Source organism: Harpegnathos saltator, unplaced genomic scaffold (assembly GCF_003227715.2).
Source record: "Harpegnathos saltator strain DR-91 unplaced genomic scaffold, Hsal_v8.6 scaffold297, whole genome shotgun sequence".
In the NCBI taxonomy this organism is placed as follows: Eukaryota; Metazoa; Arthropoda; class Insecta; order Hymenoptera; family Formicidae; genus Harpegnathos; species Harpegnathos saltator.
The window spans coordinates 754742-826514 of record NW_020230091.1 but is presented as its reverse complement, the minus strand read 5'-3'; the positions used below and the strand labels follow the sequence as shown (position 1 = coordinate 826514).

Genomic DNA, 71773 nt, shown 5'->3' with positions numbered 1-71773 from the left:
GCGGTAAGCGTAAGCGTTGTTTGGTGGTGACACGAGTTTTTGGTTGAAATATACGTTGAAATATACGTCGATTTGATCGAACATCGAATGCAGTATATGGTTTACAGGACCTACTTTTGCGGCGGTGGCTCCTGCTACAGTTTCCGTTTCTACGCGTATGCGTAGTGACAGCATGGTGTGAGCAAGATCTATGTATTCTTCTCCATGCCCTGGTACGACGAATTCGATGGGCGCGTCGTCCGTGAGAGAAGACACGGGTTTGTAGTGAATTCATTGCGAGCTCTCAATACTAGTTTGTGTAGGTGGTAGAGTGAAGAGATCGAGTTCACTCTTTAAACATTCACAGGAATGCGTATGAAGAAAGAACATACTTTGAAAGCAAGCGTTTGTTGTTATTGTTTAGGAAAAAATATCTGATACGGTACGCTTCTTGATAACTCCCCGACGTTTAGCAAGGCCTCTCTCGCTTTTCTTCACTGAACGCTTCTTAGCAGGCTTCTTCGGTAGCTTCTTATACCGTTTTTTCCCCTGTACGTTTCTTCGAGTCACTTTCCTCTTACTTGATTTAGAAGCGTTGACTAGACGTTTAGGTGCAGATGATTTGCTGCTGTATCCGCTTAGCGTGACGAAAGGAAACTGTGCTTTTCTGATGTTCGCAGACGTTTTATATCCAGACCCCTCCATCAGTTTATTAATGTGTTCTACCGCTCTTCTTTTGAGATTTGAGCCTGATTCCTTGAGGCGTGTTTTAACAGCTGCTTTCAACGGCGTGTTATTCTCCACGTCATCGAGTATATTAATCCCTGCGCGTAGAGCTTCTTTTCCAACGACACGCGCACCACTGGTCAAATAAGGTAACACGCGTCTGAACAGACCACCGAGAAAACTGCCGATGCCATGACCACGCTGATACTGTGATCCTACAAAAACTCTCGGAATTCCACCATCGTGACTTCCCCCGGATTGCGCCTTGTAATACTCTAAATAATGGGTCATATCGTACTAATCACGACGTCTAAATTGTAATGTAACTGTCAACGTCCCAAATTCAAATGGTATTCTTTCACCAACCTGATCTCTTATATCTATTTCGATCGTGCGGAAACATGTTAACCGCAATGGAATATAATTCGGTGGTGTGAAATGCTTCACCATGTTACGGCCGTAGGCATATTTATTACCATTGTATTCGATGGGGACTATATGGAGAAGAGGAGAATACACGTCTCCCGTTATATAGGACTCGCAAATGTCGCAATAAACAAAAAGTTTATCGGGTATATCCCGCACCATACTAGCTGGTTCGTCGGACATAAGTTCACGTTTCGACGTAATGAAAGAGTAAAACCTTCCTTCTCCAACTTTCTGGGGCGTCACATTACGATCAGTATTGGGATGGTATGCTATACGACCCTGCGTAATTTTTGACAAATTGAGATGAATGAATTCTTCGTTCGGTCTATACATCGAAGCCAAGTATACGAGCCACCTTGTCGGAAAACTTCACGAAATGAAGACTATTGCATTCTTTAATATCACATGTTCAGTACACCGTTACTTTACCACCGTGATAAGGATCCTAACGCCAGACAATGTGCGTTTTGAGTAATGAGCTAGCGTTGTTTAAAGACTGTAACAATTCGCTCACTGTGGTGTAAACACCGGAGGTTATGCGGGTAAACCCAAATTTGGGTAGATGATCGTCACCTTTTATGATGACTGATTTGGTGTTTTTGGTATTAATATTTTCTCGCGGCAATGAAATGAATACGAGTTCTGTATCTTCCTCAGGGCACACATGTAAAAAACTAAAGGGGTATTGAATTTCGGTAAGCGCTACTTCCCATAAGCCAGTCAGCTTCACTTCTTGAGGCAATTCCGTAATAAATGAAGTAGTTGTGTTTTCGGGATAGTGTCGCATACTGCTATTGCTCGGTAGTATCATGAGAAACTGGTTTTCCCCCATCATAGTTTGGAAGCAGTTTTATATTCGAAGTAGCTATCCAGGAATTGAATTTAGAAGGGTAACCCCGCCAGCTGACGAAAAATTCTTTATTAGCTCCTCGTCCTCTGCGTCGTATCACCTTATCCACGATAAATTCTTCTTCTTGTAAGTTTTTGTTTACCCCGGTTAGTTCTTGCTCGTAAAATATCCCATCGATCACTTCACCTGACAGATCACTCAATTCGTACACACAGGGGTTTCGCCACTCGAGAATACGGTGAATACGAAATATTTCTTTCGTCCAGTTCGCCTCATATCCTTTCTCAAAGACTCCTTTCGCTCTACTGACGCGCACTAGTGTACCCACTTTGTATTTAGCTCCTCGTCTATGATTTCTTCGATCGAGTTTATCGAGATGATGGTATCGCTGCTGCATATGTTCACGAGCGATGCGTGCATTTTCCAACGTGACGCTTGCCGGTTCCATTTTAATGGTTGAATGTCGAGTGTGATTGTAAGCGTGCACGATGCTTTGCAAAACATCTATGTAGCGATGTGTATTTTTGTGTGTAAAATAGCGCCATAAACGTTCTTTGAGCGTTCTGTTGAAGCGTTCGATCACCGCTGCTTTGACATCCGGATTTCGTACCGTGCGAAAACTTATGTTCTTTTCCTTCAGAAATTTTTGAAATGTTTGCCCGATGAATTCTTTACCCTTGTCACTCTGCAACCACACTGGTACTCGTCCTCTGCTTCTTGAGAGCACGCAACGAAAAGCTTCCGTCACACTGTCCGAAGTCTTACTTCGTATTGGTTCTACCCAGACAAATTTGCTAAGCACATCGATGATTGTCAACAAGTAACAATAGCCCTCATTGTAATTTCGGAGATTAGCGAGTTCAACCAAATCAGCCTCCCACAGATCGTCGATATTCGTGACGTTGTAATGCAAGCGCAGGAATTTATACCGTGCCGGTCGATGAAGTGTGTATGCATCCTGTGCCTGAAGCCAACGAATAATCTCTTCACGCGTGGAGCCAGGTTCTGCTGCTCGCGAAAGATTTTTTATTGTAGAGTATCCCGCATAGTGTGCAGGATCGTAGTAGAATTTTGCGAGGTCAGTCATTCCAGTATGTTCCAATTGATCAAACGTCTTTTACCCGCTGATTTAGAAGCGTTGTCGTTCACTCGTGTTTTACGCCTATGTTGATCGGAAGTTATAAATGTCGTGTGTACGCGCTCTGTGTCGCGTTCTTCAGCGAGAGACGTGTCTCCGATAGTACGTTTGCGCGTTCGTTCTTTCGTTGGTGGAAGCCGATGTGCATAGCTGTTAGTCGGCGAAGAAGCTATACCCAATTCTAACGAGTTCCAATCTATCACGCGTCTTTTACTCGTTGGTTTAGAAGTGTCTCCGCTCATTCGTGTTTTATTTCTATTCTTATTGGTTGTTACAAACAGAGACCGTCCATCCTCATGATCTTTTTCCTCAAACTACGTCTGGGCAATCTTACGTTTAGACCAAAGCTGCTCGTTAGGTGATGGGAGCGGTGTGCTGCTACCTCTCGGAAGAGTTTCTCTCAATCTCGCGGAAAGATCACTTTCGTCCATGACTTCTTCCAGTAATCCTCGATTTCCTACAAATTCCGGAGGAGTATCCACTTCACGCAAAAGGCATGCAAACTGTACTCTCGCTACTGCTCTGGTGGTTTTTCGTTCACGAGCCGCGTCGTTTAAGAGGTCGATGATATTCGATCCTCTCAGAATTCTATCATCTATTGTTACGACGCCTTGTCTGTCCTAGCTTAATCGACCGGGTACCGCCGCATCACACAAATGTGCCAACAGCTTGCGCGCTTTAGCTCGGTAACTCTTGGGTACTTTATTCAGTATTCTCCCGATACTTTTCTGTTCGTTGGTGCGGTGGTGACGACTACGTGTATCGGCTCGTACGTGTTGAGAAACGTTCAACGTTCGACGTACTCCGGTCTCTATATTGGGAATATCTTCATTTGCGTCTATACCTGTGTTTTCTTCTACCGCGTTTCCGTTAGCATATTCGTCATCTTCACGAGGGGTATTTTCCCCTTCTCCAGCGTTTTCAACATCGTCGACCGCACCACCAACATCGGGTTTCTCTTCTTTTTTTCCGCGTAATCGACGTTTTTCCCGCTCTCGAAAAAATACAGATATCGCTGAAGCACCTCTCTATACAATCTCCATTTTTCCTGCGCTCCTCCGAGGACCGGAGAGTTGAGAATTCTATGCACCTCTGCGTCGAGACGTGACAGGACGGAACCCGGAGTACGCACCGTATTTTCATTCTCTACCGATGCTATGTTCAACCCACTTGTAGGTTTATCTGTCAAAACAGAGGGAATCGTAGTCGAGGAAGACGCCAACGACGACGACGACAGCGAGGTCGGCGATGTATGAGTCTGCTGCCGTAATCTCTCAAGATTATCCGTAGAAATCAGTACCATCTTCTTGGCTCTTTCCATGGTTCAAGCGCGAACAGTCTTAATTATCAATAATTTTGGATAATATAGCACCAAGTATAGGGCCAATCAGATAAGGTAGAAATCCTCCACGCTGTACTATCACTTTCCGTTTACCTCTCCAATCGGCACGGTTATTAGCGATATGACGTAGCGTTGCTTTGTAACGTGATAGACGATTTTTTTCCCTACTGCCGAGCGGTACGTTACCTTTGAGTGTGTTGAAGGCGCACTCGCAAATACATCTAATGAAATCACGGTTCGCTTCTCGCAGAAAGGCAGCGCGTTGTTTCTTCGTCAAGTAGCACAACGCCTTCAGGAGAGAGATGTTTTTCGCACCGATGGATCGTTTTGCCAGACTTACTGTTTTATCGTTCTTTTTCGCATCCGTTCTGCTACTACCACCCATTGTCATTGCGACGACAAGACTGTCACAGGATAAGCATATGCACGGGTTTTATACATAACTTCTGGTGGATCCTCGTTGAACGTAAACATAGTGCGTGATATCGGTGGGGAGGATACATGTACGAAACCGATACTCATCCAGAGTAAATTGTTTCAGATCGAGCAACAGATATCCATGTAGAAACGATGTAGCGTCATAGTAAGCTTCTTCCAAAAACTTTGAATCTTCCGGATATACCTGCCTGGCCAAGTGGCGTATCTGAGCACGATCACGAGGGTTTTTGAACACCACGATGTAATTCATATTGAGAGAAATATCTCGTTGCCCTCGTCCTTGATGAAATAGATTTTGCGAAATGAGTATAACACTAAGGTTTTTGTGATGACTCCCCTTTGTGAACAGATCGACAATTACTTCGCACGATGACGATTCCCTCATGAGATCGTCTATTATCACCAATTTCGCGACAGGGTCGGTGGAATAATCATCCGCGCGCGGTAAGCCTTCTCGAAATTCTATCATACAACGGCCTGATTTCGTCACTTCTTGCTGTAATTGACGGTAAGTCTCTTGCCACTCGGCACAATAGAATGGGATCCTGTCGAAACGGGTATCCGCCATTGCAGATAAATAACGAAGAAAAGTCTTTACGAAAACCGTTTTCCCACAGCCCATAGGACCGCAAACGATAGATGTCCAAGGATGTTTCCAGCGAACGTCCATTTTGCTAAATGATTGATTCTGTTACCTAGTGAAGCTACATAAATACTGAAGAAAAGAAGAAACGGTGATGGTCTTATAACCCCGCGCCGAGGAGTCTTCCATAACGGGACCACTAGCTCATATCCCTGTGTACGCAATATACAGATAAGTCATTATTGAGAGAAAACAGTCATATATTTTTACACAGAATACTTAACACTATATTTACATTTATACATTTTCTTATTCTCTAGAAATAAGTGTTCAGATTCGAAAGAGGAGAAGGATCAACCGACTACTCTCTTACGACGCCACGTAGCCATATGGCAGAGAGTGTCCTGTGTTATTGTCGAATCTACGTTTTAGCAGCACAGACTTGCATGATTTGCTCTCGTTTCTCGTTACGACGTCGTGAAATGCGGTACGCCGAATCGCTCTAAAACGTAAATTTATCGACGTTTTCCGCGAATCCTCCTCCCTCTCATCATTTTTCTCGTTTTCGGTTATTTTTCCGGCTATTAATAAATTTTTTATATTGCTAAAGTTAATATATCTCGAATTTTCGAAGTTTAGGGTTATCCCCTTTACTTTACAAACTTCGTGAGTTCTACCTTGCGGAGTACGTACAACGTAGGAGTAAAATTTTGGGCCTCCGGATATAAAGGTCTCTATGTAACTACCTTGACCATGGTTCTCAAGCTCATCCGTCATATCACCCAAAAAATTATCCGTACGCGGTTCGTACTCATTGGGGTACCGGTGCTCACATATATACAGGAATCGGTGTCATAATATAATACACGGCGGTCTAATTTTTCTAAATATTCGTATAATTTTAGTCGTGCCTGCGCCGTCGTGTAAGCCGCTATTACTACATTTGTCATCGAAGAAGGTACGAGCGCCTCTTGTCGCAGTCGCCACGTGACGTAGATCACGTCGTCGTTTACAGGCAAAATATTTATTATTTCATGCTCGGGACTTGTGAGCAAAGATAATAAATGTTCTCGCGTTCTAACAATCTCTGTATTCGGTAGATTAGAACGTTGACCGAATTTTCCCCAGAAGGAATTCAGACACAACTTTGCAACCGAGCGTAGACCGGGATTCCGCGCTATATTACACCTATCGAGAACAACCCCCTCAATTTCTTTATACTTCCTTAAATAATTTTCTTTTGCGTTCTCGTCGTTATCCTTGCATTCGTTCGGCCAGCCGCTGGCCTCCTGCTTAAGCTGTAGGAAACAATTAATATATTCGGCAAACAATCCGCCCTGCCGTGTACTAGGATCGTATCGTGAGATTTTATAATTCCATATTTCGCTCACAGATGTCACACGATAGCCTTTCTCAATGGCTTTTCGTAGTTCGCAAGAGACTCAAGTGCCTTCGAATTCACGATCGGCTGGATTCTCATGTGTACACGCTATTTGAGAGAATGTTTCACAGCAGCTGCGACAGAGTGCGAACAATAATTTACCTTGCGTGCGAAATGGTAGTACGAGGTGAAAGAGTTCACGTGGTGCGAGTACTCTGCATTGTACGAGTCCTTCCACCGTAGTAAAGTTAAAATCAGGAGCCACATCGATTAAGTTGGAACACTCTTTACCCACGTAAACTTCCGGATGTCCGATCGGAAAAGCGCCTGTCTTCAGCACATAGGAGTATAGAGAGCATACGTCAACGTAACGTATCTTCTCATCCCCCGTAACTTCGTACTGCGTGACGATATTCCCTGTGCGACCCCCGAAGAATGCGTCGCGAGGATCGAGGGGCATGGTTCGTAGCATTGGCTGATTTTCTACAAAATCACGCATCTCCTGATTCTCACGCAGCTCTCGACTGAAGACGCATTCCCATTTCTCCGTAAGGAAATATCCCTGTTTTTGAAGACGACTTGACGTTGAGAGTGTGCGTTCGTAGCGTGCGTCGATCGTATCTGCGTGTACACTGATCGAGAGTGGTCTATCGCGGTTCACTCGAAAGCATGCAGGACATCCATGCCAAAAGCACCTGTGAAATTGTAGAACATGTCTTCGCGGTGGATTTTCCGACTCGTAATAGCCGTCAACTAATGTACCATCTGATGAACGTTGTTCCCGTCCTCTACCAGCATGAATTATAACACGCCCGAGTTCGCGTTCCTTCCACAGCAACCATTGAAGAGCTTTATCCGATTGATTATTACCACGTCTGTAACCCCCCGTCGGAATGATACCTATCTCTTTCTCATGCAAAAAGTTTTTCCAGAAAACTCGCATACAAGTGGAAGCGATGGTTGTACATTCTTCGAAGAGACATACTTTTCCCCGTTCCAAAAAAATTTTACGAAAGGCGAGACATGCTCGACGGAGAATATCCACGTCGTTGCGACAATAGACCAATATCTCGTTTGAAAATCGAATGCGTTTTAACATTTTCACTGCCTTCGACCACATCATCCTGCCGTGTCTCAAAATCATAAAACACAAATGCGACGCGACCTTCTCGCGTTCGCTCGTTTCTACGTTCTTATTATTTTCATCTTCCGTTTCAGTTTCCAGTTTCACTAATATTTTCCGCTCGCGTTGGATTTTTCGATAATCTGTCGGTGTGACGAAGCGGGCGCATGAAACAGAGGTGGTTCAGTGGTTTTGACGACGCGCAAATACGACAATAAATCATACCACATTTATGTTTTTTTCTTGAGTTTTGTAAATGACCGCATTTATTGCAAATCCGGAGAATGCTACAGACACTCGATGTTGTTCGACGTTGTATGACTTGGGCCGATGTCGTTCGAAGCATGCGCTACCGTAAAACGCCCGTTGACACTGCTACATGGATTAGTTGAACCGTTTTCTTCACACGACGGAACGGCGAAACACCGGAGACACGCTTTGAACATCGATGTCCCCTTTCAGGTTTATATCCACGGTTGCAACGAACGCAATAGCCCCCCTACTTCCACTGCAGCTCTAAATCAATATGGATTAAAGTGGCGACTGCGGTTCGTATACATGATATTTAGTTTATGTCTAACGCGCGACCTAGAGAGACGAGCACCCCGCTGCCATCGTTAACGGTGGCGCACCACGGCCAAAAGATGCTAAAATTAAAAACAGTGATCGTCGTATCGTACCTTGCGAGATGGAGTTGGAACGTTCGAACTCTGGAATCTACATCCTTCATCGGGTATAGAAACGCCAGCTTTCCGCTTGAGTCGGAGTGCTAGCTCTCGCTGCTCACAGAATTCTGTTTTTCTCACAGTATTCCATTTTGCGGAAGCTCCCAGTGCACCATTCCCGCGTTCGTTAAATCATTACAGCTACAAGCGAACGCGGGCAACATACAGGTGTTCGGTAATTCCTTTCCGGTTTTTTCGCTAAAGAAAACACATTTTTACAATGGATAGTTTAAAATTATATTTATTCAAAGTATTGGCCATTTGATTCCAACATTTTGCCCATCTCTCAGGCAATTTATGGATGCCATTCCAAAAGAACTGTTTTTCTTTGAGCTAAACTATTCATCGAGCCACTTTTTAACTTATACTGAAATCGGCGAAGTACTGCTGTGCAAGCGGTACCCATCCGATGCGAAGGTGGTAGTCGGATGGAGCCAGGTCTGGAGGTACGGCGGGTGCGATAAACTTCCCTCCAAGTGATTTCAACACTTCTTTGACTGGTTTTGCTGTATGAGACGGCGCGTTGTCATGTTGCAAAATCNTACGTCTTGATTTTTCATTCAAGTTCCCAAATAATTCTGGAGCTAAGATCCAATGACGTGAATGACTCATTAATACCGCAATAGCCACCTCCTGAGCATTAGATATCGTTGTTAATCAGGGAAACAATTGTCTTCGATCATGAATCATTTCCTTGTATACCAATTTTGCTTTCCCGAAACTATACTTTTCACGTCTCGAAATCGACTGAGCTCTTTTCTCAAAACTTTTACTCAGGAGGGTTATGATATTGAAAATCTTTACATTGGAAGGGGAATGACGTCGAAAAGAAAAGTGGAGACTCATTTTAACTGCTATAATCTACAATGACTTGACGAGAAGAATCTATTTCCAGCACGCTTTCAAATTCAGCATAAACTAAGCAGTTGATCGTTGTTGTGAGAGCTTTTTCGAAGCGTACTTCCATTCGCAAACTACCATGTTTCACAAGGTTCTATTGAGCAGCGCAATTAGCCGATAGATCAGGAGTGAGATCGAAGGCGAAAAGAGTATAACCAGCAGGATAATCTTCTCTGGATATAGAATTAGTTTCGTTCAAAAAGTGAATACCCGTTCCCGAGAAAAGGGTGTGATATGCCTCGGCGTAGAGCATCTCGTTACCAGAGAATTTTGGCTGTAATGGTCTGCTAGGGATTTGAGTTCCATCGACATACAGCGAAAAGAAATTTATTCCATAATGCTGGAAATTGAACGGATTTAAATGTCGGGCACCCTTAAATGCTTTGTTATCCACAAAACCGACAATTATACGCTTCGGTATTTGCCCAAGAATGACGTTGTCCAGTGTTTCTCCTACGACGCCACTATGAATCGTGAATGATTTAACTTCGACTCTCGTGAGCGGGTATTTAGCAATAGTCCTGGTCAACATTTTCATATGGGCGAATAATATGCCTGGATTTATTCTAGCTCTTCTAATGAATAGTGTAGCATCTAAAATGCATATCCGCGACATAGTATTTCCCTCCATAAGACAGAAGGAATCTTTTGAACGAACAAGTCGCATGCGTACTTCGACACCATTGATCAAAAATTTATCTTGATTGAAAACGTCGCAGTGAAGATGGCCTATGAGATCCAGCGTTCGCCCTCCTTGTACAAAAGCGGCTCGCTTGTCGAGTCCGTGATTGCAAGGTGTCGCTCCAGGTAGAGCGTCCATGTTCCCTATCGTATCCGTATACCGTATCGTTATACCACAGGCACGAAGCCAGGTGGGAGGTTTTTACTGGTGAAGCATAATTTAATAACGCCTCTATGTAGGCGCGGTAAGCGTAAGCGTTGTTTGGTGGTGACACGAGTTTTTGGTTGAAATATACGTCGATTTGATTGAACATCGAATGCAGTATATGGTTTACAGGACCTACTTTTGCGGCGGTAGCTCCTGCTACAGTTTCCGTTTCTACGCGTATGCGTAGCGACAGCATGGTGTGAGCAAGATCTATGTATTCTTCTCCATGCCCTGGTACGACGAATTCGATGGGCGCGTCGTCCGTGAGAGAAGACACGGGTTTGTAGTGAATCCATTGCGAGCTCTCAATACTGGTTTGTGTAGGTGGTAGAGTGAAGAGATCACTCTTTAAACATTCGAGTTCACTCTTTAAACATTCACAGGAATGCATATAAAGAAAGGACATACTTCGAAAGCAAGCGTTTGTTGTTGTTGTTTAGGAAAAAATATCTGATACGGTACGCTTCTTGATAACTCCCCGATGTTTAGCAAGGCCTCTCTCGCTTTTCTTCACTGAACGCTTCTTAGCAGGCTTCTTCGGTAGCTTCTTATACCGTTTTTTCCCCTGTACGTTTCTTCGAATCACTTTCCTCTTACTTGATTTAGAAGCGTTGACTAGACGTTTAGGTGCAGATGATTTGCTGCTGTATCCGCTTAGCGTGACGAAAGGAAACTGTGCTTTTCTGATGTTCGCAGACGTTTTATATCCTGACCCCTCCATCAGTTTATTAATGTGTTCTACCGCTCTTCTTTTGAGATTTGAGCCTGATTCCTTGAGGCGTGTTTTAACAGCTGCTTTCAACGGCGTGTTATTCTTCACGTCATCGAGTATATTAATCCCTGCGCGTAGAGCTTCTTTTCCAACGACACGCGCACCACTGGTCAAATAAGGTAACGCGCGTCTGAACAGACCACCGAGAAAACTGCCGATGCCATGACCACGCTGATACTGTGATCCTACAAAAACTCTCGGAATTCCACCACCGTGACTTCCCCCGGATTGCGCTAATACTCTAAATAATGGGTCATATCGTGCTAATCACCACGTCTAAATTGTAATGTAACTGTCAACGTCCCAAATTCAAATGGTATTCTTTCACCAACCTGATCTCTTATATCTATTTCGATCGTGCGGAAACATGTTAACCGCAATGGAATATAATTCGGTGGTGTGAAATGCTTCACCATGTTACGGCCGTAGGCATATTTATTACCATTATATTCGATGGGGACTATACGGAGAAGAGGAGAATACACGTCTCCCGTTATATAGGACTCGCAAATGTCGCAATAAACAAAGAGTTTATCGGGTATACCCCGCACTAGCTGGTTCGTCGGACATAAGTTCACGTTTCGACGTAATGAAAGAGTAAAACCTTCCTTTTCCAACTTTCTGGGGCGTCACATTACGATCAGTATTGGGATGGTATGCTATACGACCCTGCATAATTTTTGACAAATTGAGATGAATGAATTCCTCGTTCGGTCTATACAAATCGAAGCCAAGTATACGAGCCACCTTGTCGGAAAACTTCACGAAATGAAGACTATTGCATTCTTTAATATCACATGTGCAGTACATTGTTACTTTACCACCGTGATAAGGATCCTGACGCCGGGCAATGTGCGTTTTGAGTAATGAGCTAGTGTTGTTTAAAGACTGTAACAATTCGCTCGCTGTGGTGTAAACACCGGAGGTTATGCGGGTAAACCCAAATTTGGGTAGATGATCGTCACCTTTTATAATGACTGATTTGGTGTTTTTGGTATTAATATTTTCTCGCGGCAATGAAATGAATACGAGTTCTGTATCTTCCTCGGGGCACACATGTAAAAAACTAAAGGGGTATTGAATTTCGGTAAGCGCTACTTCCCATAAGCCAGTCAGCTTCACTTCTTGAGGCAATTCCGTAATAAATGAAGTAGTTGTGTTTTCGGGATAGTGTCGCATACTGCTATTGCTCGGTAGTATCATGAGAAACTGGTTTTCCCCCATCATGGTTTGGAAGCAGTTTTATATTCGAAACAGCTATCCAGGAATTGAATTTAGAAGGGTAACCCCGCCAGCTGACGAAAAATTCTTTATTAGCTCCTTGTCCTCTGCGTCGTATTACCTTATCCACGATAAATTCTTCTTCTTGTAAGTTTTTGTTTACCCCGGTTAGTTCTTGCTCGTAAAATATCCCATCGATCACTTCACCTGACAAATCACTCAATTCGTACATACAGGGGTTTCGCCACTCGAGAATACGGTGAATACGAAATATTTCTTCCGTCCAATTCGCCTCATATCCTTTCTCAAAGACTCCTTTCGCTCTACTGACGCGCACTAGTGTACCCGCTTTGTATTTAGCTTCTCGTCTATGATTTCTTCGATCGAGTTTATCGAGATGATGGTATCGCTGCTGCATATGTTCACGAGCGATGCGTGCATTTTCCAACGTGACGCTTGCCGGTTCCATTTTAATGGTTGAATGTCGAGTGTGATTGTAAGCGTGCACGATGCTTTGCAAAACATCTATGTAGCGATGTGTATTTTTGTGTGTAAAATAGCGCCATAAACGTTCTTTGAGCGTTCTGTTGAAGCGTTCGATCACCGCTGTTTTGACATCCGGATTTCGTACCGTGCGAAAACTTATGTTCTTTTCCTTCAGAAATTTTTGAAATGTTTGCCCGATGAATTCTTTACCCTTGTCACTCTGCAACCACACTGGTACTCGTCCTCTGCTTCTTGAGAGCACGCGACGAAAAGCTTCCGTCACACTGTCCGAAGTCTTACTTCGTATTGGTTCCACCCAGACAAATTTGCTAAGCACATCGATGATTGTCAACAAGTAACAATAGCCCTCATTGTAATTTCGGAGATTAGCGAGTTCAATCAAATCAGCCTCCCACAGATCATCGATATTCGTGACGTTGTAATGCAAGCGCGGGAATTTATACCGTGCCGGTCGATGAAGTATGTATGCATCCTGTGCCTGAAGCCAACGAATAATCTCTTCACGCGTGGAGCCAGGTCCTGCTGCTCGCGAAAGATTTTTTATTGTAGAGTATCCCGCATAGTATGCAGGATCGTAATAGAATTTTGCGAGGTCTGTCATTCCAGTGTGTTCCAATTGATCAAACGTCTTTTACCCGCTGATTTAGAAGCGTTGTCGTTCACTCGTGTTTTACGCCTATGTTGATCGGAAGTTATAAATGTCGCGTGTACGCGCTCTGTGTCGCGTTCTTCAGCGAGAGACGTGTCTCCGATAGTACGTTTGCGCGTTCGTTCTTTCGTTGGTGGAAGCCGATGTGCATAGCTGTTAGTCGGCGAAGAAGCTATATCCAATTCTAACGGGTTCCAATCTATCACGCGTCTTTTACTCGTTGGTTTAGAAGTGTCTCCGCTCATTCGTGTTTTATTTCTATTCTCATTGGTTGTTACAAACAGAGACCGTGATCCATCCTCGTGATCTTTTTCCTCAAACGACGTCTGGGCAATCTTACGTTTAGACCAAAGCTGCTCGTTAAGTGATGGGAGCGGTGTGCTGCTACCTCTCGGAAGAGTTTCTCTCAATCTCGCGGAAAGATCACTTTCGTCCATGACTTCTTCCAGTAATTCTCGATTTCCTACAAATTCCGGAGGAGTATCTACTTCGCGCAAAAGGCGTGCAAACTGTACTCTCGCTACTGCTCTGATGGTTTTTCGTTCACGAACCGCGTCGTTTAAGAGGTCGATGATATTCGATCCTCTCAGAATTCTATCATCTATTGTTACGACTCCTTGTCTGTCCCAGCTTAATCGACCGGGTACCGCCGCATCACACAAATGTGCCAACAGCTTGCGCGCTTTAGCTCGGTAACTCTTTGGCACTTTATTCAGTATTCTCCCGATACTTTTCTGTTCGTTGGTGCGGTGGTGACGACTACGTGTATCGGCTCGTACGTGTTGAGAAACGTTCAACGTTCGATGTACTCCGGTCTCTATATTGAGAATATCTTCATTTGCATTTATACCTGTGTTTTCTTCTACCGCGTTTCCGTCAGCGTATTCGTCATCTTCACGAGGGGTATTTTCCCCTTCCCCAACATTTTCATCATCGTCGACCGCACCACCAACATCGGGTTTCTCTTCTTTTTTTCCGCATAATCGACGTTTTTCCCGCTCTCGAAAAAAGTACAGATATCGCCTCTCTATACAATCCCCATTTTTCCCGCGCTCCTCCGAGGACCGGAGAGTTGAGAATTCTATGCATCTCTGCGTCGAGACGTGACAGGACGGAACCCGGAGTACGCACCATATTTTCATTCTCTACCGATGCTATGTTCAACCCAGTTGTGGGTTTATCTGTCAAAACAGAGGGAATCGTAGTCGAGGAAGACGCCAACGACGACGACAGCGAGGTCGGCGATATATGAGTCTGCTGCTGTAATCTCTCAAGATTATCCGTAGAAATCAATACCATCTTCTTGGCTCTTTCCATGGTTCAAGCGCGAACAGTCTTAATTATCAATAATTTTGGATAATATAGCACCGAGTATAGGGCCAATCAGATAAGGTAGAAATCCTCCACGCTATACTATCACTTTCCGTTTACCTCTCCAATCGGCACGGTTATTAGCGATATGACGTAGCGTTGCTTTGTAACGTGATAGACGATTTTTTTCCCTACTGCCGAGCGGTACGTTACCTTTGAATGTGTTGAAGGCGCACTCGCAAATACTACATGGGCTGAAAAGTCTTTGGCCTGACATATAGATAGCGCCACAAACTAAAAATCCTTATATTTCCTATAGAGTACCAACCTTAACTTAGATGCTGTAAAAATTTCATGATATTTCGTTGACTCGTGTACAAGTTATAGCTTTCGAAGTGACGTTACCTCTGAATTTATCTTTACTATGGAAAAAAGTGAATTTCGTGTTTTGATTAAACATTGCTTCCTGATGGGAAAAAACACTGTTGAAGCAAAGGCATGGCTTGATAAATGTTACGGCACATCTGCCCCACCGAATTCAACCATCAAATATTGGTTTGCTGAGTTTCGTCGTAACCGTACGAGCACAAATGATGCACCACGTTCAGGAAGGCCAAATGAGGCAGTTACTCCATAAAACATCCAGAAAATCAGTGAAATCGTGTTGAATGACCGCAAAATGAAATTGAGTGAGCTAGCTAACATCATAGGCATCTTAAAGGAACGCGTTGGTCATATCATTCATGAATATTTACACATGAAAAAGCTTTGCGCGCGTTGGGTGCCGCGTTTTTTGACAATTGAGCAAAAAGCGGAACGTGTTCGACTTTCAAAGCAAAATCTGGCCCTGTTTAACCGCAATAAGAAGGAGTTTTTGCGTCGATTTGTCACAATGGATGAAACATGGATCCATCACACCGGAGTCCAATCGGCAGTCAGCGGAGTGGTTATTGCCTGGTGAAAGCCGTCCGAAGCCTGAAGTCCGAAGCCCGAAGACACAACAATCAGCCGGCAAGGTTTTGGCCAGTATTTTTTGGGATGCGCATAACATAATATTCATTGATTATCTTGAACATGGTAAAACTATCAATAAAGAATATTACTGTACATTACTGGATCGATTGGACGACGAGGTCAAGGTCAAACGGCCACATTTGGCAAAGAAAAAAATTTTGTTTCACCAAGACAATGCTCCAGCTCACTCGGCTCGCGATGCGACCGATAAATTAAAGAAATTGCGCTATGAATTGGTCCCGCATCCCCCGTATTCTCCAGACCTGGCCCCCAGGCAACTACTTCCTTTTTCCCCGACTGAAGCAGTGGCTCGCTGGTAAAAGATTTTACTCGAATGAGGAGGTCAAGTTGGAAACAAATGCCTCTTTTGAGGGACTTGACACCGAGCACTATAAGACCGGCATCGAAATGTTAGCGGACCGTTACACTAAGTACATTACTCTAAATGGAGATTATGTCGAGGAATAAAACACTTTTTTCATTAAAAAAATCGTTTTTTCATTGTTAAGCCAAAGACTTTTCAGCCCATGTAGTACATCTAATGAAATCATGGTCCGCTTCTCGCAGAAAGGCAGCGCGTTGTTTCTCCGTCAAGTAGCACAACGCCTTCAGGAGAGAGATGTTTTTCGCACCGATGGATCGTTTTGCCAGACTTACTGTTTTATCGTTCTTTTTCACAACCGTTCTGCTACCACCACCCATTGTCATTGCGACGACAAGACTGTCACAGGATAAGCATATGCACGGGTTTTATACGTAACTTCTGGTAGATCCTCGTTGAACGTAAACATAGTGCGTGGTATCGGTGGGGAGGATACATGTACGAAACCGATACTCATCCGGAGTAGATTGTTTCAGATCGAGCAACAGATATCCATGTGAAAACGATGTAGCGTCATAGTAAGCTTCTTCCAAAAACTTTGAATCTTCCGGATATACCTGCCTGGCCAAGTGGCGTATCTGAGCACGATCACGGGGGTTTTTGAACACCACGATGTAATTCGTATTGAGAGAAATATCTCGTTGCCCTCGTCCTTGATGAAATAGATTTTGCGAAATGAGTATAACACTAAGGTTTTTGTGATGACTCCCCTTTGTGAACAGATCGACAATTACTTCGCACGATGACGATTCCCTCATGAGATCGTCTATTATCACCAATTTCGCGACAGGAGGATCGTTTGAATAATCATCCGCGCGCGGTAAGCCTTCTCGAAATTCTATCATACAACGGCCTGATTTCGTCACTTCTTGCTGTAATTGACGGTAAGTCTCTTGCCACTCGGCATAATAGAATAGGATCCCGAAACGGGTATCCGCCATTGCAGGTAAATAACGAAGAAAAGTCTTTACGAAAACCGTTTTCCCACAGCCCGTAGGACCGCAAACGATAGATGTCCAAGGATGTTTCCAGCGAACGTCCATTTTGCTAAATGATTGATTCTGTTACCTAGTGAAGCTACATAAATACTGAAAAAAAGAAGAAACGGTGATGGTCTTATAACCCCGCGCTGAGGAGTCTTCCATAACGGGACCACTAGCTCATATCCCTGTGTACGCAATATACAGATAAGTCATTATTGAGAGAAAACAGTCGTATATTTTTACACAGAATACTTAACACTATATTTACATTTATACATTTTCTTATTCTCTAGAAATAAGTGTTCAGATTCGAAAGAGGAGAAGGATCAACCGACTACTCTCTTACGACGCCACGTAGCCATATTGCAGAAAGTGTCCTGTGTTGTTGTCGAATCTACATTTTAGCAGCACAGACTTGCATGATTTGCTCTCGTCTTTCGTTACGACGTCGTGAAATGCGGTACGCCGAATCGCTCTAAAACGTAAATTTATCGATGTTTTCCGCGAATCCTCCTCCCTCTCATCATCTTTCTCGTTTTCGGTTATTTTTCCGGCTATTAATAAATTTTTTATAGTGCTAAAGTTAATATATCTCGAATTTTCGAAGTTTAGGGTTATCCCCTTTACTTTACAAACTTCGTGACTTCTACCTTGCGGAGTACGTACAACGTAGGAGTAGAATTTTGGGCCTCTGGATATAAAGGCCTCTATGTAATTACCTTGACCATGGTTCTCAAGCTCATCCGTCATATCACCCAAAAAATTACCCGTACGCGGTTCGTACTCATTGGGGTCACCGGTGCTCACATATATACAGGAATCGGTGTCATAATATAATACACGGCGGTCTAATTTTTCTAAATATTTGTATAATTTTAGTCGTGCCTGCGCCGTCGTGTAAGCCGCTATTACTACATTTGTCATCGAAGAAGGTACGAGTGCCTCTTGTCGCAGTCGCCACGTGACGTAGATCACGTCGTCGTTTACAGGCAAAATATTTATTATTTCATGCTCGGGACTTGTGAGCAAAGATAATAAATGTTCTCGCATTCTAACAATCTCTGTATTCGGTAGATTAGAACGTTGACCGAATTTTCCCCAGAAGGAATTCAGACACAACTTTGCAACCGAGCGTAGACCGGGATTCCGCACTATATTACTCCTATCGAGAACAATCCCCTCAATTTCTTTATACTCCCTTAAATAATTTTCTTTTGCGTTCTCGTCGTTATCCTCGCATTCGTTCGGCCAACCGCTGGCCTCCTGCTTAAGCTGTAGGAAACAATTAATATATTCGGCAAACAATCCGCCCTGCCGTGTACTAGGATCGTATCGCGAGATTTTATAATTCCATTTTATAATTCCTCGCTCACAGATGTCACATAATAACCTTTCTCAATGGCTTTTCGTAGCTCGCAAGAGACCCAAGTGCCTTCGAATTCACGATCGGCTGGATTCTCATGTGTACACGCTATTTGAAAGAATGTTTCACAGCAGCTGCGACAGAGTGCGAACAATAATTTACCTTGCGTGCGAAACGGTAGTACGGGGTGAAAGAGCTCGCGTGGTGCGAGTACTCTGCATTGTACGAGTCCTTCCACCGTAGTAAAGTTAAAATCAGGAGTCACACCGATTAACTTGGAACACTCTTCGCCCACGTAAACTTCCAGATGTCCGATCAGAAAAGCGCCTGTCTTCAGCACATAGGGGTATAGAGAGCATACGTCAACGTAACGTATCTTCTCATCCCCTGTAACTTCGTACCGCGTGACGATATTTTCTGTGCGGTCCCCGAAGAATGCGTCGCGAGGATCGAGGGGCATGGTTCGTAGCATTGGGTGATTTTCTACAAAATCACGCATCTCTCGATTGAAGACGCATTCCCATTTCTCCGTAAGGAAATATCCCTGTTTTTGAAGACGACTTGACGTTGAGAGTGTACATTCGTAGCGTGCGTCGATCGTATCCGCGTGTACATTGGTCGAGAGTGGTCTATCGCGGTTCATTCGAAAGCATGCAGGACATCCATGCCAAAAACACCCGTGAAATTGTAGAACAAGTCTTCGCGGTGGATTTTCCGACTCGTAATAACCGTCAACTAATGTACCATCTGATAAACGTTATTCCCGTCCTCTACCAGCATGAATTATAACGCGCCCGAGTTCGCGTTCCTTCCACAGCAACCATTGAAGAGCTTTATCCGATTGATTATTACCGCGTCTGTAACCCCCCGTCGGAATGATACCTCTCTTTTTCGCACGCAAAAAGTTTTTCCGGAAAACTCGCATACAAGTGGAAGCAATGGTTGTACATTCTTCGAAGGGACATACTTTTCCCTGCTCCAAAAAAATTTTACGAAAGGCGAGACATGCTCGACGAAGAATATCCACGTCGTTGCGACAATAGGCCACTATCTCTCGTTGAAAATCGAACTCGACGTTTTTACTAACCATCTCCGCATGCCAGGCTAAAAACTCTTCACGTTCATCCAGTTTCATCCTATTTGGTGAGAAATACCAAATATCCGGTAATGGGCCGGTGTAATATTGGTTTTCGACGGTATTAAACAAATGAGGGAATAATCCTTTGCCTGAAATACCCTTCAACCCGAAAGCTTTTGGCAACATTGACAATCGCATCGGCATATAATTAATGCTGTCTATGAATTTAGTTTGACCAACGGTTAATAGTATAATTTTCGTACCGTTTAAAATAAGTTTTGGCTCAACGTAGTTGTTACTTTCGACCAGGTAGCGGAGAATAAATTGAGAGTCGAACGTGCTAGCGTTATGTGCTATGCTAATGATCTGTTTGAAGCTCTTCGTTGGTCTCGTGACAAAATCGACAAATTGCTTCACCGGATCATTGCGAAATATTAATTCACGCACGCCACACCAACGACAACGCACCGTCATGTCGTCTATCTCCATACAGGAATCATATATTTGCTGTGCGACACAAAGTGTAACCACGTGCGTTTTAACATTTTCGCTGCCTTCGACCACATCATCCTGCCGTGTTTCAAAATCATAAAACACAAATGCGACGTGACCTCTCTCGCGTTCGCTCGTTTCTACGTTCTTATTATTTTCATCCCCCGTTTCAGTTTCAGTTTCATTAGTATTTTCTGCTCGCGTTGGATTTTTCGATAATCCATCGGTGTGACGAAGCGGGCGCATGAAACAGAGATGGTTTAGTGGTTTTGACAACGCACAAATACGACAATAAATCATACCACATTATGTTTTTTTCTTGAGTTTTGTAAACGACCGCATTTGTTGCAAATCCGGAGAATGCTACAGACACTCGATGTTGTCTCGACGTTGTATGACTTTGGGGCTCGATGTCGTTCGAAGCATGCGCTACCGTAAAACGTCCGTTGACACATGCTACAATGGATTAGTTGAACCGTTTCTTCACACGACGGAACGGCGAAACACCGGAGACACACATTTGAACACCAATGTCCCCTTTCAGGCTTATATCCACAGTTGCAACGAACGCAATAACCCCTACTTCCACTAGCAGCTCTTAAATTCAATATTTGATTAAAGTGGCGACTGCGTTCGTAATACATGATATTTAGTTTATGTCTAACCGCGCGACCTAGAGAGACGAGCACCCCGCTGCCATCGTATAACGGTGGTGCACCACGAGCAAAAAAGCTAAAATTATAAACAGTGATCGTCGTATCGTACCTTGCGGGATGGAGTTGGAAACGTTCGAACTCTGGAATGTTACACCCTTCATCGGGTATAGAAACGCCAGCTTTCCGCGTGAGTTCGAGTGCTAGCTCTCGCTGCATCACAGAATTCTGTTTTCTCACAGCATTCCATTTTGCGTGAAGCTCCCCAGTGCGCACATTCCCGCGTTCGCTATAAATCATTGCAGCTACAAGCGAACGCGGGAAACATAGATTATCTGTATTGTTTATAATAAGGATCAAACGTTTCGCAACCCCTTCATGCGTTAATTTGTTCGGTTTTGCGCCTTGCCCCGAAGGTAACGTGACATTGAAAACATTAACAGTAAAATGCTCCAGTATATCGTGACCTCCAGCGCTTTGAACTAGCGAGCTCACAAGATTCCAAATATCTCCATAGCTCAAGTCACGTGCTGGGCGAAACGATAAACCTGCAGGTCCCCGAGTTAAGTCTGCTGAAGCAAACGATAACCCGACGTAGTCGTTTAGACCGACCGAGTTAACAGCGTAGGCATAGATTTCGCGGAAAGCATTTTCGAGGTAAAGCACGATATCGTTATCGTCGGGGGGAGGCCTAATTTTGATGCGCGCTTCCCTACCGAGAATATTAAATTTTCTAAATTTACGCATCCTTTCACCATAAATTTGAATAAATTTATAGTCGGTCTCGCTAATATTAGCTCTAATTAGGGTGGTTTCCGGTGCATTCGATTGTTCCCCTCCTTCTCCTACAACGTCCTCCTCTTCTTTTTCGTTGTGCTTGTCTACGTCATGGAAATCTGACTGTTCGCCCCCACCACCCTGTTGCACTGTAAAAATTTAATTTTAATTTTCTTAAATTTTACGCATGAAGCGTAGAAATGAATTACGAGTTCAATATCACCCTACCTAAGTGATAGTTTTCGAGCAAGAAACGAATGTCGAAGGGCTTGGCGTGGAGACGGCTGTGTTGTGCCTCTTCAGCCGATGCTTCCTCAATATCATGCATCTCCTCATGGTTTGTGTAATTAGAGACTGCTGATGAACTGTGGGCAGTGTCATTCCTCAACGTTTCTTCTACTTTTTCGTTGTTGGAATGTCGTAATGCGGGCGGTGAGATTGTCTGTTCAGGGAAAAGCTCTTTCGATGCTCTTCGTTTTCGAGAGAAGCATTGAGAAAGACTGAACGAGAGAGAAGATAAAAGTTAATGGGAAAACCGACGACAATATGAATTATTTCTTATGTTGCTTTAGGAATGAATAATAAAAGACTTACGATGAAGTAAGGAACACGTCACGGACATGGTTACCGATGTCTGGTTCATTTTCTCCGAACAATCTTCGAGCTTCCACAATATCCACAGCAATTTCACAAAGTCTCTGATCGCTTTTAAAATGCCCACATGCAAATAGCATTCCCAGCAGAGTACTACTGCATGAGGCCGCGAAACTATAAAACGTTAAATAATTGCACTCATCGTTATTAGCCACGAGTTCGCGCAAATACCTCTCGCGTTCGATGAGAGGATTTATAATCGATGCCACGATAATACACTCGCGAACGGTTTCAACGAGCAACGACATCTTCTCAACACTTTCTTCGATATTACTTAAGCAGATGTTGCAATACGTGTCTGTTGTTGCGGAGGAACTGAACGAAAAGACGAAAGACGGTGTCTTCGTCAGCTTTTCCTCTACTCTATTTTCTACGCTTTTAAAATTTTCTCCAAACCATATCTTCGAAAAGTAAAGATGAAAAAATTATCGGTAATAATCTCCTTTTAATGTATTCTTAACGGATTTTCCCACGCTCGTAGCGGTATATCTAATCTAACATAACAATAAGCTAATATAACAAGGTATATCTAATCGCCCTGGAGAAGCGTTTTCAGAAACTTTCCTCTATTCTATTTTCTACGCTTTAAAATTTTCTCCAAATCATATCTTCGAAAAGTAAAGATGAAAAAAATTATCGGTAATAATCTTCTTTTAATGTATTCTTAACGGATTTTCCCACGCTCGTAGCGGTATATCTAATCTAACATAACAATAATATAACGAGGTATATCTAATCGTCCCCGGAGAAGCGGTTTCAGAAACTGTATGTTATCGGTACAGGGACTTATCTACCATCCTAAGTAAACGTTAATGATACAACTTTTGTATATCATTTTGAAAAAGATAAATAGTTGTAGACCTTTTACGCCTGCGCATCACCACCCCCCCACTACTTTTTTCTATTCTCTACGGGGAAAGCCATACGGAGCTGAGACTGGTGAAGCATTCGAGCTCCATTGCTTCTACTTGCAGCATAGCTAGTTCTCGTTATTACAAGTTCTTTACAAGTTATTTATAAGTTCTTGGAAGAAAAATGTCCTGTGCTAACGCGGACACCGCCCTCAAGAAGACGTCGAAGAAGACGAGCAGTCTCTCTACAGAAGTCGGAAACAACCGTAACATGCTTCTATGTACGACGTACGCGCTCAACAATTCGGACACTAAGAGGATGCAGGTTGGATTGCGCACCACGTACGACATGGGTCCATTTGAGCCAACGATCAGGATCATGGGGAACACGTCTTCAGGAATTCTCCTTGATTTGAATACGTGGAAGAAGTTTAAAGACGTTATACCCTCTGCAAATTCTTATTTGTGTGGGGAAAATAAGAATACACCAACCCTTATCATCATCAACAACATCAGCATCAACTTTACCTCAGCGTACGGTGCACGAGCTGTAATGCTGAGTCAGCGAGGGAAAATGCTGGACGAGAGCGGACCTGCGAAGAAGACATCGGAGGAGTCTACGCATCTGAAGCAACCGCCGCTGAAGAAGCGTAAGCTGTATACGGAGAATATTATAATGCAGAAGACATCTTTCGATGGTCTGCAAACTGTCACAAAATGTATCGACACCCGATACGAGCAGTTACAAGCGGTTGCCGCTCTTGTGAGTAATTGTAAATGTATTTTAGTAGCCGAAATATAACTTAATCTCACGAAGGAAGGTGTAAACGAAGATTTAGTAAAACAGACGCTCGTTGATAAATATCGCGAAATCGAGGAAAATGTACGACGTCAAATGAAAAATTTACAATTTTTAGACACATATTTTAATATTATATTCCGTGAATTGACTACGATTCATTTAAATGAAATTATACACGAGATTATAACAAACGCTCAATGCTACGAGTGTTTGCAAAGCTATGAATGTATTGTCCAATAACTCCAATAACTCCAAAAAATAAAATGTAAATTTATTTTATAAAAATGTTGTATATTCTTTTCTCTCCACCTCTTTTCTCTTCCCTGCGATCTCCAATGCGTTGTAACAATGCGTTGTAACAAAACCTAACTTAACTTAATTTTTCGAGTTCGAAAGCGAAGGGGACACACAAGTAAAAATATTCAGGGGGTATGTATAGACTGGTAGTATCGTTTTCCAACAATAGCTTTACGTAACTTCAAAAATAAATTCGAATTTATTTTATAAAAATGTATATTTCTTTCTCTCCATCTCTTTTCTCTTCCCCAGCGATCTCCAATTCGTTGTAACAAAACCCAACTTAACTTAATTTTTCGAAAGCGATGGGGACACAGGTAAGTAGTACGGTGGTAAGACGGCTTAATTCGAGAGTCAGAGGCTCCACTTCGAATCCAACAGAGGGCTTACAGGTTTTTTTCAAAACTTGTGACGTCAATACTTTCCGTACATAGACGATATAGCTAGTTTCCATCAGGGTATAACGGTGGTGTAGTGGTAAGACGCGTAACTCAAGAGCCAGAGGTCCCAGGTTCGAATCCATCAAGACCTACAGAGTTTTTCTAAAACCTATGACGTCGATACTTACCGTATGTATGCTACATAACTAGTTTCCATCAGGGTATAGCAGGTAGCGTGTATAGTGGTAAGACGGCTTAATTCGAGAGTCAGAGGCTCCGGTCCGAATCCAACAGAGGGTCTTACAGGGTTTTTTTCAAAACTTGTAACGTCAATATTTTCCGTATGTAGACGATATAGCTAGTTTACATCAGGGTATAGCGGTAGCGTAGTGGTAAGACGCGAGATTCAAGAGCCTGAGGTGCCAGGTTCGAAATCCAGCAAGCAAGACCTTTACAGAGTTTTTCTAAAAGCTGTGACGTCGATACTTTCCGTATGTAGACGAGATATAGCTAGTTTCCATCTGGGTATAGCGGTAGCGTAGTAGTAAGACACGTGACTCAAGAGCAGAGGTCCCCAGGTTCGAATCCGGCACAGCTCTCCCCACAGAGTTTTTCCGCAAATGCAATATGCAAATTAAGTAGCTGATCAAGAGTCAGAAACTCTCTAATAATGACGGTCATAATTTGCTTATTTCAAAAGTCGATTAATTTTTGCCTGTGGGCAGGTATGGCCCGTCAAAAAATTCCCCCTCCACTCGACCCGCCGGCGCCGGTGGGCGTGGTTTAGTGGCGGGTCGAGTGGAGGGAGAATTTTTTGACGGGCCATACCTGCCCACATACTACTACCACTTTTTACACGTAGCATAACTTACAGCGTTCTCTCCATATGCAACACAGATCATTTCAGTGGCTTCAGCAGCATTTTTCTTCAGATGAAATGCGAAGTGGATGGAAAATCAAATATGCTCTTTTGTTATTGCCATCGTGAATACCGCTGATTTTAAGGTTATGTGCATCAAACGCCAAATCGCACGATGTTTCGAAAGACCAAATGTCACTGCTTTAAAACCGCAAGAGGGCGGGAAATTAATGCAATTTAAATTGTGGTTTCAGTAGTATGAAATCTAGGGCTCAGAACTTCTTTGCGCTCCTAATATTAAAAAAGATCAAAGAATATTTTTAAAATAGCATATATGCTTTAATTACTTTATCATTTAAATTATTAAAAATTATAATTGCAGAGTTATTTTTACTTTCTAAAATTTCAAGATAGAAGTAATGTTTCAAGACTTCCCAATTATTGAGAAGTCTATTAACGCACTTCTGCAAAACGAGCCATCTTGTATCAGATAATTTTAAAATTTTGTGCGACTCTATTCCAAAAAATCTTGAAATTCGCGCAGGATAGCTGATCTCTTAGAACTGCCAGAAAAATATGTAGCAACTGCATGTAAAACATTTTCGCAAGAATTTGGTAATTTTGCACAGGCTTTACTCGCGATAAGAGCTGAGAAATGGTATATACATTTTAATATTGTAAGATTCGGCACTTCTTTTTGCAATCTGCTTATAAAAGAATCGCAACTTCTCGTCATAACTGAAGCGTTATCGCAAGTCATTTCTACAATATTTGAAATCGGTATATTTTTATTTTTTAAGCAATGTTCAAACGCAGAATAAAGTTTTCCTGCGGAACAATCTTTAGCTATCTGTGAATCAGGTAAAATATCTTTTAAAAAAGGGACCATGTCATTTACTATATCAAAAGCTATATTATGTGTCGCGTAGAAAGCAGCTAATTTTATTTCGACTTTTTTTATTTTATAGACATGATCTATATCTATTTCATTATTGTGAAGCATAGGTAATAAATCAGATGAGTTGACATTACGACTTTTATTCATATTTTCAATATGTATTTTAGTTTCAGAATGTTTTATTAAGTCTGACTTGCCGCATAAAAGAACTTTATTGCACGTCGTGTAGACAGCCTTCTTATCATCTTCATACGATGTTAACTAATCTTTAAATATGTCCATACTTAACCAAGATTTTTGAAATTTTTCGCGATGATTTTCCGTTTCTTTTTGGGGATACTGCTTGAGGTACATGGTTGATCCATTATTGCACTTATTATCACAGATTTTCACTTATCACTACACTTATCACTACATTTATTTACATTTCACATTTTACACAGCCTGCACTTGCGAAAAAAACGTGGAACTATAACGGACTAATGCGCGGGATCCTTCGCGCATGCTGCTTGCGCCCACTATCTGCACTTAGATCTGTGGCGGTCAACCCTCTCTCGCCATCTACCGCAACACCCACGAGTTCGCCGTCGCTCAGCCGCCGCAAGCAAGTGCTTCAGCCGAGGGCGCTGTTCTGAGCCCCTCGTTACGTGCTCGCGTGTCGTCCTGCTTGCGCAAGGATTCTAGTTCCAACCGCCGTCATGTACAGGTGCTCTCATCCCGAGGGGCCGATCTCGCTCACCGCCGGGAACAGTAGTGCTCATTCGCGATAGTTTGCATCCCCGCGCCGCGGACAGTGACTATCATCCACGTTTTGTGCGCGGAAGGTGCTCGGCCGCGCACCTCGTGCGCGCATGCCGCCGCAGCAAATCGCTCCGACAGTAACGGGCCTCTCGTGCCCTTCCGCGAGTGCGTCCATCGAGTGCGTCATCGAGGCGCGTATCGCTGCGCTCGACTAAGCGAGAGTTTGACGTCGCGGACCCTCCACGAGCGTCTTCGCGCCTCGCGCGCGCCTTCGCGAGCGCTTTTCTCGCCGTGCGCTTTCGCGCTCCGTGTGCGCCCGCGCGCCGTCAACGCAGCGTCCGTTCATGTGCACGCCGAACGTTGTCATTGCGTGACCACGTGCGCCCTGAGCGTTCGTCCTTGCGCGATCACGTGAGATCGTGCGTTGTTGCCGCGCGTTCACGGTGCCGCCGTGTAACCGGCGCCTGCCGTTGTTATTCTCTATCGTGCGTTGTCCGAGAGAGCGTTTCTTGTGTCTGCGTGCGAGCCGTTCTGTCACTATAGTTTTTCCGCTTTATTTTTCTGTTCTTTTGCGTGCGTGCCATGTGCTCGGCACGGAGTGTTAATAAAGTTCATATAGCGCCACTCAAGTTTTCTCAGTTTCTCGCGCCCTCGAACGCGGATGAGAGCGTACGTCGCCCTCACCGATCACCCGCACGGCGATCAGGGGCACGGGTGCGCGTGTCTCCAACAATCTCCTATGGGTGCAGTGCTAGCGGAGGCCGTGCGCGCACCGGAAGTCGTCGCGCGCCCTTCGGGCCTCACAAGAGGATAACTGGTGACCTCGTCGTGATCTCGTGTGTGAGTGAGTTCGTGTTAATGCGCGAAATTTTTTTTGTGAGTTTCGTTTGTCGGCTGAACTATGTTGCGATCGTCGCCCTCGCGGCATGACGAAGACGCGGAGCCTGTGGCGCGCACAGCTGCCCACCCAACGAAGGATACACCTCGCGTCTTCGACGTCTCTACTGCGCGCGGGGCTACACATGTTCCAGACTCGGTCGACTCGGTGCAAAGCTGCCGCTTTCCGCCCTTTTGGAGGAGCAACCTCGAGCTGTGGTTCCTGCAAGTGGAAGCTATCTTTCAAGCCTTGAAAGTGCGTAGTGACGAGACGAAATACAGCCTCGCTGTCTCGCTTCTCGACTCCGACTCTCTACAGGAGCTCTCGGACGTTGTACGTTCATCGCCAGCGGACCGGAAGTACGACCACCTGAAGTCGGTCATTTTGGCCCGCTTCTCGGATTCTGCAGATCGTCAGCTTCTCAGGCTGCTAACGCAGCTCGAACTCGGCGATCGTAGACCGTCTCAGCTTCTGCGCCAGATGCGCACACTTGCGGGTGCCAAGGTCTCCGAGGATGTCATCCGAGTCAAATGGCTTGACTTACTACCTGTTGCTGTCCAGAGGATCCTCAAAATCCTCAAATCTCACAGCCTGGAGGAGCTGGCCGCTTCAGCGGACAAGCTGCTTGAGAGCGGGCCCACGTTGTCGGCGGTCGACGTGCAAGCGCCTCAACCGGTTTGTATCATGTGCTCGGCCGCTTGTGCTTCTTTTTCGCCGCAACCCGATGTAGCGTCGGAGCTGGCGGCCATCAGGGTCGCACTGGCGCGCATGGTCACCCTGCAACACAATGTTCTGAACCATCTGTCGGCATTTTTCACTAACGCTGCGCCGCGCTCTTCGTCAAGAGGACGCTCCGGGCCGCGCGGCCAGTCGCCGTTGTCCAGGTCTGCCGGCAGACTGTGCCACTATCACCGACGCTGAGGAGCCGACGCGCAGCGGTGTGTGATGCCGTGCGCCTATTGCGGTTCTTCCTCGATCGCGTTCTCCGCTCCGGGGAACTGATCGTGCCCGCGCTGAAGCAGTCGTCGCGCACAGAGACACCGATCCCGGAAAACCGATTACATATTTATGTACGAGTGACAGGGATGAAGTTCCTCGTGGACTCGGGATCAGTGATTTCGCTCCAGCCTAGGAGCAAGGTGCGGAGCAGACTTTCGACGCAGAGGCTTTTTTTGTTAATGCAGGGGAAATCATGGATACCCCCGACCCTTAGGGGAGTCGGGGGTTATGTCGGACTCTTACCGACTAAAACCCCTGCGGGGTGCCTACCGCTCGGACCGAAGTAGGGGGAGTCAGGGGAACTACGCTTGCATTCCCTCCCCGACACCCCGGCCCCAGAGCTCTCCTGGAGCCCCACGCACAAATACCGCGCCCCTCCCTAGCTGGGAATTTAGGGCGCGGTGCCCTGGCCAGATATCCGACTAGGTTGGTCTTCCGGTTTAATTTAGGAGAGAGGGAACACCCGCCCTCCCTCCTCGCCCCCTTTCCCCTTATCTACTGGGTATGTAGAGAGGGGGCAGGGGAGTAAGGCCCAGCCACAACCCCACTCCCCTTTTATCCTACCATTATCGACGCCACTGGTGGGTGAGAGGGTTCATTCCCTCTCACCCATCCCCCACTGATGCGTCGAAGTCGGGCCCGAGGCGGTCGAGGAGGCGGCCTCCAGCAAGCTGGGGGTCTCTCCTCCTCGGCCGGCATTACCTCGAGCCCACTTCCCCCCTAGGGAGCGTCGCCTCTTCCGTCGCGGATTGCGACGGGGTGGACGACGCTCCCACTCGGCGGCCTCCTTGCGGGACATTACGTCCCGGCAAAAGGAGACCGCCGTTCCTCATACCTCCTCGCTCCCGCACATTGCTTTGAACAAGCGTGGGAGCGAGAGGGTTTCCCCTTCTTCTTCCCGGTACCCCACTGCCCGGGCGAGGACACGGCGCTGGTCAGCTCACGCCTGGCATTCTGCCAAGGTGTGCTGCACCATGTCAGCGCCGGACAGTGGTGGCATCCCGCAGTGGGCTCCCTTCCAATCCGGAGCAGGTACCGACCAAAGCACCCATGCCCGGTTAGCACCTGCACCATGTGGAAGGTGAGCCCACGCCTCCTCCTGCCCATTTCCGGCAGGCAGGGGCGGACGGCCTCGGCCGTTCGAAGCCCGAATTCCCTGGGGTCGGACAACATGTCCAACCACCTTTCGAGGACTCTGGCTTCGGCCTGCGATTTCAGGGCCCCCAAATCCCCAGCCGACAGTCCCTCCCCCGCCTCGTGGAGCTCCTTTGTCCTCCAATAAAGGACATGCCTTTGATCGGCAATGAGCTCCACGGGGGGCACCGGCCAAGACCGTCGCCGCACTATACGCGATGGTGCGGTAACCTCGAACCACCCTCACAACCACCAGCCGCATTGCCTGGCGCAAAAGCGCCTTGCTGCGGCTGGAGGCCATTAATCGGGGCGCCCATATGGGCGCCTCGTAGAGGGCGATCGAGAGCACCACTCCGACGTATAGACGGCGAGCGTGCCATCCAGGGCCCCCCTGGGTCTTTATAAGACTGTCTAACGCTAAGCCAGCCTTCCTGACCCGGGGGGCCAAGGCCTTAAAGTGGGCCCCGAAATTCCATCGGCCGTCCAACGTCAGACCCAGATACTTGATCGTGGGTCCGATGCAGACGCGGACTCCATCCACCGTGACCCGGGTCTCCGGCGGCGCCCCACGGCGGCCGTTATGAAAGTAAACGGCCTCCGTTTTCTGGGGCGCCATCTTGAGCCCCAGGTCAGCGATTGTGCCCACTACGGAATTAAGTGCCGCCTCCGCTCGGAGACGGGCCTCCCCCCAGTTCCTTCCCCGGGCTGCCACTAATGTGTCATCCGCATAGCAGATGACATGGCAACTTGGGGGTGTGCGCAGTACCCGGTCAAACGCGATGTCCCATAGCAGGGGGTCGAGGACTGACGCCTGCGGGACATTACGTTCCATGGCGCGCCGACCTTGGACCCTGCCTTTTCCCAAATAGGCGAGGTCCCTGTCCCTGAAATAGGCCGACAAGATGCGCCGGAGATAGGCGGGCACCTCGTAATATTCGAAGGCCCGCCCGATCTCCGGCTAGGGCAGGGTGTTGAAGGCATTAATGATGTCTAATGACACCGCCAACAACACCCCGCCCTCCCTCTCCACGACCACTCAGGTCAGGTCCCGGAGTCGCTGGATCGCGTCCAGCGTAGACCTTCCGGGCCCGTATTGGTGATCTTGGAGGTTCGTCCCCTTCAGGGACAGACGCTGGACGAGGCGGTTGGCAATTATGCGTTCGAGCATTTTGCCCGCCTCGTCCAGCAGGCATATTGGCCTGAAGGTCGACGCGTGACCGGGCACCTTGCTATCCTTGGGAAAGAGGACCAACCTGGGCCTCCTTCACTCTGGGGGGAAGACCCCCTCCCTGAGGCATCTATTCATGGTGTCCCGCATGGCTGTGGACAGGCTCCTTTCGCCGAGGGTGAGAGCCCAGGAGCAACCAGGAATGCCATCGGGGCCTGGCGCTTTGCCTTTGGCCCCGAGTCTCTTCCTGACCATGGCGAACTCCTCCGGAGAGACCTCCAGACCCTCGTCCCAGTCCCCCTCCCGCTGTTCGGGAGCTGAGATATGGGCAGGGCCCTTCCCTCTCGGGAAGAGGTTATCCAGGAGCCCCTCGAGGGCCTGGGGATCCAATGCCTCCGTTTGCAGGGGCGCCTATGGGCGGATCTTTCCGATCGACCGTTTGCAGGGGCGCCCCTATGGATTCTGATACAGGGATCACCATCTTCTCCCAGGCTCTCTTTTTCGCCTCAGCTATGGCGACCTTGAGGGCTCTCCTCGATTCGAGGTAGCCCTCTTTTTTCCTCGCGGCTTCCCCGCCTCGTCGCCGGGCGCGGACGTAGACCCTTCTGGTCTGGACGGTAGCCTCCCTGAGATCAGAGAGTTTCACCGTCCACTAGTATGCAACCCGGCGCTGGCGGGGGTGGGACCGGGGCATGGCGGCGTCATATATTGACACCACCATGCGTATCAGTTCCCTAGCCCCCTCCTGGGGGCCAGGGTCCCACACACCTCGCACATTAAGGCCAGGTAGCCACGAGGATAACCGCCTGTCCACATCCAGTTGGTAGCCTACCTTCTGGGAAGGGAAAGTTCCCCCTCCCCTGGGTGGCGGTCCAGCACCCGCGGAGGGTCGAGGAGACCGAGAGACCACACTATACAGGGTGTTATAAAAGTCCGAGAAGAGTAGAATAACTCGAAAAATATGAGTCCTAGAAAAAATGCGAAGTACTAGGTTTTTATAATTTTTTCCTGGCTATCTGACGGTGACCTTGGATTTTACCTTGACAATGACCTTGAAGGTTATTTCAAGGCCAGGTCAATTTTTGTTTAATAGGACCCCATACTTTTGACCCCAGAAATGAAAAGAGCGGAAAATTTTACGTTCGGATATGATATTGAACACTGCCAAATTTCACCTCTGAAAGTCACATAAAGGTCTAAGCTTGTTTTAGGCTGACAACGCGAATAACTTCGAAAATGCACCTGCTAAGGAGCAATGTTACGCATAAGAATAAGAATGTAGAGGTCAACGAGGGACATTCAGCCGTGACCTTGCCCTTATTCTCAAGGTCATGAGTTAAGATTATTATTAAGGTCAAACCGAACTTTTTTAGGACTGAAAATACTTTTGACTTAAAAGTATCAAGATTGAAAAATTTTACTTTCGGATATGACGTTTTCAACCTTGACCTTGTTCTTAAGGTTATGTGTCAGTCATATCAAGGTCAATTCATTTTTTTAGGCTGGAAACACATACTTTTACCTCCCCCCCCATAATGTGAAGAGTGAGATTTTACGTTACGTACGAAGTCACACTCCGATTGTTGGTAATTCCTCAATATTGGGCGCCATTTTGGATCGGTCATCTTGAATTTGTAAAATCCAACGTCGGATTCGATTTCAGAAACGACTTCAAAAACTCCTTAAACGAGATCCAATTTTTGTTATTCTTAAATATCGGCCGCTATCTTGAATCGGCCATCTTGAAATTGCAAAATCCGACGTCGAATTCGATTTTAGCGAGCTCAAAAATCCTAGGATCGGTATCCGAAAAATTTATTCGCCATCGATAAAGTATATGCTTCAAGGTTTTTATTTGTCTCGATTCTATCAGTGTCAAACAGATAATAGATTGTTTTTGAGTTTTCATCGATTTAACAAGTTTTGATGTCATTCTAGTCCGTTTTGAATTATTATCATATTATTATTAACGATCAATGGTACATTACTTATTATTTCTATTTAAAGGTAAAGAAACCGAATTTTTTATACCAAATTTCCGCAAATTTTTTGTTTTCAATTCCAAATGGCTCCTCTTACAGAACATGAGAGAGTTTCGCTATTGATGATTAGAGGATGGGGGGATAGACAAAGGTCATATAGTGAAGTGAGATTGCTGCTCAATGAAAACTTTCGTAATGAAGGCGAAGGTATTTCAATATCGACTGTATCTCGCACCATCAGACGATTTGTAGAAACTGGGAGTAATAGAAACTGCTAGAAATCTGGGAGGCCAAGGTCCCAAACGGCAGAAGAGCGACAATTTGAAGTAGCCCAATTATTTGTTGAAAATCTCAGATTGTCAATTAGAAAAGCATCTTAACAGCTTTAAATGAGTGTATTGTCAATTTCCAAAAATCTAAAGACCATTAAGTTCCACCCCTACAAAATTCATCTCCACCATGAGTTGAATGAGGATGATTTTTACCGCGGGGTGCAATTTTCAGAAGTTATGATGCAAAGAATTGATCAGCAACCGAACTTTTTGCATAATATCGTTTTTCAGACGAAGCGTCTTTTGAAATTACTGGTAAGGTAAACCGTCATAATTTTAGATATTGGGACAACGAAAATCCTCATTGGATGCTTGAAGCACATACGCAGCGACCTCAAAAATTGAATGTTTGCGCAGGTCTTTATGATAATCAAGTGGTTGGGCATTTTTTTATAAATGGGAATTTGAACTCAGAAACCTATCTGCAGCTTCTAACAGACCAAATTGTTCCATCAATACAGGAGATTGTTGGTGATAATTTTGATGATGTTTGGTTCCAGCAAGATGGGGCACCTAATCGATGGATAGGTAGAATAAGAACAATCGAATGGCCACCGAGATCGCCCGACATTGCACCACTTGATTTCTTTCTTTGGGGCTACATAAAAAATAAAGTTTATTTCACTAAACCTCGTAACCTAGATGAGCTTCAACAACGGATCATAGACGAATTTGCTGCAATACCTCCAGAAATGATAAGGAGTGCGACTGACAATTTATAAGTCCGCTTAGCACACTGTCAAACGGTCAATGGGGAACATTTTGAACATCTCTTGTAATCTCAGGCCGAGTTACAAGATGCTTTGCCTTCGGTGGCCGGGATTAACTGAACCTTGCTTTCAGTGTCGGGTTTGAGACGCTTTACTTTCAACAGACTTCATGATCAGTGAAGTAACGTAAAACGCATAATTTTGAGAACAAGGTCAAAGTTGTAAACGTCATATCCGAAAGTAAAATTTTTCAATCTTGACACTTCTAGGTCAAAAGTATGGATTTTCAGTCCTAAAAAAGTTCGGTTTGACCTTAATAATAATCTTAACTCATGACCTTGAGAATAAGGGCAAGGTCACGGCTGAATGTCCCTCGTTGACCTCTACATTCTTATTCTTATGCGTAACATTGCTCCTTAGCAGGTGCATTTTCGAAGTTATTCGCGTTGTCAGCCTAAAACAAGCTTAGACCTTTATGTGACTTTCAGAGGTGAAATTTGGCAGTGTTCAATATCATATCCGAACGTAAAATTTTCCGCTCTTTTCATTTCTGGGATCAAAAGTATGGGGTCCTATTAAACAAAAATTGACCTGACCTTGAAATGGCCTTCAAGGTCACTGTTAAGGTAAAATCCAAGGTCACCGTCAGATAGCCAGGAGAAAATTATAAAAACCCAGTACTTCGTGTTTTTTCTAGGATTCATATTTTTCGAATTATTCTGCTCTTCCGGGATTTTTATAACACCCTGTATACTAGGTGCGCAACTAAGTTTCCGGGTTTCACACATGGATGGCGCTAACGACACATGTAGTCGACATGCTTGTCTGAAGTTGTTTTTTTATAGCATGGACATCTGTTAACAATAACTAGTTATAATACCAACACATATCGCAATGCAAAAATATTTTTTCTAACAACGAAGATGTCGAGTTTTGTGCCAAATAAACAGCATTTGCGGGAAACTTTGCTTTTCTGCTTTAACTTGAAAAAAGATGCAGCTGAAGCATGTTGTTTGCTTGAAGAGGCCTACGGCGAACATGCACCATCGAAAGCTACCTGTGAAAATTAGTTTAAACGCTTCAGAAGTGGCGATTTCGACACTGAGGACAAGGAGCGCTCCAGAAGACTAGAAATAATTGAGGAAGCCGATCTGCAAGCGTTATTGGATGAAGATGATACGCAAACACAAGATCAACTTGCGGAGGCATTAAACATGACTTGCCAAGGTATTTTAAAACGTTTACATGCCATGGGAAAAATTCAAAAGGAAGGAAAATGCGTGCCACATGAGTTGACTGAGAGACAGATGGAAAATCGAAGAGCCACTTCCGAAATTTTGCTTTTGCGACATGAAAGAAAGAGTTTCCTGCACCGAATTGTTACTGGCGATGAGAAGTGGATATATTTCGAGAATCCCAAACACAAAAAATTGTGGCTTTCACCTGGCGAAGCATCAACATAGACGGCACGGCCAAATCGCTTCGGAAAGAAGACAATGCTCTGCGTTTGGTGGGACCAGAAAGGAATCGTGTACTATGAGCTGCTGAAACCGGGCGAAACTGTCAATGGGCATCGTTACCGACAACAACTGATCAATTTGAACCATGCATTACTCGATAAACGGCCAGAATGGGACACGAGACACGAACGAGTGATATTGCAGCACAACGCTCCGTGTCACCGCACTTCCATCGTCCAGGACACCATCAAAACGCTGAAATGGCATCTGCCACCGCACCTGCCATATTCGCTAGACCTGGCCCCTTCCGATTATCACTTGTTCCGGTCGATGGCGCATGGCTTGGCTAGGCAATACTTGGCCAATTTCGAAGAAGTGCAAAATTGGTTGGATGAATGGTTTCAGTCCAAAGACGCGTCGTTTTATCGTCGCGGTATTCATGTATTGCCAGAGAGATGGTAAAAATGTGTAGCTAGCGAGGGACGATACTTTGAATAAACCATTTTTTGTATTTCTCTTGAAATTTTCCATTTTCCATTGATCAAAAAAACCCGGAAACTTAGTTGCGCACCTAGTATAGTACAGTACGAAATACACTCGCAGCGCTCACGATGCTCAAAATGCTTATAGTGGGTCCGATTCAAATATCACGCTCTAAGTGCTTACTTTTCGGACCGGTTGTAAGCGTACTTACATGGAAATTAACCTAAAATTTTATTTATTTTTTTTCCGATATATTGTCTGGAAGCTCCAAAATTTTATTATGTATGTCATATTCATCCCATTCATCATCAAAATGGAGAAAGAAGAGCAAAAGATTATATTATTACAATGTTTAGAATTTTATTCCGAAAACGATAATAGTGATTTAGTATTTATGAATACATTTTTAAACGACGATAGTGAAGAGGAAGAAACAGAAAATTTTGTTAAAATTATAAGTTTATATTTAAATGAACGAAGAGGTGAAATGCATATAAGAGCCCGTGTTAAGGATTACGTTGAAAGGATTGTTCCCAATTACACTGCAGAAGAATTTAAAATACACTTCAGGTATTCAGATAATTATTCAAGTGTTATTATTATTATTATTATTATTATTATTATTATTATTTCTTACTAAACAGTGTAACTGTTACATAGCACACATATTATATAAAAGTTACATTGTTGTGTGAAAAACTATAACATTAATGTAATATAACTTTACTTGGTGTTTCCTGAATTGTGAGATTTCTATTTTTTTTCTTAACATATTGTTGCCTGAAACTTTTGAGTTTCTATTGCAATTGATAGAGCCTGCATTAAATAGCCTGCATTAAATAGCACAAAATCAATGGTAGGAAACCTATACCAGCACACATACAGCTGTTAATGGCCTTATGGATGATATCAACACCAGATTCATATAGGTATTTTGTATTATAACTTTTTGTCAAATATAGAAGAAAGCTATTTCATTTCGGTAACAGAAATTATATAAAGTCTGGCTTTCTTCGTAGATCTGTATGTACAAAATTTAATTTAGGAAAAGCTACAGCAATTCATACAATGAGGAGAGTTACTTACACTTTGCACACTCTGGCTTCCCGATTTAACAAGTGGCCTTAAGTCAGAGAGCGATTAAAGTAATGATGAAGAATTTGAAAGAGCCAGTGCATTTCTTAACATTATAGGGGCCATTGATGGTACCCATATTAAAATAAGAGCTCCACAAAAAGATAAGCCATCATATATGAATCATAAGGCGTATCACTCAATCCATGTACATACAAGTATTGGGTATGGGAATAAGTTTTAATCGTTTTTTATATAGACAAAAAATATAGTTTGAATATGAAAATATTAAATGATTTTATTCAAAATATTTTCCATCTGAAGCGACAACCTTCGCCCATCTTTCGGGCAATAAATGGATTCCACGAGTGAAGAATTCTATTTCTTTCGAGGCGATCCAGTCATCGACCCATTTTTGTATGCTGTCATATGAGGTGAAGCGCTCTCCAGTGCCGACTGCATCGATCGGAACAAATGATAGTCTGAAGGGGCAATGTCTGGTGAATACGGCGGGTGGGGTAGGACCTCCCATTTCACCCCTTCTAGGTATGTCCGGACGGGTTGACCAACATGTGGCCTAGCGTTGTCGTACTGCAAAATCAGCTTCTCGTGTCTATCGCGCTATTACGGCCGTTTTTCTGGAATAGCTTGTTTCAAACGCATTAGTTGAAGTCAGTAACGTTGGGAATTGATAGTTTCGGACAATTCGGACGAGCAGCTCATAGTAGACTACACCTCGCATATCCCACCAGATACAGAGCATAACTTTTGACCCGTGAATATTGCGCTATGGCGTTGATGGACCTGGTTCACCTGGCTTCACCCATGCTAGTTTGCATTTAGGATTGTCGTAATGAATCCATTTTTCATCGCCAGTGATGATCCGATGTAAAAAACTCTTTCTTTCTTGTCGTTGAAGCAACATTTCGCACGTGACCAAGCGCCTTTGAATGTCCCTTTCCTTCAACTCGTGTGGTACCCAATTTCCAACCTTCTGAACCATTCCCAACGCATATAGGCGTTTTCCAACGGTGGATCGATCAACATCCAATGCTGCAGATAATTCTTCAAGTGTCTGACATGGATCAATATCAAGCAATTTCTCAAGTTCCTCATTTTGAAACTGTTTTGGGGCACCATCGCGTTCTTTGTCGTTGACATTGAAATCACCACTTTTGAAGCGTTGGAACCAATATCTGCAAGTTGGCTCCGATGGAGCATGGTCGCCGTAAACATCCACAAGCAAACGGTACGTTTTCGCAGCACTTTTCTTCAAAAGATAGTAGTGGAGAAGAACTTCCCGCAAATGCTGCTTTTTTGGAACAAATTCCGACATTTTCGATGCGATATGAATACTTGGTATTTGCACTCCAAACAAAAGTCTTATACTGCGTTTAACAGCTTACATATACACCTTTTAAATCCATGTATCGAAAGGTTAGAAAAGATGCAAGTGTGGGGACTTTGAGCTCCCCAAAAGCGCACGCATCCGTTTTCCGTGCGGCGCTATAGAGCGCGCGCAAGTGTCACTCGTGCGGGAAAAAAGACCAACGAGCAGTAACCGTTGGAAGCGCACACAGAGCTCACGAATATACGATCGCTAGTTCATAGCTTACAAGGGACATTCGGCAACGCGGAAATTCAAAAAAATCTGAAACTCTGCATAATTGTAGAGCAGATATACCTAATAACAAAACAATTTTTCGTTGGTGCCCAAAAACGGTTTTAAGGGTGGAAACAACCCCTTGAACAAAGTTGATTTTTGTCTTTCTAAGCGAATATTATCGAAACTATTAAAGATATGAAAAAATGTTTTAGACAAAAGTTTTATGGTTTTAAAAGTACTTTATTATGCTATATTTAGATTTTTTAAAAATGTAAAATTGTGTATAAAATACCCCCCTCCTTCTCTTTTTTCAAATTGTTAAAATCAATTGTCCAACCAAAATAAAGCTTATTTTATGACAAATTCAACCATATATAATAACATTATGTTTGGAAAAGGCAATATTGAAAAAAAAATTAAACATGCTCTTATATGTATGCTACGCGTACCAAACTTAAGGATTCGCTACTTGACGATGGCATTTCTTTCTTCCTCAAATCTTCCTCATAATTGCAAACTGTAAAAGATAAGGAAGGAAGAAAATAGAAAATCTAAAAAAGCAATAAAGTTGATGTTAAGAAGTAAGTTGAAGAAGAACAGCATGATAAGGAGGACGCAGAGAAAGTGTATATAACCCTAATATAGGTAATCTTTTAAATTCAATTGTAAAGAACAAATAAGGAAATGAATGATATGAAGAAAAAAGGAGAACACACACGGATTTAATAATGAAAAATATAATTTATAAATTTATTCAGTGTACATTTGTGTGTATGTGTTTTGCTTCATTCAGTATATAGGTTTTATCAATTAAGTAGTCGATATAGATATTCGAGTGAAAGATATCTTATATTTTGGTATGGATTATAATATATACAAATTTTACAGGAATTGAGAACAGTAAAATATTATTTATTCTATATAATTATTACAATAATGATATTGCTCAAAGAAATGTTCAAAACAAAAATATTGCTTGCACCATGCACAACGTATAAAAGCCATTTTACCACAAATGCTACATTTTGGTATACGTTTTTCTTCTTTAAAATAACAATAATCGATTGGATTATGAAATTTTTCAGGCCGTGTTGATAAATAACCACTTTTATACCAGCTATATCTAAATAAATTTCTTGGAGATCTTGGAGAAGACAGTTGATTGTGTGTTAAAGATTGCAATTTTATTATGTTATTACGTAAATGTAAATTTATGTCATAATTATTTATAATAACACTATCAGAAAAGCTTCGAACAAAATTTTTCCAGATTCTGAAACCAAAAACATCTAATGGCTGTATAAAAGCAGTTGTTTTTTTTGGTATTGTTAGAATATTTACATGTTTATCTTTTGGTACAAGTTCTTCCAATTGGTTCGGGCAATGTCCTGTCCATGAATCAAGCAGTAGTATACTTTTCTCTCCAGTGTTTGGTAGATACACTTCTTGGAACCAATTTTTGAAATGTTCAGTTGTCAATTTCCCTGATTTTGAAGCCGCAATGTAAATATTCACTGGTCTAAAAAGAGTTTGTTCTACTTGTAGTCCAAAAACACCAGTAGATTCTTTTAATACTATATACAAAGGCGAAAGGAGATGTCCATCTGCAGATATAATAGGCATAATGGTGTAGCTATGAGTCATAGCAGATAAAGATTGGATAGTAGCTCCAACTGTCTTCACTCCTACATTAGCTAATGTTCTTCCTGCATGTATTTCTAAATTAAAGCCATTTTCGTCCGCATTATAAGTTGATTCAGCACCGATTACATTAATATGTGGCTTTACTGTATTTACAAATTCCTCAGCGTTTTGACGTATAGTTAGATCAGTTAAATGAGAAGACCGCGTTTTAAATGCAGTTATTTTACGTGATGTAATACGATGTGCCTTTTTAAAATTCCATATCCACCAATTTCCTGCTTTAAATGAAGAAAAATCCACTTGTTCCTTTGCTTCTAGTGCCCATTTTCGCAGATTTATATCATGAATAATAAGTCCTCTATTAACAGCTTCTTGGAATTTTATAAGAACATATTCAGTAATAACTACAAGTTTGTCTGTATTTGAACCCCCACGCATTACATGTTCTTGCCATCTGTGCAATTGTTGAATAGATTTTACCTAGAAGAAAACAAATCTCAATATTAAACAATTCGAATTCAAAAATAAAAGAAGTTATATACGAATTAAATGTTCACGAAACATCAAATTGTAAAACTTAAAATAAAAAACAACGCGACTCTAACTATATAATTTACAGCTTTGGTCATAAGTATAAAGCATCTCTAACTCATTGTATTTTCCTAGAAATCAATGCATATACTCATAGTAAATATATAATCTCTTTACAATAAATATTATATTAATATTTTATAATATAATGTGTATATTATATTTATGTATATTATATTTATATTATAATTTATATTATATTAATATTATATTATATTACAATAAATATTGTAAAATAAATATTATTTTCCACATATTCTTATATTATATTTTTTTATTATATTATTTTTCCATATACTCGTATACTATATTATGTTCTCCATATATTCATATAGTATGTTTTTGTTACACAATTTAAATAAATTTTTTGGGATGCTTTATACTTATAGTCAAAGCCGTATGTACAATGACCGACAATGATGCGTTCCGCGAGAGGGGAAATAGAGTTCTCTCTGTCGCGGAACGAATCACTGCCGGTCACTATACACCGTAAAAGCCTCAAGTATTTTACTATATATTATTCTTCTTATTTTTTAATTAAACTTTACTTTTCTAAAACGATGTTGTACAGAAGTAAGAGATAAATGTCCTTTCTTTCCACTCTTCCAAAATTCGATTGCCTTTTTCTTATAATTTAAGTTTACATTTCCACCTTCATCATCCACAGTGCAAACTTCATTTCCATAATTATCTTCTTCAGCATCAATATCGTACACATCTACAAATTGTACGTCATGCGGTTCTGATGGATCGTCAAAATCAAGTCCCCACTCATGTTCGATCATAATATCGTGATGTATAGCACTCTTTATTAAATCAGTAATTGTATCATGGAGTTCCACCTCTTGATGATTAACAGGAGTTATTGCAATATTTGTGAAATGAAATGTCGCAATTAACAAATTAATAACATTAGCTGGATTTATTACTGACATTATGATACAAATCTTAAGGATATTTTAATTAAACATTTCTCACAGCAATAATAATATACGTACTGCTTCAATAACTGCTTCAATAACACTGAAATGTATTCCAAAATGGCCAGCTTTTATATGCAAATGAATGAAGATAACATATGTCAATATAATGAACCTTGATTGCACTGTACTTGATAAAGAGTGCTATTTTGGTCGCACAGTCATAAAACTTGTGACAAGTGTTTTGCATGTTGCCATGATGTACACACACGTGCGCACGTACAAAAACACACATACACACACACACATATTTATTTATATTTACGCGTGTCGTTTAAATTAATGAAAAAGGTAGCCGCAATGTTGGCAAAATAAACGTCTATTACGTGAAATTTTATAATTTATAACATTTTTAAATATTAGTGACTGTATCCTTATCATGCTATTTTTCTCCTACTTACTTCTTAACATCAACTTTATTGCTTTTTTAGATTTTCTATTTTCTTCCTTCCTTATCTTTTACAGTTTGCAATTATGAGGAAGATTTGAGGAAGAAAGAAATGCCATCGTCAAGTAGCGAATCCTTAAGTTTGGTACGCGTAGCATACATATAAGAGCATGTTTAATTTTTTTTTCAATATTGCCTTTTCCAAACATAATGTTATTATATATGGTTGAATTTGTCATAAAATAAGCTTTATTTTGGTTGGACAATTGATTTTAACAATTTGAAAAAAGAGAAGGAGGGGGGTATTTTATACACAATTTTACATTTTTAAAAAATCTAAATATAGCATAATAAAGTACTTTTAAAACCATAAAACTTTTGTCTAAAACATTTTTTCATATCTTTAATAGTTTCGATAATATTCGCTTAGAAAGACAAAAATCAACTTTGTTCAAGGGGTTGTTTCCACCCTTAAAACCGTTTTTGGGCACCAACGAAAAATTGTTTTGTTATTAGGTATATCTGCTCTACAATTATGCAGAGTTTCAGATTTTTTTGAATTTCCGCGTTGCCGAATGTCCCTTGTTAATCATTCTTTCTTTGTCGTGTGTGACACCGCGATTTCTGCACGCGGTCGCGATTGTGCGAGAGCGGGCAGGCAGGAGCATCGGCTCCGTTCGACACACACACATATACATATGAGTCCCGCTGTGGCTCATATGTCGTGCGAGCGCAGAGAACTATTTTTTTGTATTGTAGACGAATAAGTTGTACCTGTGACTCACGTGCTCTGCAGCTGGCAGGCACGTGCGCAATAAAGGGACCAAAGAAGAACACGCCTAGGTTAATTTAGAAACCTATCCTCCAGTTGCATTGGCAAGAGAGCAAGAGGACACAAAAAACCTAAACAAGCGATACTATTAATGCCATCTATGGGGAAACGATTAAAACTTATTCCCATACCCAATAATAATTTTGAGAATATATTTAAAAAATTGTGGACATTTCTATTGTTTTAATATTTCTTTGTTGTGTAATATTTTTGTATTCAACATTTTCCATGTCATTTTTTAGGCTGTTTGTACTCATAACTTGCTTTTTATAAGTGTCTTAGCTGGAAATGTTGGGTCAGTTTACGATGCACATGTTTTTCAGCTTTCTCCTGTCTACCAATATATTCAAAGTCCACAAATATATTTTCCTAATAATTCTCATACTATTGGAGATTCTGCCTATAGTATCCATCCCCATATTATGGTACCTTTTAAAGATAACGGACATTTGACGGGTAGACAAAAAAATTTTTATTTTTGCTTATCTCTTGTGAGAATGACAATTGAGAGAACGTTTGGCTTATGAAAAGGACGATGGAGAAGCATTTTGGATTGCTTATCTGTGGTTACTCTAGAAAAAATTCCCGAATATTTAATAGCTACTTGTGTACCGCACAATATTTGTATATTAAAAGGCGATTTGATAGATTTTGATGAAATATGTGAACAAGGTAGACATGCACATGGAGCATTGATACCTGGTAGAATGGAAGATGGTAATGCTAAACGGCAATTATGAACAATCTAATTATGAGAAACAATTGATGTTCATTGTCACTGTTATCTGTTTCTTTTTTAATTTTTAAGATATGCATAATATTTATAAAATTTGTGAAATGAATTTCGTAATTTTATACTAATTACTTTACTTTTTAATTTCAGAACCTAAGCCCTCTTAACATTGATTAACAGTTATAGTAAAAATAATTGAACAATTTTTGTTATTAAATTTTATTTATTAACGTAAGGTCAAGTTTTACAAGCATCAAGAACAATAAGAACTTTAGAAACAAAATAAAAACTTTAGACATGACAAATAAGAAATTTAGAAATAACAATGGCATAAATAGGAACTTAGATATTCAGACTGTCAACAAAATTAAATTACTTTTTAGTGATGGCCTCTAAAAACTGTTGCATAATTGCTATTTTTTCCTTGTGTTGTCTTTCTTGCTGTTTCTCCAATTCTTTTAACCATGCTTTTTAGCTTGTTTTTTCTTCTCTTTTTCTGCTCTTTCCTCTTTCATATCTGATATATAATCATCTAAAACAGCCTCAATTTTCCGTTTATTACATCTTTTTTTTTATCATCATTTGTGCAAAGAGAATCAGATACGATTGCCTGCTGAGCACTTGGTCCAGCTTCTGTAGCAATAACTTTAGGATTTGCCCATCCTGTTTTTCCAAAAATTTCATGCATTCTCTGAAAAAAAAACATACTTTGATAAATCTTCATCAAATATAACTGGAAGAGAAAATTTAAATTAATGTACTTACTTCAAAATAGCCACGTCTTTCTGTTATTTCCTGACACAGAATTGTGATTTAATATTTTTTGATATGTCTTCTTCAAACCATTTAATTTCAATTCACATTGCGATCCACTTATAATACAGTTATTATTTATTTTCCTTATTTCATCAGCGATGGTTTCTCAAATTTTATTGTGGCGTTTCGTACTTTCTGTAAACTTTTCTTCTCGTTCCTCATATTTTTCGAGCAACAGGTATACACATTTAGACGGCCACACGAATAATGACTTTTCATTTGCTGTAACTCACTTGAATTTTTAGGATCGACATCAGAGTCTTGTGATTTTAGAAATGGTGTGTAAGATTCATCATCATGTAGAGACTGAACAACTGTTGAAATGCCAATATCATTGTGTTGATCAGTTGAAATTCGTATATTTGTTTCATTCATCAAATCTTGGCTTCTCTTATCATAAATTTTATTAACGAGGCTTGTTATATAATTTATATCTGAAAATAATTAAAAATTATTCTTATGCTAAAATATAATACAATATATATTTTATAATACATTTTAACCTCATTGTTACATATGAACACATTAATTATTTTTTCTTACCCATACTGGCTCTCTTCGCATTTTGTGGCAAAAGCTTCAATATTAATGTTTCGCCACTATCTTCGATGAAAACAGGGACAGATATTAATTTATCCGACATTTTCGCCAATCAAATTTTTAAGTTTTTAACGTCTTTTCTTTTTAACGTGTTCTCTTCTTAACGTCTTCTGTGTTCTCTTCTTCAAATCGTCACTTTTTCGCGCATTTGTGACGTCATACAACTATATGATACTCACGGTGACCCACCTTCCAACCAGAAGCATCATGAGCACTGAAGACATCATGTATTAATGACGTCACTTTGCTCATGAAAACGCTGTAAGGATGAATCGGACTGGCCGTGAGCGTGATGTTAGCGCTGTGAGCGTGTTTCGAACCACAGCCATATTCGTCATTATGCTTCGTACAGAATAGTTATTATCGATGAGTGTCGCTCAACGCTCTTACCGACACTAGTGACTATCGTTACGCGTGTACAAAATTGAACCCCTGGGATATTGAATAATAAAAGCATTTTTTCTGCAATTTATTTTTTATTTTCTTTTTGAAGTATACAACAAATTCCATTAATACTGTCTCATTTTCTAGCACATATTTTAAGCATTTCTAGCAAATATTTTAAAATTTCTTTCTGATTAGATGCATTATTGAAATATTTGTATAGAATACCTGTAAATTATTTGACGATGTGTCAATTCCAAAAATGTCTAATATCACATATCTAACTATAAGTTGTAAACTATGCTAGGAAATGAAACAGAATGGATGGAATTTCTGTACATCAAACATATACAGGGTGACCCACGTAAAGTATTACAAGTCCATAACTTTAAAAATATTTATCAAATCAAAAAATTGTTCATAAGAATGTTTCATGTATTCGAGAGGCTTCTCTAATTATGTAAACATAAAGTCGCTCCCGCTTCCCCTTAAGGGGGGACAGGAGTAACTTCATAATTTTAAATGGAACCCTCTATAAAATGTTGCATATTTGGATTCTACGGGAAAAACAAGTAAATTTTATCTGAAACATTTGTTTGGAAAATGCTTCTATCAAAAGTTATAAGCATTTAAACTGTTTAATGTTATTGACTAGTGTCATCCACTCCTTGCCGCGGAAAGATTGCCTCGAGGCGAGTGGTCGAGGAATAATTTGACAACCTCCTCTCCGTTTCGTATAGAATTTATTCTTAGCACACTTAATTATCTGGTGATAAACTGTGACACGGTTACAACGTTCTTTTGTTTCCCAGCGATAGCTTGCTTCTGCCACGTTCGCGTTTTCGCACGCCGCCGCAGGCCTAGGGCGAGATCGTCCGAACATCCCCGGAACGGCCCGAGGCGACGCAAAGCGTCGTCCCTAAAACGCGGGAAAAACTATTTGCGCGCAAAGCAGTTAAATATATTAATAGGTCTCTTACATCACTGCCCTCCATTGAAAGCTATGGTTTCAATGATCTGAACCCACACAATTAAAAAAATTAAAATTGAAATGACAATCATTGCACTTATAATTATGTTACAGGGTAATAGGCTTACATACTAATGTAGATAAACACAGTTTATGCAATCCATGGCATTATAGTCCAATAAACAACCTTGTCTTAACAGTCCATTGGTAAAATTGCAATTTTTGATAGAGGTCTAACATACACCGACGCGGTTCTAGTCGACGCCACTCGCGTGTTGCCATCAAGGCCTGTGTGCACCTGAACTACACGGCCTAAAAGCCATTATAATGGCACCAAGCCAAGGCTGTTTTAACAGCACAACTTGATTTTCTTTAAGTTGTTGATTCTTGTTGGTCCACCACTTATTGCGCTCCTGTATCGAATGCAAATATTCGGTGCTCCATCTCTTCCAAAAGTGCTGTCGCAGTTGTTCTATTCGCTGCCATCTAACTAGTCTATTTTCGGATACTTCGCTTATATCCGCTTGAGGAAAACTATGCAGGGGAGCACCAACCAAAAAATGACCGGGTGTGAGATATTCTAAATCGTTGGGATCATCGTTTAGAGATGAGATAGGCCTCGAATTTAGAATTGCCTCTATTTCACATAGTACGGTTAGCATCTCCTCGTAATTTAAATGAGCCCTGCCTACTATTCGGTATAAATGATATTTCATTGATTTAACCGCGGCCTCCCATAGCCCCCCAAAATGAAAAGCGTGGGGAGGAACAAGATTCCATGAAGTTCTCTGGCCGCACTAAAAATGCTGAACATGGCTCTGGACCTGCTCCTTGTTCACAAACTCGTAGAGCTCTTTGAGTTCTCGACGGGCTCCCACAAAGTTAGTTCCGTTGTCAGTATAAATAACTGATGGTTTGCCCCTACGAGCAACAAAACGCTTCAAAGCGCCTATAAGGGTATCCGACGTGAGGTCAGTCACAAGTTCCATATGCACGGCCTTGGTAGCAAAGCATACAAATACGGCCACATACGACTTAATGGTACGAACGTTACGTCGCTTGCCTTCCCGTAATATCAGGGGTCCGGCATAATCTATCCCGCAATGATAGAACGGGCTGGATACCGTCACGCGACCTGACGGTAAAGCACTTATGATTGCTTCAGAGTGCAAGGGCTTGACCTTAAAATAAGTTATACAGGCTTGAACGATTCTTCGCGTGGTTGAGCGCAAGGCCAATGGCCAAAACTGTTGCCGTACAGCTGCCATTGTGGCCTGTACTCCGGCGTGAGCGTTGCGTATGTGCTCGCGCTATATTATGCGCTTCGTAAGCTCGTGGCTGCGCGCCAAAAGCACTGGATGGTTTGCGTTCGGGCTCAGGTCCGAATTTTGAAGCCTGCCCTCTAATTAATTCATCATCCCCCATAAACGGTACTAAAGGTAATAAAACGCTCGACGTATCTAAGCTCTTGCCTTTACTTAAGGCCCGATACTCACAAGGAAAACATTGCCTTTGCACAACCACTTCAGGGACACAACTAATTCCGTGTGTGATACAAACTCAGTAGGCGGATTCGGACGATATCTTTTAATAAATCTTAGACAATAAGCTACAACGCGACAGGCCTTGTCTAGATTCGAATACTTATTTATTAAATCGTTTACAATTAATCCCTTTATGCACGCAACCGCCACCGTTTTCTTTCGCTCCGGCATATTTTCCAAATAGTTCACACTATTTGTAAGCCAACTTTCTTCGCTATTTACCAAAAATTCAGGCCCGTGCCACCACTTGGGACTTGACGAGATCGTGGCTCTAAATCCCTTGACAATATATCAGCTGGATTATTGGCCGATAAGACATGATGCCAACTGTTAATGCTAGTAAGACGCTGAACTTTCCGACGCGGTTCGCGACAAAGGCCGCCCACTTCCGCGATGGTGAGGAAATCCAATTGAGAGTTATCATGGAGTCGATCCACAATTTTATTGCAATTTGCGTTAAATCCACAACCGCGGATATTTTTTCAATTAGCTTGGCTAATAATACGGCTGAGGCCAGCTCTAATCTCGGTAGGGACACGCTCCTAAGCGGTGCTACGCGTGATTTTGAAATCAAAAGTTCCACGCGATATTTATTGCTTGCCAATTGCGTACGTACATATACAGACGCCATAAGCGCGCTCACTTGCATCACAAAACCCATGCAATTGTAAGCATCGTGGTTCTACATTTAATTTAACGCAACGTGGTATTGACATTTGGTTTAAGTCAGATAGTTGATCCTTGAGTTTCGCCCAACGCAAATTGATATTGGGTGGCACGGATTCGTCCCAATGCGAATTCAGCTGCTACAATTCTTGTATAATAAGTTTAGCCAAGACCATAATCGGGCCCAAAAGACCCAACGGATCAAATATTTTAAATGCTTCCGACATAATGGCACGCTTTGAAGTGACCCGGTGAGTTTCATCCGGTTTGTATAAAAAGTGCAAAAAGTCCTTTTCCTGATTCCATTGAACCCCTAGCACGGAAAAATCCGCACCATCGTTAATAGTAACTATTTTTTCGCTTGCATCATTGAGAGATTTCAACAACTCTGGATGATTGGATGCCCATTTACGGAGTTTCAACGCTCCTAATTGCAATATCGCAATAATTTCATCGTGGGCAGTTTTTGTTTCAAATATCGTGTCTGCCCCCGTGAGCAAGTCGTCCACATAAAAATCCCGTTTGACGCGTACGGAACCGATAGGGTATTTTTCTTGATAAGCATCCGCTAAATACTTCAGGCACCTTGTAGCCAAATAAGAAGCTGAGGCAGTTCCGTACGTCACAGTTCCCAATTCGTAAGTCCTACCTCAGCTGTTGGATCGCTTCGCCATACAATTCTTTGGTATCGAGTTTGCTCTGAATTTATTTACACCTGGCGATACATCTTAATAATATCCGCTGTAATCACGTATAAAAACATTCTAAACCGCATAAGTATCATCATTAAGTCTTGCTGCACGACCGGGCCAATCAAAAGAGTATCGTTCAATGACACGCCGGTATCGCTTTTACTGAATGCGTCAAAAACTGCGCGGAATTTAAACTCTGCCGATTTAACAATGCAATGATGCGGAAAATAATAAGAGTCTGTTCGCGCCCTACTCGCGTCCTTTATAGGAGTCATGTGGCGCAGTTCTAAATATTTATCCATAAATTGCGCGTATTGAGCTCTTAATTCGGGATCACGACTAAGTCGTTTCTCCAAACCATGCAACCGTTTCAACGCGATATCACGCGAATCTCCAATCTTGTCAACCTTCCCTTCTTTAAACGGTAAAGTAACAATAAATCTACCTTGAGCGTTCCTCTTAATGTTATCCACAAAATGTTGCTCGCAAACAGCTTTATCCCTGCTATAATTGTTCTCGCTTTTAACTTCTTCCAGTTGCCAAAGTTGCCTCAACTCGTTATGTAATTGTTCATTTGTAACCGATAAATGAAAGGTCTGTACCCGATTCGTGTTGCCGGACGGTTGCTTAAAATATCCCGCCAGAATCCATCCAAAATGTGTCTTTTGTAACGTCAGGTGCCGTAAAAAGGGCGAAATACGTCCTACGCAGATGAGCTGCCAAAATAATTCGGCTCCAACCAAAATGTCGATATCCGAGGATACGTGAAATTGAGGGTCGGCTAACTTTATATTTCGTGGAATGTCAAACGCGTTTCGCCTCATTGTGAAGGCGGGAAGTCTGTCCGTTACTTGCTCTGTAACGATGCAGTTAATTACTGTGCTGAATGTGCCTATGCGCGATTGCAGTTGTATCGTCGCAACCTGGTTTGCCTTGGTAATAGTGTTACCTATGCCAGATATTGAAATGGTTGACGATATTGTTTTGATACCGAGCGCTGCAACGAACCTTCGCGTTACAAAATTTGCCTGCGATCCACAGTCGAGTAATACCCGACACGTTCTAGTTGAACCCCCGGCGTCAACCACTAACACGCTGGCCGTGGACAATAGAACATTCTTACCGCTGAACAAATCACCGCATTGCGCAGCTGAAGCCGCGAAAGAGATTATCCGAGAAGTCTCTTTGTCAGGTTTCTCTTCATCACCCTGCTGGTCCGAATCGGAGTTTTTGAAATGAAGCAGTGTGTTGTGCTTTTGCTTGCAAATACGGCAAGTACCCGATGTACATTTGGCCGAATTATGCATGATGGAGCGCAAGCAGTTTACGCAAATCTTGCCCTTGCGAATCGCGGCTATTCTCTGAGGCACCGTGAGTGCTAAAAACCGTTCACAATAATAAATTGAATGTTTGCCCCGGCAGTGATTACATTTCTCCTTAACCGCCGCGACATAGGCAGCTCGACTTTTTAGCTTCGATTGCCCATTCATATTTGCTTCTTTTGAAGACCCTAGATTAAGCCTCCCGCTAGCTTCTAATGTATCACAGCGATGCGTAACAAATTCTAAAAATTGCTTTATCGTTGGCAATTCATCATTGGTTAATGAGCCTTGCCATTCGTGCATTGAACGGGCGTCGAGTTTAATGCTTAAAATGTGTACCATTAAGTTGTCCCATTGTGAAATTGGACGTCTCAAAGCCTCAAGAGCTTGCATATGCCTGGTTGCACCGTCTGCGATTTTTCTCAGTTCAATAACAATTTTCGCGCGATAAAGAGGATAATTCCATTATGGCCTTAATATGCTTTTGCACTATAATGCGCTTATTATCATATCTTTTCTTTAACAAATTCCAAGTGACTCCATAATTTACGGCAGAAATTTCCAGAGAACTTATAATGCCTAGTGCTTCATCGGATAAAGACGCCCTCAAGTATTGTAATCTTTGTACGTCGTCGATAGAATTGTTCGCGTGTATGATCGTCTGAAAATAATCATAAAACGGAAACCATTCATATTTGCCCGAAAAAGTAGGAAGGATCAATTTGGGCAGTCGCATGTGCGATAAAGTGTCTGAGACGTTAGACGTTCGCGCAGATGTACTAAAGGGAGATACCGCGCCTCGTGATATGCGCGGTATGTCTACCAATTCCCAAATCCTAGCTGATAGCGTATAAAAGGCGCTCTCAAACCCTGCGAGATGCATTGCTTCATTTTCGTCTTGCAATTCGATGCTTGTTTGAAGTATCTAACCAATATATAATCATAATCTAACCAATATTTATCGAGTCTTACTCGCCTTTCCTCGAGCTCAGCTATTATTGTATTTGTAATGGGACCGGCCGCTATCTGGTCGACGTATGTTTTTATGCGGGTACACGACGCCTGGATCGTGAAGCGCCGCTTCTTAAGAACGACAATGCTTTCATCCGAACTCATCGCGCGATGCTGTTCGTTCGCGTCGTTATAACCCTTATGGTTGGCAATACCCTTCTATTATAATTTTGGTTGGCGTTTTACCCCTTAAATAACTTTCCTCACCTCCTACTTCGTGGATAATCCGCTCTACAAATGCTTCGTGTAAGCTCAGGAACAATAGCCGCCTTCCGACGCGTAGTCGTATATGAATACTGTCGTCTCTTTGTTGCACCGGCAACTGCCCGCGGTGATCCGCATCAACCTTGCTGATAATGGCGTATGCGAACGCCACTAATCAATTTCAAATTCTCCTGTGGTTTCAGCCGCTTACCTTTGGAAGCTTACTAGTCCCGTGTGACTAAATGTCCTTGAGGTAGCCGATATTATCTGTATTGCTTTTTTTGAGGGTTCGCCTGCATCGCCTCATAGTTTCTTCTTTGTTCGTTAAGCATGCAACTCGTACAATGGCGTATGTGCCTATATATCCGACTCGAAGGACCATATGTTTAATGTTGTTGACTAGTGTCATCCACTCCTTGCCGCGAAAAGATTGCCTCGAGGCGAGTGGTCGAGGAATAATTTGACAACCTCCTCTCCGTTTCGTATAGAATTTATTCTTAGCACACTTAATTATCTGGTGATAAACTGTGACACGGTTACAACCCCAGACAGCACAAAGATATCTAAAAGTTGACTAAAAGATGGCAGATTTTCGATATGGACGTCTTTTTGGTAGAGCGTATAGGCGACGAAAAGGTGACTAAAAGACATCTTATGTCTCACTTTATGTCGTCGTATTTCTGCGATGTATAAGATGACTAATATTAGACATGTTATAGTCGTCTCATTTTTTAAATCTATAAGATGACGGATATCAGACATGTTTTAGTCGTCTTTTAGAATTATACTTTAGACATCTTTTAATTTCTTATTTATTTCTTAAAGATTGTTTTGTTTAAACATAAAAAAGTATTGCATAAAATAAAAGGCAATGTTACAAATAGTTTTTATTATTAATATATTTTGAATATATAAAACATACATTATACATTTTATAAAACATATATTATACATTTTTAAAACAATATTCTTCAATGAACATCAACATAAAAAAAAATTTTTGGTACTCGTTTATAATTTAAAATAAAATATATATTATTCTCATATATATATATATATGTTGTATATATATGTTATATTCTCTCTTTCCATATGTTTCTTGTTTGATGTAATTATGTTTCACTTCCTAACTTAATATGGTATCTATATCTATATCCGGCTCTTCTTAACCATTCAGATAATGTTTTAGTTAATTCATTAAAGCTGGTCTCATGTGAGTTCATAATAGTTCCTACAATTATATATTACATTAATATTAAATTTATTATTTTGTTTCAATATATTGTAAAATAACATTTTAAAAATATAATTAAAAATAATAAACGTAATTATATGCCAAATTACCAATAATAACGTTTGCAAATGTTGCATTTTTTATTCCCTCGGTTTGACGCTGAACGTCCCATGTTATCTGCTTTGCAAAGTGATTAGTTAGAGTAATCACTAAAACATTACTCAAATGTTTAATTGCAGATGCTCCACCAATAGTTCGAACTTTCTTCTCCTAAAATTTATAATACATTTCATTTTATATGTTTAATTATATACTACAGATGCACGATTTTGAATTGATTCGATTATTTCTCCAAAGAATTACCTTGTTTGTTTTTTTTTATTACAATACATTCTTTACATTTTTCGTATTCTCAACGAGACAAACACATATTTGGATTTTTGAAAAGAGCAAGACCGAGAAAATCAACTCAGTTGTTTTTTTCAAGTGTTCGAATATGCGTCTGTATCGTTTTAAAAGCGAGCAATGCAAAACATACAACACGAACAAATCTTTTCCCCCAAATTTTTTAGGAAAAGGATCGAATCACTTTAGAATGCATTTCTATTTTATACACTGATGCGCGCGCGCACGTTTGTACAGTCGATTACTAAAAGGTTGTCCGTAATTTTTTTGGTGAGTTTATGACTCTCTGTCTTGTTCAATGGGAGAATTTGTTTTTTCATAGTAGAATCCCACTTAACAAAGAAGAATTAAATCAACATCTTAAAATATTGATTTTATGTATACTTCTTAAATGTTTATACTTAATTTAATTTCAATAATATTTTAATTTCAATTTAATTTCAATAATATTAAAAAAATATTACTGCATAATATGATGCCTTTGAACATCGCAAAAACATTTTTAAAATATTAAAGCGTCGAAGATAATAATGTTGAAATAACATTTAAAACTATATTTATTAGAAAAAGTTATACTTTCTTGAATATTGAGTAACGTTCTATCAATGATTTCTTGTTTAATACGATGATCCCATTGGACAAGAAAAAGAAATTCATAAACTGACCCCAAAAATTACGAACAACCTTTTAGTAACCAACTGTAAATGGATAATTAATTTGTTACTTACAAATTGTTTTCGCACGTCACTTTTTTCCAACTCTGCAAAAATTTTTGAACTCTTGTAAATAATGTATTGGAAACTCTGGCAACAAATTACATAAATCTGATGACGTTGGATTTTGGTCATGTAAAATAGCAACAATTAAATCTAGTTTTCTATGTGCGGATAATAAATATTTTCCGCATTTGCACGTATCTCCTGCAAGACAGAAATATTACATGTAATAAGTATAAATATATAATAAAGTTAAATTTAATAATAGACAAGATTTATCGTTACCTTTGCTCGTATTTTCGTTTGCATCATTTTCCGTTTGTGAACCAGTTTCAGTTTCCATGACTACAAAAAAATCACAATTAGTAACATCGTCAAATAAAACAGATTCTGTGTGAGATCTGTTACTTTCTGTTATCATCAATTTATAACACACTCAAAATCTGTTTGTGCAGATTTAGTTGTCTGAGAACAAGATATTATATGGAGATACAATGTTCATATAACAAATATTTCATTTTAGGTTATACCTTGAGGAAAGATTTTGTTGTATCCTTTTATTTTTTGTATACTACATCCAGGATTGTAGTCAACTAAAAAGGATAAATTTAATAAATATAAAGTAATAAACACAATATATAATTATATAATATTATGTACCATGTGTAATAGTAGGAAGCAATTTTTTTCTGCCCAATGTTTCTGGCGGGACCTCTGCATGTCCTTCATTTTCTTTCTCTGTAGAAATTGTTAATATTATATATAATACACACACACACACACACACACACTTGTGTGTGTACATATGTGTGTGCGTATATGGTAATATATATAATTATAAAAGTCTGTAAAGTGAAATGTATGTATGAAGCAGTATTTGAATATCAATTAACAAACCTTGCAAAGGGTTTTCAAAAGGTTTTCCAGAAAAAAAGTCACCTTGACCAACTTGATAATCTGCAGACAATGTATATATAAAATAATTAAATTTAAATTTATTTAAATCGGATTAGTCGGACAATAATTTTCATTTCGCAATCAGAATTCAATCCGTGTTCACAATGCATAGTATGACATGGGCTTTTCTTTACATACTTTTATTTATATTGTGAATCTTCTTTTATCGATCTAAGTTCTTGTAAAAGTGGCTCATAAGTGTTCTAAGTAACTATAAACCATTTGTACAGGCACTTTTATTGATAAAAGTGGATTTAAAACAGACTTTTGTCTTTAAATATATTATGACGGGGTGACTGTAAGGGCCAGCAAAATGAAATTGTAAAATAGATATTTACCACATCTTCCATGCTTCTCACTTTCTTTGTCAATGGTATTAAGAGAAGGAGGTTCTGGTATAATCTTCCTAGTTTTTGGTTTCTTTCCTACAAATATTAACAATAATTTGAAATATCGATTTCAAGACAACAAATTACGACAATATAAGATATAATGAGGCACAAATGCACCAACGCACCTCGTTACTACCGGCCCGACCGACCACCTGTCGGACCGGAGAACGGCGCTTCGCGCCAGTAATGCCAGAAAAACACTCTAGTAGCACAGCACAGCGCGTGAGGGGTAGCGCACACAACGAGCGACTCCGTGTCTATGAGCGTTCAGTGCTTCGGCCGGCATCGGACTTTAGACAAGAGCAGACGATGCAGGGGGTTTAAATTCCCCGTATTTTTTGGCTCCGGAAGTTCAGTTCAGTGGTCGGTGCTCCAGGCGGCAGCACAGTCGATCCCTCTCTTTTCCTCTCTCTTCCCCTTGCCCATAAGTTGATTTTGACTTGTTTTACCTTGACCGTTAATGGTTAAACAATTCAATACAGCATAGTGCAATTAACGCTAAACGCTAAAATTTTTCAGTGCTATTAGTGTTTATGTAGTGAATATTCTGTAATATATTATAACGTGTTTTTTTTCATTTTTAGTTGTATAGTAAATTATAGTGTTTAAGTGTATAAGTGATTTATAGTGTTTAAGTGTTTAATTGATAGCGTTTAAGTGATTTATAGTGTTTAATTATTATAGTGTTTAATTATTATTAGTGAATAATAGTGATTGCATTACATATATATAGTTATTACAATATTTTATATATCTTTATTATATTAAATATTATATTATATATTATTAGTTTATATATTATTTATTATATTAGATATTATAATATATATTAGATTTCAATTTATTATATAATTTATTATAGTTATTAGTTATAGTCATAGTTATAATACAATTAAAATTTTAGCTACATTTATAGAAACATGGTGCATAAATGTTGTGTGCCCAATTGCACATCAAATAAAAATATTCCAAGGCACCAATTTCCAAAAGATGTGCAACGAACAGAAATATGGCTTGCAGCAATAAAAAGAACAGACCTGATTGGTAAGTGTACATATATATATTTCTATATGCGTATTTATTTTGTTCTCTCTCTCTCTCTCTCTCTCTCTCTCTCTCTCTCTCTCTCTCTCTCTCTCTCTCTCTCTCCCTCTCCCTCTCCCTCTCCCTCTCCCTCTCCCTCTCCCTCTCCCTCTCCCTCTCCCTCTCCCTCTCCCTCCCTCCCTCCCTCCCTCCCTCTCTCTCTCTCTCTCTCTCTCTCTCTCTCTCTCTCTCTCTCTCTCTCTCTCTCTCTCTCTCGCTTTCCTTTTCTTTATATATATATAAGGGTCTGAAAAGTTCTCGGCCTAACAATGAAAGAAATTTTTTTGCCGTGAAATATGTTTTATTTTTTCAATATAATCTCCTGAAATTTCAATACATTTATTCCAACGTTTTTTTTCCAATAATTCAATACCATCATTAAAGTGGTGTGATTCCGGGAGGAAATCTTTTCGCTCTGATGTTTAGTGGTGGATCCAAGTTTCATCAACAGTTATGAAACAACGCTTGATATCCATTTTATTTTGCTTAAAATGATCCAAACACGCTTGAGAAATACGCATTCGAATGCGTTTTTGGTCAATTGTTAGCAAATGCGGCATCTATCTTGCACAAAGCTTTTTCAACTGGTGCTGCTACTCGAATGACTTGACAAATCGAATAAAATTTTACATGGGTTTATATCAGAGATGCCATTTTCCAATACAATTATAGTTTGACAGTTTCTAATGCCATGTATATGTCAGGTCGAGAACTTTTCAGACTATGCTTACGTATATACCCCTGTAGCATTCAAGATCATTATGTCACAATGAAGTCACATTATAATGATGTGTGAATGTTCGCATTATCACAGGCATGATATCACTGTGACATCACTCTTATTCAACTGGGAATTTCACCTCATATAGTAATGTCGCTGACATCTGTGATAATGCGGACATTCACATAATATAATGTTAATATGACTTCATTGTGACATAAATGCTTGTAACATAATGACCTTAAATGCTACGCGGGTATATTTTATTAATTTTGAAATTTATTTGATATATGTTTGTGCATTTATATATATATATATATATGTAAATAAATGCATATGTTTTAAATATAGTCTCTTTTTTATGTGTTACAGGTGTACAAAGGGAAATATTAGATAAGTTAAGAATTTGCACTATTCATTTTTCAGATGATAGTATTTATAATTATACTCAAAGACGAATTTTAAAAAGTAACGCTATTCCATCATTATATTTACCGAGTGAAATAAATGACGATACTGAAGAACGTAGAATTATAATTAATTATGATGCGGTTGTGCATAAATTATGTGCTTTGCATCACATTTTTTAACCACACCGGATATTTTATATGTTTATATCCGACAGTCCGTAGTCTGTTTAAAGTGGGACGGGAAAATGTTATGTAAAGCATTTTTATATGTGAATTACATTATATATATATATATAATTTATAATTTAGCAATACATGTAACACGATTCAACATTATATTATTTTACTACTTTTTTTTCAAATAGTTTATTTATTATATTTACCTGTTATATATATTTTGTTATATTTTAATTTTTGTGCAACAAAAAACTAATAAAAATAATATGTAATTATGTTCTATTTTAATGTAATTAAATGTACAAATGTATACATTGATAAATATCTTTATGTGCATTGTAACATGTTTTAATAATATAATATTAACGTATATATATTATAATCCTCCCAATAATATTGTTGTTAATTTGCACAAATTAATAACAAAGTGATAAGTTTCTGAGCGATGTTATTAAGTTTAACTGTTATTTACTGTACTTAAGATTACAAATGAAAACTATTTTAAATTTGTGAAACATTTTTTACGTAGTCTTAAGTAACGTAAATAACATTTAAACTTTACAATATCGCTCAGGAACTTATAAATTTAATTTTAATATCTATAAGTATGTACCACACGCGCGCGGTATGATTTAAATATGGCGGTAATCTCCCCACCACTCGTTCCCTAGTTCGTTATTTCCGGGCTGGTGCTCCAGGCGGCGCTGAAAATAGTACCCCCTTCTCATAAGAGGCGAGTTTGAACCCTCTGAGACAATGTCTGTTGTCTCTGTCTTCGCCGAGCGATACATATAGCTAACTCCGCCGGCCGCGGGAATCTCGCGCTATAGACTTCTCTTTATATTTCGTCGCTCGTAGGCCCGTCTCGCGTATTTAGAAACATTATAAAATAATTCTTATGTTGTTCAGAGTATGCATTGTTAAAGATGTAGACATAGGAATATTGTATGGGTAGTAAATAAATGAGTTTTGCTTGAAATCGGCGAGTTTTCGTGTGTTTGAAATATGTTTGCTATATTTCTGAGTACTATATTCAAAGATATTGTGAAAAATGCCGGAATTATTAATGTAATATAATTATGCAATCCGTTACACAATAGTAATAATGCCCGGCACTCTGCAAAATATCCGTAAACATCGGAAATACACCAAAAACGTTTTGGAATAACGAATACTTTCAGATTTCGGCCAGCATCTGTTACTTTTCTATTGAAAAACACAGTGCTCGAGAATATTAATTTATTTAACAATCACGATACAAGATCGGTAGTGCTTCCTAGCATAGTCTAGTGATTATATTACTTGATTATATTTCCACACTTCTACATCCTGTTTTTCATACAGTCTCTTACTATATAAATCAAACGTTGAAATATATGCAATTTGTTCGTTATAGAAACGATATAAAGAAAAGGATATTATGAAGGATATAAGGTACAATTAATTTTAAATTTATTAATATAATTAATTGGTTGTGTCAGTGATATTATGACGTTAGGTGCACTTATTATTCCCGCATTTGTTTTCCCGTGAGCATCAATACGGGCATGCGTTGCCCGATGACGCAATGCGCGGTTTTCCATTGTTCTACGCGTCGATGCGCGTCGATTGTTTTTGTAGCGCCTGTCGAGATACTCAGGCACAGACGCGTTTTTGATGTCACAGAGATCTCACGTCGCAGAAAGCTTTTCCTATTCTCACGCCTCCTAGCCTCACTATTTTTTATCTTCCTATTCTTTCTTTATATTCTTTTACTATTACTCATTGTTTTTTGTTCTTCATATTTCTGGTATTCTTTATCTTATCTTTCTGCTTTCTTTATTCTTTTCGCTTTTCTCTTCTTATTCTTTAATCTACTTATTCTTTATTTTCTTTTATCTCTTTCTATTCTTTATATTCTTTCTATTCTTTTTATTCTTTATTTTCGTTTTTCTTTTTCTTTCTTCAGTGTCTTCTATTTTTTTTTCACTATGGAAACATGCGATGCAACAAAACCATCAAGGCGAAAATTTGTTAAAGCATGGCTCAATGATGATCGATATAAATCATGGATACGCCAAATATCATCAAATAATACGGTGTATCATTGCGCCATATGTAGTACAAATTTTTCCTGCAGTGGATCGCATGTTTCCAGACACGTGGATTCTGCGTGTCACAAAAAGAACATTAAAGAAAATGTTACAGACAGCGATAAGGAAAACAAACCAAAGCGTACATTTAAACTTAGGCACCAATGGTATGACACACCAGAATTTAAGTCCTAGTTACGCGAAGTGCCAAACAATACAGAATATGCTTCGTGTTCCATTTGTCATATATCTTTCATTGCTACTTTATCAAAAATACACCGACACGCAGAATCCAAAATGCATAGAGAGAAATTGGAAAAAAGTAATACAGAAACAAACAAATGGAGCGCAAATTTGAATACGCAAACTGATGAATCGTTTTTGACGTTTGATGAGCGTAAGAAAATTGCAGAAATTAAATTTGCTGCTCTAATCACAGAAAAAATATACCTCATCAAACTGCAAAAGAGATTCTCAGCCTTTTTCAACAAATTGGAGATATCAATGTGTTGAAAAGCATGAGTATGGGTCGAACAAAATGTACAAATATAATATCAAAGGTTTTATGTCCAATAGAGACGGAAAATGTTGTTAGTAGCATTCAAAATACGAAATTTTCGATTTTTATTGATGAGACTTCAAACATTACCAATGAGAAATGGATGACGTTTTTCGTCCGATATGTTGATTCCAAGAGTTTAGATGTTCGATCGCAACTAGTTAAATTAATAGATCTTGATGCAACAAATTGTAGTGCGGAAGAATTATTTAATGCATTTAAATCTGAGATGTATAAATTACAAATTCCGTTTGCAAATATTCTTGCCTTGTCATGTGATAATGCATCTGTCATGATAGGAAAACATGTGTCATTTAAGAAAAAACTAGAAGAACGATGCAAACATTTAATAACACTTGCATGTCCACGCCATTCTGCCGCATTAGTCGCGCACGCTGTATGCGCTAAAATGCCCGCATTTTGCGAAGACTTTCTTAAAAAAAACTGTTAATTATATTAACAGCAGTCCGAAGCGTTCAGCTATTTTTAAAGACTTGTGCGAATGTTTCCAAGATTCGAAGAATCGTAAACTTTTAAATTTCCAAGAATCGTAAACTTTTAAAGTTATGTGATACCCGGTGGCTCTCACATTATATATCTATTGAAAGAGTTCTTGAATTGTGGGATATCATGAGACATTTCTTTAGTGCAGTGCCCGGAATTACTTGCACGATCGGGCCGATTTCTGAGAGCTACGCCTCCTTACTTCCCCTTACCGCTCCAGCCCGCACGGCGGACCAAGAAACTGACAGTCGCGAGGCGCTGTCTCAGGCACGTCGCATGAGACAGTCACATGAGATGCTTCACAGTTTAACATAGCTGAAACAAATTTATTTATTAAAACAACTCCATAGGCATTTTTTATAGTTTACTAATATAATATAGTCTTAATATTAATATAAATATATATTAATAGAAATATTAATATAAGTAATATTCTTAATATAACTATAATATACACTGTATATTATAATTATATTAAGAATATTACAGTGTATACAGTGTATATTATAGTTATATTAAGAATATTACTTATATTGATATTTCTATTAACATATATTTATATTAATATTAAGACTATATTATATTAGTAAACTATAAAAAATGCCTATGGAGTTGTTTTAATAAATAAATTTGTTTCAGCTATGTTAAACTGTGAAGCGTCTCATGTGACTGTCTCATGTGACGTCCCTGAGACAGCGCCTCGCGACTGTCAGTTTCTTGGTCCGCCGTGCGGGCTGGAGCGGTAAGAGGAAGTAAGGAGGCATAGCTCTCAGAAATCGGCCCGATCGTGCAAATAATTCCGGGCACTGCTTTAGTGAAATGGTCGTGAGTGAGAAAACGAAGTCTGCGGAACACTTATTATCCGTCATGAATAATATAGACACCAAAGCGTATTTTCTATTTTTGAAATATATTTAAAATTTTTTTAATGCATTTAATGCTTTCTTCCAAGCTGCAGAAACAAGAAAACCTGCTGCACTCTAAATCTGTTAATTTTCTTATGCAAATTACGCAAAACTCTGAAACCTGAAAGAGTAAAAGACATACTTACAAATATAATATTTTCGGATGAAGAAAATCACAAAGCTATTAATGATATTTATTTAGGATCTGAATGTGAGGAATATTTTGATACGTTACTCGAAGAAGGACATGCAGATGTTATTGCGAATATTCGACAAAATTGTTTGCAATTTTATATTGCTGCCGAAGAAATTAAAAAACGACTACCCATTTATGATGTATTTTTACATAAATTACAAAGTTTTTTTACCACATATAGCTTTTTTTGATAATAACAAAGAAGTATCTTTCAATGATGTTTCTTACGTTGCAAAAACTCTAAGTGGTTTTGACGAAAATGGTTTAAAAGAAGAATGGCATACATTGTATAATGATTTTACTGGTGAAGAAAAACAGAAACTATCGACATTAAATTTTGCTGGTATGTGGGAGGAAATTATAAAACGTCAGTGTAATACTATTACAAAGTATCCGAATCTAAAATTATTCGGGCAACGCATGCCCGTGTTGATGCTCACGGGAAAACAAATGCGGGAATAATAAGTACACCTAACGTCATAATATCACTGTCACAACCAATTAATTATATTAATAAATTCAAAATTAATTGTACCTTATATCCTTCATAATATCCTTTTCTTTATATCGTTTCTATAACGAACAAATTGCATATACTTCAACGTTTGATTTATATAGTAAGAGACTGTATGAAAAACAGGATGTAGAAGTGTGGAGATATAATCAAGTAATATAATCACTAGACTATGTTAGGAAGCACTACCGATCTTGTATCGTGATTGTTAAATAAATTAATATTCTCAAGCACTGTGTTTTTCAATAGAAAAGTAACAGATGCTGGCCGAAATCTGAAAGTATTCGTTATTCCAAAACGTTTTTGGTGTATTTCCGATGTTTACGGATATTTTGCAGAGTGCCGGGCATTATTATTATTATGTAACGGATTGCATAATTATATTACATTAATAATGCCGACATTTTTCACAATATCTTTGAATATAGTACTCAGAAATATAGCAAACATATTTCAAACACACGAAAACTCGCCGATTTCAGGCAAAACTCATTTATTTACTACCCATATAATATTCCTATGTCTACATCTTTAACAATGCATACTCTGAACAACATAAGAATTATTTTATAATGTTTCTAAATACGCGAGACGGGCCTACGAGCGACGAAATATAAAGAGAAGTCTATAGCGCGAGATTCCCGCGGCCGGCGGAGTTAGCTATATGTATCGCTCGGCGAAGACAAAGACAACAGACATCGTCTGCTCTTGTCTAAAGCCCGATGCCGGCCGAAGCACCGAACGCTCACGGACACGGAATCGCTCGTTGTGTGCGCTACCCCTCACGCGCTGTGCTGTGCTACCGGAGTGCTTTTCTGGCATCACTGGTCTACACGCGTCGCGCAATAGGCCCCGCCTCCCGCGCGGCCTATCCATCCGTGCACGAGCGTGTACCGCACACCACACCGCACCGTACCGTACCGACGCGCCTGATAGACGCGACCCGCGACAGCGCCTTCGGAGCCGAGCTCTTGTACATAAATCAGCATAAAATAAATTTAAGTTATTTCTATTTCTATTCTCGAGTGTCTCGCTGCTTTCCTCCTCCTCTGAACCCGGACTCCGACGAGCCTTATCCGTGCAAAACGCGTAGCGACGACCGAACCGCGGAGTTCGGCCGTTACAAAGATAAAAGATGTAACAGACTCTATTACTACAATATTACGAGATTTAAGTGGTAATTATACAGTTGACTCCCCTCACCTCCGATTTTGATAAAAAAATAATAAGTACACGCATTTTTGCAAAAAAAAACAACTTTTCTCTCTGAAGAAATTTTTAATATATGTATATATTTATTATATATACATATATATATATATTTCAGATTAATTACCAAATCTTCGCCTTACTAAAGCGTTGAGTCTACTATATACTAAAATGACAGTTTCTGAAAAGATTAGCAAAGGCCCTTAGGCAAGGAGACATTTAAGAAAATTATTTATATAAATATTCTAAATTTAAGTATTTTCATTGAGTTGCTAGAGATACATTGATAATTATAGAAAAGACGGTGCTCACCTCTGACAGATTTCCTAACCTAAATTGCCGTTAAATTTAACAATTAATATCTCGCTTCACAAGGGAGAGTGACGATTTCTTCAGAGAAAAAAGTTGTTTCTTTTGTAAAAATGCGTCCAGTTATTATTTTTTCATCAAAATGGGAGATGAAGGGGGTCAACTGTATAATTATCATATATGTTTTTGCCTCTTATTACTACTAAAGACCGGTTTTTTCAACAGCTTAGTTAATTAACTGATAGTTAAATTATATGTCTGTCATTGTTTTTCTTTCAAATTAGACAAAGACACACATATAATTTAACTGTTAGTTGACTTATCAAGAGGTTAGAAAAACTGACCCTAAAGCTAAGACTCCATGCATGCGGTGAACTGCGGCAAATGCTGCGGTGACCAATCAGGAGGGAGGCGCAAGTCCGGTTGCGGCAAGCTCCGGCATGCGTCTGTCTCCTGATTGGTCACCGCAGCCGTTTGCCGGAGCTCACCGCATGCATGGAGTCTTAGCTTAAGTATCGAAAGCAATAATACTTCTAAATATATAAAATTGCATTATTTGACAGTTGAACATAATTCTCAAGATTTTTTTAAGAGCACTAAGATGTTACATTCTACATAATATGTTTAAATTATTTTAAAAATTACTCACTGCGTTCTGGTTCTGAATCCTCATCAGGGGAATATATCTTTCGCTTTCCTTTGACGTTTTATAGAAGAACTATTATCTTCTCTATTTATAACTTGTGCATCATCAGAGGATAAAAACTCTGCATCTTTTTCCATTTTTCTTGCAGTTTCGTACGATTCTATTAAAATATTAATATGTATTAATATATGTAAAAACACGAAAATATTTTATACTTATATTTTTTTACTATATGGTCCTAAAATATATTTTACTGCTGTGTTTTTCCAGGATGTGTCTGGCTGTAATTGTTTTTTCACAGCTCTTGTGATGTTTGTATTATTTGGTGGCCATAAACACGTCTTGCGGTCGCTATTAACCCGTAACTGAGGTACTACAGAGCACCAGTTTTCACCGATAACTACGCTATACATCTAAAAAACAGCAGTAAATTATTAATAAAAATCGTTATATTAAAATAAGCTTTAGCACAATACACTAAATATCTATAAATAATTATTTACAGAACGTCGTTTCTATGATATTTAAATAGTGTAAATATTGTATCAACATTTTTACGAACAACTTTGATACTTTAATGTTCAGACACATTTTCATAAAACATGCAGAAGGTAAGTTGTATTAATATTATAAGGTAAATGACATTAATATTATAATTAAGATGTTAATTTAATGTTTCTTATTTACTACTAGTTTTAAATATATTATATGTACCTTATTATATATCTGAATGTAGGAGTGGAAACACATAAAGATGCTCCCCTTCGAATAACAGCGTAACAGCTTTTCTATTAATTTCGGTAATAGGAAAATATTTCATCTCACTTAAATGGTCACTGACTATAAAAATATTCATATCTTTAGAATTACACGGATACATGTCATAACTATAATAATGAATATATTCTTGGCCAATTATGACAGCATGTCCACTTCGTAATCCTATATGGTGTATCATGACGATTTTGTTATTTTTAAAAAACAAACGATCTACTTGTTTCCAGCATGATAATGTAAAGTTACTAAATTGTAACATATCATAGCTTTCATTACATTGAAATGAAATGTTTTTATTATTTCGTGATATCAGGTGTAATAAAAAGAAATCCATTATTTTTCCAATAGATGGCTTTAGTTATCTGTATCTCGCGTTGTATAAGTCCGATCGGGTTTCACTAGATGGCGTTAGAAAGATGAGATTTCGTACTAAAAAAACTTTTGTGACAGTTTTATGATTAGTTGACTCAGATTTGTTTGAGCACGCGTCAAAGATAGACACTAGCAAAGAGAAAATACGCTATATTTTACAGTTTTTCTTCGATAAAGGCGAAAACGTAAGCCAGGCGGCTGAAAATGTGAATAGTGTTTATGGTCCTGATACTGTAACAGCCAATCACGCGCAATTTTGGTTTCGTCAATTCCGTTCCGGTAATTTCGATGTCAAAAATGTACCACGCACTGGAAGGCCAATTGTCGAAAAAATCGATAAAATCATGGACATTGTCGAGTCCGACCGTCATGTAAACACTGTTTCGATTGCCCAAGAGCTAAAGATTGCACAAAAAACCGTTTGGAACCATTTGAATAAGGCTGGATACAAAAAGAAGCTCGATGTATGGGTGCCACACGAGTTAACGCAAAAAAACCTCATGGACCGAATTTCCACCTGCGAATCGCTGCTGAATCGCAACAAAATCGACCCATTTCTGAAGCGGTTGGTCACTGGTGATGAAAAGTGGATCACTTACGACAATGTCAAGTGAAAACGGTCGTGGTCGAATCGCGGTGAGCCGGCGGAAACGGTGGCCAAGCCAGGATTGACGGCCAGGAAGGTTTTGCTGTGTGTTTGGTGGGATTGGCAGGGAATTATCTACTATGAGCTGCTCTCCTACGGCAAAACTCTTAACTCGGAACTGTACTGTCAACAATTGGACCGTCTGAAGGAAGCAATCGCCCAGAAGCGGCCAGCTTTGGCCAATAGGAGAGGAATTGTGTTCCATCAGGACAACGCCAGGCCACACACATCGATAGTGACTCGCCAGAAGCTCCGGGAGCTTGGTTGGGAGGTTCTTATGCATCCACCTTATAGTCCGGACCATATAGGACCTTATAGTCCTGGCACCAAGTGATTACCATCTGTTCCTGTCCATGGCGAACAATTTTGCTGGTGAAAAATTCGCTTCAAGAGAGGCTTGTGGAAATCGACTGTCTCAATTTTTTGCCAATAGGGACGAGGGCTTCTATGAGAGAGGCATAATGAAATTACCTTCAAAATGGCAACAAGTTATCGAACAAAACGGCGCATATTTGATTTAAATCGGATCATTCTAACTATGGTAATTAAAGCCTTCAATTTCATACAAAAATAATGGATTTCTTTTTACTACACCTAATATTAGAATCGGATACTTAACAGGATTAATGTATGTTTTCAAATATACATTTGCTGCATTATTTTCTATTATTCTTCTATCTATTTGTTGCAAAGGTTTTTCATGTTTTCTTAATAACTTTTTTAAACTGTGCAGATAATTTTCAAAGGAAAATGCACTAAAAGTATTGGGTGAGTGCAAAAGTTCGTGCGGAGTTTCAATAGATGGAGTTATAAGCGTCGTAAAGTGTTATCATTAATACTTCCATCTACATATTATATAACGTTGGAAAGGTGACGTCTTCAGCTATTATTAAAAAAAAAATCATTTGTTTTCATACAAACTGCTTCGAGAAATATCACTTTAAAAATGAGTATCGATAAGGTGCATTTACGGCATGTTATGCTTTACGAGTTTCGGAAGGGAATAAACGTTGCCGCAGCCGTAAAAAACATTCAGGATGTTTATCAGGATGAAGCACCAGCTAAACGAACTGTGGAAAAATGGTTTGCTAAATTTCGGCGCGGAGAATTTAACCTTGAAGACGAGCCACGCTCTGGTCGACCTTCTGACATTGATGACGATGTTTTGCGTACTTTAGTGCTCAATATCCGCGAATTTCAACAGAAGAAGTTGCTACTACTCACTAAACGTTGACCGATCAACCGCTTTTCGGCGTTTAAAAAAGATGGGATTCGATTTGAAGCTCGATATATGGGTGCCCCATTTGCTGACCGAGAAGAACAAAATCAAGCGAATTTCTGCAGCCGTTTCTTTACTCGGGCGGCTCAATAACGAGTCGTTTTTGGATCGACTAGTGACGGGCGATGAGAAATGGGTCCTCTACAACAATGTTCAGCGCAAACGGACATGGAAACAATCAGGTGAGCATGGTGACGCAATGCCAAAGGCCAGTTTGCACCCGATGAAGGTGATGCTCTCTGTTTGGGATTGCAAGGACATAATCTATTTCGAGCTTCTCCCCGCTGGCGAAACGATTGATTCGGACAAGTACTGTCGCCAATTAACCAATCTGAATCGAGAAATAAAAGAGAAACGTCCGATTTTGTCAAATCGCAAGGGAGTCGTCATCACGACAACGCCAGACCACACGTTTCGAAAAAGACGCTGCGCAAACTGAAGAGCCTGAAATGGGATGTCTTAACGCATCCACCGTATTCTCCTGATTTCGTACCATCTGACTATCACTTGTTTCGGTCATTACAAAATTATTTAAATGGAAAAAACTTTGACTCTTTGGAGGCCTTAAAAAACGGCGTCTCTTCGTTCTTCGAATCTAAACCGCACAGTTTTTATGATCGAGGCATCCGTATGCTGCCAGAACGTTGGGAAAAGATTATAGAAAACGATGGAGAATATATCATTGATTGAATAAAGATTTTTGTTTGCCTAATCACTGTGTGTGACTTTTACTCACAAACTCCGCACGAACTTTTGCACTCACCCAATATTTAAGGGTCCAAATCTCTTAGCTTCGTCACTCAAATGAATTAAATTGTGTACTGTGTAAATCATATTTTGTTTACCGTACAAAGTTGAGTAATGCTGAACAAAATAATGTAATAGATCTTTTGCATATTGGTTTTTATTTATATAATCCTGTTCATGACATAATATACAAATTGCACAGTGCAATGTTAGAAAGTGCTTCATATAAATAGGTGGAAGAAACTTGTCTAACAGAATAAGGGCAAGATATAACAAAAAAATTCTAAATTCTGTAGCCTTCCATTTATCTAATTCATCAAAACTGCTTGGTACTCTGACAAACTTAGAACAAACATATGTTTTTAAAGATATAAGGTCTGAAATTATATTTTTTATTTGTTCCGCAGATAATCGAGCTTTAATCATAGGATTAAAGGACCTTTTATCCATAAGTTTAGCATTTTTTTCATTTGACCAAGGCAGATTAAATGCATATAGTCCAATGGAAATGTAACCATTGGCAATGGAATCTGTTCAAATAATGACCCAGTCGACACAATTTGTTACTGCTATATAATTTGAGAGTAACGCTTTATATAACAAATATTTCATGATATTTATATCCCAGTTACATCTATATATCATTTCCTTTTATATAATATAAATATGCAAATGTTACATATTATTTACGTAATATGAATGTATTATCTCAATATATAGGCAATATTGCAATATAATATTGTCGCTATATAAAATCATTCATTATTATTATTTATAACATATCATTCATTATTTACATGATAATACTCTTGTTATATAGCATCTAAACGTTGGAACTGCATTGACGTTACATTTTATTGCAATAGGTATGCGTATATATATAAATATATAAATATATAAAGCTGCAGTATTTTTGAAAAATTTAACTTACATGATAATAGTTTATTTGAAGAATTAAATATAGATAATACGATATCTCAAGTAACTAAAATTAAACAAAGGAGTTATTGCAAGATTTGCACGAATGGATATTACAATTTAATATTAATAAGACTGCTGCAAATGCTAACTTAGCTATATGGCAAAAATATGATTTTAATATCCCTACTGATTATCGTATTATAATGAAGACACCCAGAATTACTAGCAAACTGATATCTACTATAGGAAAAGGAAATTATAGTCATTTTGAAATTGCATTTGGAGTTAAATGTAGAATAAAAGAAACTTTCTGTACTCCACCTGAGACAATAAAAATTAATATACATATCGATGGATTACCATTAACAAATAGTTCTAAAAGTGATTTCTGGCCAATTTTAGGTTCAATCTGTGTTAATTCACTTGATTATACAGAACCTTTTGTTATTGGTATTCATCATGGTGAAAGCAAACCTGAAAACTCAAATGATTTTCTCAGATCATTTGTTGATGAAATGAAAGCACTTGAACAAGATGGAATTAATATTAATGAACAAGTTACTTCTGTTTGTATTAATGTTATTCTTTGTGATACTCCTGCTCGGTCATATGTGTGTAAAATTAAAGGTCATAATGGATATGAAGGATGTTCAAAGTGTATTCAGGAAGGAAATTATATTGAAAACAGAATGACATTTCCTGATATACAGTCACAATTAAGAACGGATGAATCATTTAGAAGTAAACAATATCCAGACCATCATATAGGAACTTCTTGTTTAGAAGAATTAAAAATTGACATGATCAAGCAATTTCTGCTTGACAGTTTGCATTTAGTATATTTAGGCAATATGCAACATTTAATTCAATTTTGGTATAAAGGACCTAAATAATAAAGGACCTAAAAATATTAGACTTCTAAATAATATTGGCTAAATAAAATTAGACTTCTAAATAAATCTAACAGTACTTTTACACTACTTAGTGAAAAATTAATTTCAACGTCTAAATTTATTAATAAAGAATTTATGAGAAAACCGCGACATATGACTGAAATTGATCGATGGAAAGGAACAGAACTGCGTCAATTTTTACTTTATACAGGACCAATTGTTTTACAAAATGTTCTACCTACACATATATATATTCATTTTCTGAGTCTTAGTATAGCTATCAGAATATTGAGTGATGAGAAGCTGTGTCAAACATTAAATCAATATGCTAATGAACTTTTAGTATGGTTTGTGACTCAATATAAAAATACACTCAAACGCAAAAAACCCGGTACACTAAAAATTTGGGAAAAATTACAAAATTTCAAATGATCATAACTTGGTAAATAATGAAGATACAAATATGCGCAGAAATGCAAAATGAAGCTTGAAACGTCCTCTTTAAGAATATCTGAATGGCAATTATGCTCGGCCATTTTTTTCAAAATGGCGGATGATAAAGTGAGAGGATGCAAAATTGATAATCAAAGGTCCGTGTTTGCGATGGTACATGGTGTGCATCAGGTAGCATCGCAGCGTAATGGGACCAAATGCACATGAAAGTATAGAGTGTTATCTTTAAAATGCTACTTTACCGAGCTCGATGTGATCATTTTTCACTGAGTTGTTCCAAATTTTGC

At 40.0% G+C, this 71773-nt stretch overlaps 7 protein-coding genes and 2 pseudogenes across 8 annotated transcripts; 2 read left to right on the top strand and 7 right to left on the bottom strand.

Annotated features, from left to right (window-relative positions):
- Positions 1-1925: 1925 nt before the first annotated feature.
- On the bottom strand, positions 1926-3071 carry LOC112588810 (uncharacterized). Its single transcript, XM_025299939.1, has one exon. The coding sequence runs from the start codon at positions 3069-3071 to the stop codon at positions 1926-1928; it is 1146 nt and encodes a 381-aa protein (XP_025155724.1).
- A 9387-nt stretch (positions 3072-12458) lies between these two features.
- On the bottom strand, positions 12459-13604 carry LOC112588809 (uncharacterized). The gene has a single exon (XM_025299938.1). It carries the CDS (start codon positions 13602-13604, stop codon positions 12459-12461), a length of 1146 nt encoding a protein of 381 aa, XP_025155723.1.
- Positions 13605-36645: 23041 nt separating this feature from the next.
- LOC109503982 (putative nuclease HARBI1) lies at positions 36646-44213 on the top strand (annotated as a pseudogene).
- Positions 44214-44536: 323 nt separating this feature from the next.
- Positions 44537-44871, bottom strand: LOC112588795 (uncharacterized; annotated as a pseudogene).
- LOC112588071 (uncharacterized) lies at positions 44686-45868 on the bottom strand. Of its 2 annotated transcripts, XM_025299914.1 has the most exons (4): positions 45540-45868; positions 45230-45430; positions 44946-45138; positions 44686-44871 (listed from the first exon to the last, which is right to left on the bottom strand). In XM_025299914.1, the coding sequence occupies exons 1-3, from the start codon at positions 45637-45639 to the stop codon at positions 45110-45112; spliced, it is 330 nt and encodes a 109-aa protein (XP_025155699.1). In that variant the 5' UTR covers positions 45640-45868; the 3' UTR covers positions 44686-44871; positions 44946-45109. The 2 variants fall into 2 exon arrangements, with proteins under 2 accessions (XP_025155699.1, XP_025155698.1); XM_025299913.1 differs by having other exon boundaries at positions 44946-45430.
- Positions 45869-47747: 1879 nt separating this feature from the next.
- On the bottom strand, positions 47748-48218 carry LOC105181135 (uncharacterized). Its single transcript, XM_011137712.1, has one exon. The coding sequence runs from the start codon at positions 48216-48218 to the stop codon at positions 47748-47750; it is 471 nt and encodes a 156-aa protein (XP_011136014.1).
- Positions 48219-49300: 1082 nt separating this feature from the next.
- LOC112588808 (uncharacterized) lies at positions 49301-51567 on the bottom strand. The gene is made up of 2 exons (XM_025299937.1): positions 49886-51567; positions 49301-49745 (listed from the first exon to the last, which is right to left on the bottom strand). Exons 1-2 carry the CDS (start codon positions 51565-51567, stop codon positions 49301-49303), a joined length of 2127 nt encoding a protein of 708 aa, XP_025155722.1.
- A 1887-nt stretch (positions 51568-53454) lies between these two features.
- LOC112588807 (uncharacterized) lies at positions 53455-55087 on the bottom strand. The gene is made up of 4 exons (XM_025299936.1): positions 55030-55087; positions 54757-54788; positions 53734-53893; positions 53455-53620 (listed from the first exon to the last, which is right to left on the bottom strand). The coding sequence occupies exons 1-4, from the start codon at positions 55085-55087 to the stop codon at positions 53502-53504; spliced, it is 369 nt and encodes a 122-aa protein (XP_025155721.1). The 3' UTR covers positions 53455-53501.
- Positions 55088-56952: 1865 nt separating this feature from the next.
- Positions 56953-58487, top strand: LOC112588806 (THAP domain-containing protein 1-like). The gene is made up of 2 exons (XM_025299934.1): positions 56953-57137; positions 58270-58487. Exons 1-2 carry the CDS (start codon positions 57014-57016, stop codon positions 58485-58487), a joined length of 342 nt encoding a protein of 113 aa, XP_025155719.1. The 5' UTR covers positions 56953-57013.
- The last annotated feature ends 13286 nt before the right edge of the window (positions 58488-71773 follow it).

Coding starts and splice junctions, on each gene's coding strand:
- LOC105181135 (XM_011137712.1), bottom strand. CDS start 48,218: ATGGCAGCTGTACGGCAACAGTTTTGGCCATTGGCCTTGCGCTCAACC.
- LOC112588806 (XM_025299934.1), top strand. CDS start 57,014: ATGGTGCATAAATGTTGTGTGCCCAATTGCACATCAAATAAAAATATT. Junction 57,138..58,269: donor AAAAAGAACAGACCTGATTG/GTAAGTGTACAT, acceptor TATGTGTTACAG/GTGTACAAAGGGAAATATTA.
- LOC112588810 (XM_025299939.1), bottom strand. CDS start 3,071: ATGACTGACCTCGCAAAATTCTACTACGATCCTGCACACTATGCGGGA.
- LOC112588807 (XM_025299936.1), bottom strand. CDS start 55,087: ATGGAAACTGAAACTGGTTCACAAACGGAAAATGATGCAAACGAAAAT. Junction 54,789..55,029: donor AAACGAAAATACGAGCAAAG/GTAACGATAAAT, acceptor AAATTTTTGCAG/AGTTGGAAAAAAGTGACGTG. Junction 53,894..54,756: donor GTGACGTGCGAAAACAATTT/GTAAGTAACAAA, acceptor TATAAATTTTAG/GAGAAGAAAGTTCGAACTAT.
- LOC112588809 (XM_025299938.1), bottom strand. CDS start 13,604: ATGACAGACCTCGCAAAATTCTATTACGATCCTGCATACTATGCGGGA.
- LOC112588808 (XM_025299937.1), bottom strand. CDS start 51,567: ATGCAAGCTCTTGAGGCTTTGAGACGTCCAATTTCACAATGGGACAAC. Junction 49,746..49,885: donor ACAGCGGATATTATTAAGAT/GTATCGCCAGGT, acceptor TTTGGCTACAAG/GTGCCTGAAGTATTTAGCGG.
- LOC112588071 (XM_025299913.1), bottom strand. CDS start 45,639: ATGTCGGATAAATTAATATCTGTCCCTGTTTTCATCGAAGATAGTGGC. Junction 45,431..45,539: donor TGCGAAGAGAGCCAGTATGG/GTAAGAAAAAAT, acceptor AATTATTTTCAG/ATATAAATTATATAACAAGC.